Source organism: Sminthopsis crassicaudata, chromosome 6 (assembly GCF_048593235.1).
Source record: "Sminthopsis crassicaudata isolate SCR6 chromosome 6, ASM4859323v1, whole genome shotgun sequence".
Taxonomy (NCBI): domain Eukaryota; kingdom Metazoa; phylum Chordata; class Mammalia; order Dasyuromorphia; family Dasyuridae; genus Sminthopsis; species Sminthopsis crassicaudata.
In genome coordinates this window covers 131,653,115-131,725,203 of record NC_133622.1, presented here as the reverse complement: position 1 = coordinate 131,725,203, position 72,089 = coordinate 131,653,115, and positions in this window count along the sequence as shown.

The following is a 72,089-nucleotide window of genomic DNA, read 5'->3' as shown; positions in this document are numbered from 1 at the left end:
ATGCAAGGGAAACAAAGGGAAACCTAGACGCAATACAATGGGAAATAGAGAAGAACAAATATCCAAAATAATGGAATTTTCAATAGGAAATAACTTGAAGATTTCTCTACCCAGTCACCCTTTCCACTGAATAGGACTGTTGTTAAGAACCCTTTCGTACAGTTTGAATATAACGAAGATAATGAATTGTGTACAAAACTTCTTTTGAAGGAAATCCGAGAGAATTGATATCAACTATAATATCACAAACAGTAAAAGAAGCAAATGGAAAACTAGACTCAGAATGTGAATTAGTAAAGAACAAGTAAAAAAAGGAATTGTTTTTTCATACAGGAATAACAGGAACAGTGCTTTGGACAAAACATTTTCAGACTGAACAGGATGGCTGTTACGAATCCTTTGATCAATCTTTAAATATAAAGAAGATTATGCAACTTGTGCAGAAAGTTCCATTGGAGCAAATGGGAGAGAATTTACATCAATTACAATGATCTGAAATGCAAGGGAAACAAAGGGAAACCTAGACTGAATACAATGGGAAATAGAGAAGAACAAATATCCAAAATAATGGAATTTTCAGTAGGAAATAACTTGAAGATTTCTCTACCCAGTCACCCTTTCCACTGAATAGGACTGTTGTTAAGAACCCTTTCGTACAGTTTGAATATAAGGAAGATAATGAATTGTGTACAAAACTTCTTTGGAAGAAAATCCGAGAGAATTGATATCAACTATAATATCACAAACAGTAAAAGAAGCAAATGGAAAACTAGACTCAGAATGTGAATTAGTAAAGAACAAGTAAGAAAAGGAACTGTTTTTTCATACAGGAATAACAGGAACAGTGCTTTGGACAAAACATTTTCAGACTGAAAAGGATTGCTGTTACGAATCCTTTGATCAATCTTTAAATATAAAGAAGATTATGCAACTTGTACAGAAAGTTCCATTGGAGCAAATGGGAGAGAATTTACATCAATTACAATGATCTGAAATGCAAGGGAAACAAAGGGAAACCTAGACGCAATACAATGGGAAATAGAGAAGAACAAATATCCAAAATAATGGAATTTTCAATAGGAAATAACTTGAAGATTTCTCTACCCAGTCACCCTTTCCACTGAATAGGACTGTTGTTAAGAACCCTTTCGTACAGTTTGAATATAACGAAGATAATGAATTGTGTACAAAACTTCTTTTGAAGGAAATCCGAGAGAATTGATATCAACTATAATATCACAAACAGTAAAAGAAGCAAATGGAAAACTAGACTCAGAATGTGAATTAGTAAAGAACAAGTAAAAAAAGGAATTGTTTTTTCATACAGGAATAACAGGAACAGTGCTTTGGACAAAACATTTTCAGACTGAACAGGATGGCTGTTACGAATCCTTTGATCAATCTTTAAATATAAAGAAGATTATGCAACTTGTACAGAAAGTTCCATTGGAGCAAATGGGAGAGAATTTACATCAATTACAATGATCTGAAATGCAAGGGAAACAAAGGGAAACCTAGACTGAATACAATGGGAAATAGAGAAGAACAAATATCCAAAATAATGGAATTTTCAGTAGGAAATAACTTGAAGATTTCTCTACCCAGTCACCCTTTCCACTGAATTGGACTGTTGTTAAGAACCCTTTCGTACAGTTTGAATATAAGGAAGATAATGAATTGTGTACAAAACTTCTTTTGAAGAAAATCCGAGAGAATTGATATCAACTATAATATCACAAACAGTAAAGGAAGCAAATGGAAAACTAGACTCAGAATGTGAATTAGTAAAGAACAAGTAAGAAAAGGAACTGTTTTTTCATACAGGAATAACAGGAACAGTGCTTTGGACAAAACATTTTCAGACTGAACAGGATGGCTGTTACGAATCCTTTGATCAATCTTTAAATATAAAGAAGATTATGCAACTTGTACAGAAAGTTCCATTGGAGCAAATGGGAGAGAATTTACATCAATTACAATGATCTGAAATGCAAGGGAAACAAAGGGAAACCTAGACTGAATACAATGGGAAATAGAGAAGAACAAATATCCAAAATAATGGAATTTTCAGTAGGAAATAACTTGAAGATTTCTCTACCCAGTCACCCTTTCCACTGAATAGGACTGTTGTTAAGAACCCTTTCGTACAGTTTGAATATAAGGAAGATAATGAATTGTGTACAAAACTTCTTTGGAAGAAAATCCGAGAGAATTGATATCAACTATAATATCACAAACAGTAAAAAAAGCAAATGGAAAACTAGACTCAGAATGTGAATTAGTAAAGAACAAGTAAGAAAAGGTATTGTTTTTTCATACAGGAATAACAGGAACAGTGCTTTGGACAAAACATTTTCAGACTGAAAAGGATTGCTGTTACGAATCCTTTGATCAATCTTTAAATATAAAGAGGATTATGCAATTTGTACAGAAAGTTCCATTGGAGCAAATGGGAGAGAATTTACATCAATCACAATGATCTGAAATGCAAGGGAAACAAAGGGAAACCTAGACGCAATACAATGGGAAATAGAGAAGAACAAATATCCAAAATAATGGAATTTTCAATAGGAAATAACTTGAAGATTTCTCTACCCAGTCACCCTTTCCACTGAATAGGACTGTTGTTAAGAACCCTTTCGTACAGTTTGAATATAACGAAGATAATGAATTGTGTACAAAACTTCTTTTGAAGGAAATCCGAGAGAATTGATATCAACTATAATATCACAAACAGTAAAAGAAGCAAATGGAAAACTAGACTCAGAATGTGAATTAGTAAAGAACAAGTAAAAAAAGGAACTGTTTTTTCATACAGGAATAACAGGAACAGTGCTTTGGACAAAACATTTTCAGACTGAACAGGATGGCTGTTACGAATCCTTTGATCAATCTTTAAATATAAAGAAGATTATGCAACTTGTACAGAAAGTTCCATTGGAGCAAATGGGAGGGAATTTACATCAATTACAATGATCTGAAATGCAAGGGAAACAAAGGGAAACCTAGACTGAATACAATGGGAAATAGAGAAGAACAAATATCCAAAATAATGGAATTTTCAGTAGGAAATAACTTGAAGATTTCTCTACCCAGTCACCCTTTCCACTGAATAGGACTGTTGTTAAGAACCCTTTCGTACAGTTTGAATATAAGGAAGATAATGAATTGTGTACAAAACTTCTTTGGAAGAAAATCCGAGAGAATTGATATCAACTATAATATCACAAACAGTAAAGGAAGCAAATGGAAAACTAGACTCAGAATGTGAATTAGTAAAGAACAAGTAAGAAAAGGAACTGTTTTTTCATACAGGAATAACAGGAACAGTGCTTTGGACAAAACATTTTCAGACTGAAAAGGATTGCTGTTACGAATCCTTTGATCAATCTTTAAATATAAAGAAGATTATGCAACTTGTACAGAAAGTTCCATTGGAGCAAATGGGAGAGAATTTACATCAATTACAATGATCTGAAATGCAAGGGAAACAAAGGGAAACCTAGACTCAATACAATGGGAAATAGAGAAGAACAAATATCCAAAATAATGGAATTTTCAGTAGGAAATAACTTGAAGATTTCTCTACCCAGTCACCCTTTCCACTGAATAGGACTGTTGTTAAGAACCCTTTCGTACAGTTTGAATATAAGGAAGATAATGAATTGTGTACAAAACTTCTTTTGAAGAAAATCCGAGAGAATTGATATCAACTATAATATCACAAACAGTAAAAGAAGCAAATGCAAAACTAGACTCAGAATGTGAATTAGTAAAGAACAAGTAAGAAAAGGTATTGTTTTTTCATACAGGAATAACAGGAACAGTGCTTTGGACAAAACATTTTCAGACTGAAAAGGATTGCTGTTACGAATCCTTTGATCAATCTTTAAATATAAAGAAGATTATGCAACTTGTACAGAAAGTTCCATTGGAGCAAATGGGAGAGAATTTACATCAATTACAATGATCTGAAATGCAAGGGAAACAAAGGGAAACCTAGACTCAATACAATGGGAAATAGAGAAGAACAAATATCCAAAATAATGGAATTTTCAGTAGGAAATAACTTGAAGATTTCTCTACCCAGTCACCCTTTCCACTGAATAGGACTGTTGTTAAGAACCCTTTCGTACAGTTTGAATATAACGAAGATAATGAATTGTGTACAAAACTTCTTTTGAAGGAAATCCGAGAGAATTGATATCAACTATAATATCACAAACAGTAAAAGAAGCAAATGGAAAACTAGACTCAGAATGTGAATTAGTAAAGAACAAGTAAGAAAAGGAATTGTTTTTTCATACAGGAATAACAGGAACAGTGCTTTGGACAAAACATTTTCAGACTGAAAAGGATTGCTGTTACGAATCCTTTGATCAATCTTTAAATATAAAGAAGATTATGCAACTTGTACAGAAAGTTCCATTGGAGCAAATGGGAGAGAATTTCCATCAATTACAATGATCTGAAATGCAAGGGAAACATAGGGAAACCTAGACTCAATACAATGGGAAAATAGAGAAGAACAAATATCCAAAATAATGGAATTTTCAGTAGGAAATAACTTGAAGATTTCTCTACCCAGTCACCCTTTCCACTGAATAGGACTGTTGTTAAGAACCCTTTCGTACAGTTTGAATATAAGGAAGATAATGAATTGTGTACAAAACTTCTTTTGAAGAAAATCCGAGAGAATTGATATCAACTATAATATCACAAACAGTAAAGGAAGCAAATGGAAAACTAGACTCAGAATGTGAATTAGAAATGAACAAGTAAGAAAAGGAACTGTTTTTTCATACAGGAATAACAGGAACAGTGCTTTGGACAAAACATTTTCAGACTGAACAGGATGGCTGTTACGAATCCTTTGATCAATCTTTAAATATAAAGAAGATTATGCAACTTGTACAGAAAGTTCCATTGGAGCAAATGGGAGGGAATTTACATCAATTACAATGATCTGAAATGCAAGGGAAACAAAGGGAAACCTAGACTGAATACAATGGGAAATAGAGAAGAACAAATATCCAAAATAATGGAATTTTCAGTAGGAAATAACTTGAAGATTTCTCTACCCAGTCACCCTTTCCACTGAATAGGACTGTTGTTAAGAACCCTTTCGTACAGTTTGAATATAAGGAAGATAATGAATTGTGTACAAAACTTCTTTGGAAGAAAATCCGAGAGAATTGATATCAACTATAATATCACAAACAGTAAAAGAAGCAAATGGAAAACTAGACTCAGAATGTGAATTAGTAAAGAACAAGTAAGAAAAGGAACTGTTTTTTCATACAGGAATAACAGGAACAGTGCTTTGGACAAAACATTTTCAGACTGAAAAGGATTGCTGTTACAAATCCTTTGATCAATCTTTAAATATAAAGAAGATTATGCAACTTGTACAGAAAGTTCCATTGGAGCAAATGGGAGAGAATTTACATCAATTACAATGATCTGAAATGCAAGGGAAACAAAGGGAAACCTAGACTCAATACAATGGGAAATAGAGAAGAACAAATATCCAAAATAATGGAATTTTCAGTAGGAAATAACTTGAAGATTTCTCTACCCAGTCACCCTTTCCACTGAATAGGACTGTTGTTAAGAACCCTTTCGTACAGTTTGAATATAAGGAAGATAATGAATTGTGTACAAAACTTCTTTTGAAGAAAATCCGAGAGAATTGATATCAACTATAATATCACAAACAGTAAAAGAAGCAAATGCAAAACTAGACTCAGAATGTGAATTAGTAAAGAACAAGTAAGAAAAGGTATTGTTTTTTCATACAGGAATAACAGGAACAGTGCTTTGGACAAAACATTTTCAGACTGAAAAGGATTGCTGTTACGAATCCTTTGATCAATCTTTAAATATAAAGAAGATTATGCAACTTGTACAGAAAGTTCCATTGGAGCAAATGGGAGAGAATTTACATCAATTACAATGATCTGAAATGCAAGGGAAACAAAGGGAAACCTAGACTCAATACAATGGGAAATAGAGAAGAACAAATATCCAAAATAATGGAATTTTCAGTAGGAAATAACTTGAAGATTTCTCTACCCAGTCACCCTTTCCACTGAATAGGACTGTTGTTAAGAACCCTTTCGTACAGTTTGAATATAACGAAGATAATGAATTGTGTACAAAACTTCTTTTGAAGGAAATCCGAGAGAATTGATATCAACTATAATATCACAAACAGTAAAATAAGCAAATGGAAAACTAGACTCAGAATGTGAATTAGTAAAGAACAAGTAAGAAAAGGTATTGTTTTTTCATACAGGAATAACAGGAACAGTGCTTTGGATAAAACATTTTCAGACTGAAAAGGATTGCTGTTATGAATCCTTTGATCAATCTTTAAATATAAAGAAGATTATGCAACATGTACAGAAAGTTCCATTGGAGCAAATAGGAGAGAATTTACATCAATCACAATGATCTGAAATGCAAGGGAAACAAAGGGAAACCTAGACGCAATACAATGGGAAATAGAGAAGAACAAATATCCAAAATAATGGAATTTTCAGTAGGAAATAACTTGAAGATTTCTCTACCCAGTAACCCTTTCCACTGAATAGGACTGTTGTTAAGAACCCTTTCGTACAGTTTGAATATAAGGAAGATAATGAATTGTGTACAAAACTTCTTTGGAAGAAAATTTGAGAGAATTGATATCAACTATAATATCACAAACAGTAAAAAAAGCAAATGGAAAACTAGACTCAGAATGTGAATTAGTAAAGAACAAGTAAGAAAAGGTATTGTTTTTTCATACAGGAATAACAGGAACAGTGCTTTGGACAAAACATTTTCAGACTGAAAAGGATTGCTGTTACGAATCCTTTGATCAATCTTTAAATATAAAGAAGATTATGCAACTTGTACAGAAAGTTCCATTGGAGCAAATGGGAGAGAATTTACATCAATCACAATGATCTGAAATGCAAGGGAAACAAAGGGAAACCTAGACGCAATACAATGGGAAATAGAGAAGAACAAATATCCAAAATAATGGAATTTTCAATAGGAAATAACTTGAAGATTTCTCTACCCAGTCACCCTTTCCACTGAATAGGACTGTTGTTAAGAACCCTTTCGTACAGTTTGAATATAACGAAGATAATGAATTGTGTACAAAACTTCTTTTGAAGGAAATCCGAGAGAATTGATATCAACTATAATATCACAAACAGTAAAAGAAGCAAATGGAAAACTAGACTCAGAATGTGAATTAGTAAAGAACAAGTAAAAAAAGGAACTGTTTTTTCATACAGGAATAACAGGAACAGTGCTTTGGACAAAACATTTTCTGACTGAACAGGATTGCTGTTACGAATCCTTTGATCAATCTTTAAATATAAAGAAGATTATGCAACTTGTACAGAAAGTTCCATTGGAGCAAATGGGAGAGAGTTTACATCAATTACAATGATCTGAAATGCAAGGGAAACAAAGGTAAACCTAGACTGAATACAATGGGAAATAGAGAAGAACAAATATCCAAAATAATGGAATTTTCAGTAGGAAATAACTTGAAGATTTCTCTACCCAGTCACCCTTTCCACTGAATAGGACTGTTGTTAAGAACCCTTTCGTACAGTTTGAATATAAGGAAGATAATGAATTGTGTACAAAACTTCTTTTGAAGGAAATCCGAGAGAATTGATATCAACTATAATATCACAAACAGTAAAAGAAGCAAATGGAAAACTAGACTCAGAATGTGAATTAGTAAAGAACAAGTAAGAAAAGGAATTGTTTTTTCATACAGGAATAACAGGAACAGTGCTTTGGACAAAACATTTTCAGACTGAAAAGGATTGCTGTTACGAATCCTTTGATCAATCTTTAAATATAAAGAAGATTATGCAACTTGTACAGAAAGTTCCATTGGAGCAAATGGGAGAGAATTTCCATCAATTACAATGATCTGAAATGCAAGGGAAACAAAGGGAAACCTAGACTGAATACAATGGGAAATAGAGAAGAACAAATATCCAAAATAATGGAATTTTATATAGGAAATAACTGGAAGATTTCTCTATCCAGTCACCCTTTCCACTGAATAGGATTATTGTTAAGAACCTTTCGTACAGTTTGAATATAAGGAAAGTTAATGAATTGTGTACAAAACTTCTTTTGAAGGAAATCCGAGAGAATTGATATCAACTATAATATCACAAACAGTAAAAGAAGCAAATGGAAAACTAGACTCAGAATGTGAATTAGTAAAGAACAAGTAAGAAAAGGAACTGTTTTTTCATACAGGAATAACAGGAACAGTGCTTTGGACAAAACATTTTCAGACTGAAAAAGGATTGCTGTTACGAATCCTTTGATCAATCTTTAAATATAAAGAAGATTATGCAACTTGTACAGAAAGTTCCATTGGAGCAAATGGGAGAGAATTTACATCAATTACAATGATCTGAAATGCAAGGGAAACATAGGGAAACCTAGACTCAATACAATGGGAAAGAGAGAAGAACAAATATCCAAAATAATGGAATTTTCAGTAGGAAATAACTTGAAGATTTCTCTACCCAGTCACCCTTTCCACTGAATAGGGCTGTTGTTCAGAACCCTTTCGTACAGTTTGAATATAAGGAAGATAATGAATTGTGTACAAAACTTCTTTTGAAGGAAATCCGAGAGAATTGATATCAACTATAATATCACAAACAGTAAAAGAAGCAAATGGAAAACTAGACTCAGAATGTGAATTAGTAAAGAACAAGTAAGAAAAGGAACTGTTTTTTCATACAGGAATAACAGGAACAGTGCTTTGGACAAAACATTTTCAGACTGAAAAGGATTGCTGTTACGAATCCTTTGATCAATCTTTAAATATAAAGAAGATTATGCAACTTGTACAGAAAGTTCCATTGGAGCAAATGGGAGAGAATTTACATCAATTACAATGATCTGAAATGCAAGGGAAACAAAGGGAAACCTAGACTGAATACAATGGGAAATAGAGAAGAACAAATATCCAAAATAATGGAATTTTCAGTAGGAAATAACTTGAAGATTTCTCTACCCAGTAACCCTTTCCACTGAATAGGACTGTTGTTAAGAACCCTTTCGTACAGTTTGAACATAAGGAAGATAATGAATTGTCTACAAAACTTCTGTGGAAGAAAATCCGAGAGAATTGATATCAACTATAATATCACAAACAGTAAAAAAAGCAAATGGAAAACTAGACTCAGAATGTGAATTAGTAAAGAACAAGTAAGAAAAGGAACTGTTTTTTCATACAGGAATAACAGGAACAGTGCTTTGGACAAAACATTTTCAGACTGAAAAGGATTGCTGTTACGAATCCTTTGATCAATCTTTAAATATAAAGAAGATTATGCAACTTGTACAGAAAGTTCCATTGGAGCAAATGGGAGAGAATTTACATCAATCACAATGATCTGAAATGCAAGGGAAACAAAGGGAAACCTAGACGCAATACAATGGGAAATAGAGAAGAACAAATATCCAAAATAATGGAATTTTCAGTAGGAAATAACTTGAAGATTTCTCTACCCAGTAACCCTTTCCACTGAATAGGACTGTTGTTAAGAACCCTTTCGTACAGTTTGAATATAAGGAAGATAATGAATTGTGTACAAAACTTCTTTGGAAGAAAATCCGAGAGAATTGATATCAACTATAATATCACAAACAGTAAAAAAAGCAAATGGAAAACTAGACTCAGAATGTGAATTAGTAAAGAACAAGTAAGAAAAGGAATTGTTTTTTCATACAGGAATAACAGGAACAGTGCTTTGGACAAAACATTTTCAGACTGAAAAGGATTGCTGTTACGAATCCTTTGATCAATCTTTAAATATAAAGAAGATTATGCAACTTGTACAGAAAGTTCCATTGGAGCAAATGGGAGAGAATTTACATCAATCACAATGATCTGAAATGCAAGGGAAACAAAGGGAAACCTAGACGCAATACAATGGGAAATAGAGAAGAACAAATATCCAAAATAATGGAATTTTCAGTAGGAAATAACTTGAAGATTTCTCTACCCAGTCACCCTTTCCACTGAATAGGACTGTTGTTAAGAACCCTTTCGTACAGTTTGAATATAAGGAAGATAATGAATTGTGTACAAAACTTCTTTTGAAGGAAATCCGAGAGAATTGATATCAACTATAATATCACAAACAGTAAAAGAAGCAAATGGAAAACTAGACTCAGAATGTGAATTAGTAAAGAACAAGTAAGAAAAGGAATTGTTTTTTCATACAGGAATAACAGGAACAGTGCTTTGGACAAAACATTTTCAGACTGAAAAGGATTGCTGTTACGAATCCTTTGATCAATCTTTAAATATAAAGAAGATGATGCAACTTGTACAGAAAGTTCCATTGGAGCAAATGGGAGAGAATTTCCATCAATTACAATGATCTGAAATGCAAGGGAAACAAAGGGAAACCTAGACTGAATACAATGGGAAATAGAGAAGAACAAATATCCAAAATAATGGAATTTTATATAGGAAATAACTGGAAGATTTCTCTATCCAGTCACCCTTTCCACTGAATAGGATTATTGTTAAGAACCTTTCGTACAGTTTGAATATAAGGAAAGTTAATGAATTGTGTACAAAACTTCTTTTGAAGGAAATCCGAGAGAATTGATATCAACTATAATATCACAAACAGTAAAAGAAGCAAATGGAAAACTAGACTCAGAATGTGAATTAGTAAAGAACAAGTAAGAAAAGGAACTGTTTTTTCATACAGGAATAACAGGAACAGTGCTTTGGACAAAACATTTTCAGACTGAAAAAGGATTGCTGTTACGAATCCTTTGATCAATCTTTAAATATAAAGAAGATTATGCAACTTGTACAGAAAGTTCCATTGGAGCAAATGGGAGAGAATTTACATCAATTACAATGATCTGAAATGCAAGGGAAACATAGGGAAACCTAGACTCAATACAATGGGAAAGAGAGAAGAACAAATATCCAAAATAATGGAATTTTCAGTAGGAAATAACTTGAAGATTTCTCTACCCAGTCACCCTTTCCACTGAATAGGGCTGTTGTTCAGAACCCTTTCGTACAGTTTGAATATAAGGAAGATAATGAATTGTGTACAAAACTTCTTTTGAAGGAAATCCGAGAGAATTGATATCAACTATAATATCACAAACAGTAAAAGAAGCAAATGGAAAACTAGACTCAGAATGTGAATTAGTAAAGAACAAGTAAGAAAAGGAACTGTTTTTTCATACAGGAATAACAGGAACAGTGCTTTGGACAAAACATTTTCAGACTGAAAAGGATTGCTGTTACGAATCCTTTGATCAATCTTTAAATATAAAGAAGATTATGCAACTTGTACAGAAAGTTCCATTGGAGCAAATGGGAGAGAATTTACATCAATTACAATGATCTGAAATGCAAGGGAAACAAAGGGAAACCTAGACTGAATACAATGGGAAATAGAGAAGAACAAATATCCAAAATAATGGAATTTTCAGTAGGAAATAACTTGAAGATTTCTCTACCCAGTCACCCTTTCCACTGAATAGGGCTGTTGTTCAGAACCCTTTCGTACAGTTTGAATATAAGGAAGATAATGAATTGTGTACAAAACTTCTTTTGAAGGAAATCCGAGAGAATTGATATCAACTATAATATCACAAACAGTAAAAGAAGCAAATGGAAAACTAGACTCAGAATGTGAATTAGTAAAGAACAAGTAAGAAAAGGAACTGTTTTTTCATACAGGAATAACAGGAACAGTGCTTTGGACAAAACATTTTCAGACTGAAAAGGATTGCTGTTACGAATCCTTTGATCAATCTTTAAATATAAAGAAGATTATGCAACTTGTACAGAAAGTTCCATTGGAGCAAATGGGAGAGAATTTACATCAATTACAATGATCTGAAATGCAAGGGAAACAAAGGGAAACCTAGACTGAATACAATGGGAAATAGAGAAGAACAAATATCCAAAATAATGGAATTTTCAGTAGGAAATAACTTGAAGATTTCTCTACCCAGTAACCCTTTCCACTGAATAGGACTGTTGTTAAGAACCCTTTCGTACAGTTTGAACATAAGGAAGATAATGAATTGTCTACAAAACTTCTGTGGAAGAAAATCCGAGAGAATTGATATCAACTATAATATCACAAACAGTAAAAAAAGCAAATGGAAAACTAGACTCAGAATGTGAATTAGTAAAGAACAAGTAAGAAAAGGAACTGTTTTTTCATACAGGAATAACAGGAACAGTGCTTTGGACAAAACATTTTCAGACTGAAAAGGATTGCTGTTACGAATCCTTTGATCAATCTTTAAATATAAAGAAGATTATGCAACTTGTACAGAAAGTTCCATTGGAGCAAATGGGAGAGAATTTACATCAATCACAATGATCTGAAATGCAAGGGAAACAAAGGGAAACCTAGACGCAATACAATGGGAAATAGAGAAGAACAAATATCCAAAATAATGGAATTTTCAGTAGGAAATAACTTGAAGATTTCTCTACCCAGTAACCCTTTCCACTGAATAGGACTGTTGTTAAGAACCCTTTCGTACAGTTTGAATATAAGGAAGATAATGAATTGTGTACAAAACTTCTTTGGAAGAAAATCCGAGAGAATTGATATCAACTATAATATCACAAACAGTAAAAAAAGCAAATGGAAAACTAGACTCAGAATGTGAATTAGTAAAGAACAAGTAAGAAAAGGAATTGTTTTTTCATACAGGAATAACAGGAACAGTGCTTTGGACAAAACATTTTCAGACTGAAAAGGATTGCTGTTACGAATCCTTTGATCAATCTTTAAATATAAAGAAGATGATGCAACTTGTACAGAAAGTTCCATTGGAGCAAATGGGAGAGAATTTACATCAATCACAATGATCTGAAATGCAAGGGAAACAAAGGGAAACCTAGACGCAATACAATGGGAAATAGAGAAGAACAAATATCCAAAATAATGGAATTTTCAGTAGGAAATAACTTGAAGATTTCTCTACCCAGTCACCCTTTCCACTGAATAGGACTGTTGTTAAGAACCCTTTCGTACAGTTTGAATATAAGGAAGATAATGAATTGTGTACAAAACTTCTTTTGAAGGAAATCCGAGAGAATTGATATCAACTATAATATCACAAACAGTAAAAGAAGCAAATGGAAAACTAGACTCAGAATGTGAATTAGTAAAGAACAAGTAAGAAAAGGAATTGTTTTTTCATACAGGAATAACAGGAACAGTGCTTTGGACAAAACATTTTCAGACTGAAAAGGATTGCTGTTACGAATCCTTTGATCAATCTTTAAATATAAAGAAGATTATGCAACTTGTACAGAAAGTTCCATTGGAGCAAATGGGAGAGAATTTCCATCAATTACAATGATCTGAAATGCAAGGGAAACAAAGGGAAACCTAGACTGAATACAATGGGAAATAGAGAAGAACAAATATCCAAAATAATGGAATTTTATATAGGAAATAACTGGAAGATTTCTCTATCCAGTCACCCTTTCCACTGAATAGGATTATTGTTAAGAACCTTTCGTACAGTTTGAATATAAGGAAAGTTAATGAATTGTGTACAAAACTTCTTTTGAAGGAAATCCGAGAGAATTGATATCAACTATAATATCACAAACAGTAAAAGAAGCAAATGGAAAACTAGACTCAGAATGTGAATTAGTAAAGAACAAGTAAGAAAAGGAACTGTTTTTTCATACAGGAATAACAGGAACAGTGCTTTGGACAAAACATTTTCAGACTGAAAAAGGATTGCTGTTACGAATCCTTTGATCAATCTTTAAATATAAAGAAGATTATGCAACTTGTACAGAAAGTTCCATTGGAGCAAATGGGAGAGAATTTACATCAATTACAATGATCTGAAATGCAAGGGAAACATAGGGAAACCTAGACTCAATACAATGGGAAAGAGAGAAGAACAAATATCCAAAATAATGGAATTTTCAGTAGGAAATAACTTGAAGATTTCTCTACCCAGTCACCCTTTCCACTGAATAGGGCTGTTGTTCAGAACCCTTTCGTACAGTTTGAATATAAGGAAGATAATGAATTGTGTACAAAACTTCTTTTGAAGGAAATCCGAGAGAATTGATATCAACTATAATATCACAAACAGTAAAAGAAGCAAATGGAAAACTAGACTCAGAATGTGAATTAGTAAAGAACAAGTAAGAAAAGGAACTGTTTTTTCATACAGGAATAACAGGAACAGTGCTTTGGACAAAACATTTTCAGACTGAAAAGGATTGCTGTTACGAATCCTTTGATCAATCTTTAAATATAAAGAAGATTATGCAACTTGTACAGAAAGTTCCATTGGAGCAAATGGGAGAGAATTTACATCAATTACAATGATCTGAAATGCAAGGGAAACAAAGGGAAACCTAGACTGAATACAATGGGAAATAGAGAAGAACAAATATCCAAAATAATGGAATTTTCAGTAGGAAATAACTTGAAGATTTCTCTACCCAGTAACCCTTTCCACTGAATAGGACTGTTGTTAAGAACCCTTTCGTACAGTTTGAACATAAGGAAGATAATGAATTGTCTACAAAACTTCTGTGGAAGAAAATCCGAGAGAATTGATATCAACTATAATATCACAAACAGTAAAAAAAGCAAATGGAAAACTAGACTCAGAATGTGAATTAGTAAAGAACAAGTAAGAAAAGGAATTGTTTTTTCATACAGGAATAACAGGAACAGTGCTTTGGACAAAACATTTTCAGACTGAAAAGGATTGCTGTTACGAATCCTTTGATCAATCTTTAAATATAAAGAAGATTATGCAACTTGTACAGAAAGTTCCATTGGAGCAAATGGGAGAGAATTTACATCAATCACAATGATCTGAAATGCAAGGGAAACAAAGGGAAACCTAGACGCAATACAATGGGAAATAGAGAAGAACAAATATCCAAAATAATGGAATTTTCAGTAGGAAATAACTTGAAGATTTCTCTACCCAGTCACCCTTTCCACTGAATAGGACTGTTGTTAAGAACCCTTTCGTACAGTTTGAATATAAGGAAGATAATGAATTGTGTACAAAACTTCTTTTGAAGGAAATCCGAGAGAATTGATATCAACTATAATATCACAAACAGTAAAAGAAGCAAATGGAAAACTAGACTCAGAATGTGAATTAGTAAAGAACAAGTAAGAAAAGGAATTGTTTTTTCATACAGGAATAACAGGAACAGTGCTTTGGACAAAACATTTTCAGACTGAAAAGGATTGCTGTTACGAATCCTTTGATCAATCTTTAAATATAAAGAAGATGATGCAACTTGTACAGAAAGTTCCATTGGAGCAAATGGGAGAGAATTTCCATCAATTACAATGATCTGAAATGCAAGGGAAACAAAGGGAAACCTAGACTGAATACAATGGGAAATAGAGAAGAACAAATATCCAAAATAATGGAATTTTATATAGGAAATAACTGGAAGATTTCTCTATCCAGTCACCCTTTCCACTGAATAGGATTATTGTTAAGAACCTTTCGTACAGTTTGAATATAAGGAAAGTTAATGAATTGTGTACAAAACTTCTTTTGAAGGAAATCCGAGAGAATTGATATCAACTATAATATCACAAACAGTAAAAGAAGCAAATGGAAAACTAGACTCAGAATGTGAATTAGTAAAGAACAAGTAAGAAAAGGAACTGTTTTTTCATACAGGAATAACAGGAACAGTGCTTTGGACAAAACATTTTCAGACTGAAAAAGGATTGCTGTTACGAATCCTTTGATCAATCTTTAAATATAAAGAAGATTATGCAACTTGTACAGAAAGTTCCATTGGAGCAAATGGGAGAGAATTTACATCAATTACAATGATCTGAAATGCAAGGGAAACATAGGGAAACCTAGACTCAATACAATGGGAAAGAGAGAAGAACAAATATCCAAAATAATGGAATTTTCAGTAGGAAATAACTTGAAGATTTCTCTACCCAGTCACCCTTTCCACTGAATAGGGCTGTTGTTCAGAACCCTTTCGTACAGTTTGAATATAAGGAAGATAATGAATTGTGTACAAAACTTCTTTTGAAGGAAATCCGAGAGAATTGATATCAACTATAATATCACAAACAGTAAAAGAAGCAAATGGAAAACTAGACTCAGAATGTGAATTAGTAAAGAACAAGTAAGAAAAGGAATTGTTTTTTCATACAGGAATAACAGGAACAGTGCTTTGGACAAAACATTTTCAGACTGAAAAGGATTGCTGTTACGAATCCTTTGATCAATCTTTAAATATAAAGAAGATTATGCAACTTGTACAGAAAGTTCCATTGGAGCAAATGGGAGAGAATTTACATCAATTACAATGATCTGAAATGCAAGGGAAACAAAGGGAAACCTAGACTGAATACAATGGGAAATAGAGAAGAACAAATATCCAAAATAATGGAATTTTCAGTAGGAAATAACTTGAAGATTTCTCTACCCAGTAACCCTTTCCACTGAATAGGACTGTTGTTAAGAACCCTTTCGTACAGTTTGAACATAAGGAAGATAATGAATTGTCTACAAAACTTCTGTGGAAGAAAATCCGAGAGAATTGATATCAACTATAATATCACAAACAGTAAAAAAAGCAAATGGAAAACTAGACTCAGAATGTGAATTAGTAAAGAACAAGTAAGAAAAGGAACTGTTTTTTCATACAGGAATAACAGGAACAGTGCTTTGGACAAAACATTTTCAGACTGAAAAGGATTGCTGTTACGAATCCTTTGATCAATCTTTAAATATAAAGAAGATTATGCAACTTGTACAGAAAGTTCCATTGGAGCAAATGGGAGAGAATTTACATCAATCACAATGATCTGAAATGCAAGGGAAACAAAGGGAAACCTAGACGCAATACAATGGGAAATAGAGAAGAACAAATATCCAAAATAATGGAATTTTCAGTAGGAAATAACTTGAAGATTTCTCTACCCAGTAACCCTTTCCACTGAATAGGACTGTTGTTAAGAACCCTTTCGTACAGTTTGAATATAAGGAAGATAATGAATTGTGTACAAAACTTCTTTGGAAGAAAATCCGAGAGAATTGATATCAACTATAATATCACAAACAGTAAAAAAAGCAAATGGAAAACTAGACTCAGAATGTGAATTAGTAAAGAACAAGTAAGAAAAGGAATTGTTTTTTCATACAGGAATAACAGGAACAGTGCTTTGGACAAAACATTTTCAGACTGAAAAGGATTGCTGTTACGAATCCTTTGATCAATCTTTAAATATAAAGAAGATGATGCAACTTGTACAGAAAGTTCCATTGGAGCAAATGGGAGAGAATTTACATCAATCACAATGATCTGAAATGCAAGGGAAACAAAGGGAAACCTAGACGCAATACAATGGGAAATAGAGAAGAACAAATATCCAAAATAATGGAATTTTCAGTAGGAAATAACTTGAAGATTTCTCTACCCAGTCACCCTTTCCACTGAATAGGACTGTTGTTAAGAACCCTTTCGTACAGTTTGAATATAAGGAAGATAATGAATTGTGTACAAAACTTCTTTTGAAGGAAATCCGAGAGAATTGATATCAACTATAATATCACAAACAGTAAAAGAAGCAAATGGAAAACTAGACTCAGAATGTGAATTAGTAAAGAACAAGTAAGAAAAGGAATTGTTTTTTCATACAGGAATAACAGGAACAGTGCTTTGGACAAAACATTTTCAGACTGAAAAGGATTGCTGTTACGAATCCTTTGATCAATCTTTAAATATAAAGAAGATTATGCAACTTGTACAGAAAGTTCCATTGGAGCAAATGGGAGAGAATTTCCATCAATTACAATGATCTGAAATGCAAGGGAAACAAAGGGAAACCTAGACTGAATACAATGGGAAATAGAGAAGAACAAATATCCAAAATAATGGAATTTTATATAGGAAATAACTGGAAGATTTCTCTATCCAGTCACCCTTTCCACTGAATAGGATTATTGTTAAGAACCTTTCGTACAGTTTGAATATAAGGAAAGTTAATGAATTGTGTACAAAACTTCTTTTGAAGGAAATCCGAGAGAATTGATATCAACTATAATATCACAAACAGTAAAAGAAGCAAATGGAAAACTAGACTCAGAATGTGAATTAGTAAAGAACAAGTAAGAAAAGGAACTGTTTTTTCATACAGGAATAACAGGAACAGTGCTTTGGACAAAACATTTTCAGACTGAAAAAGGATTGCTGTTACGAATCCTTTGATCAATCTTTAAATATAAAGAAGATTATGCAACTTGTACAGAAAGTTCCATTGGAGCAAATGGGAGAGAATTTACATCAATTACAATGATCTGAAATGCAAGGGAAACATAGGGAAACCTAGACTCAATACAATGGGAAAGAGAGAAGAACAAATATCCAAAATAATGGAATTTTCAGTAGGAAATAACTTGAAGATTTCTCTACCCAGTCACCCTTTCCACTGAATAGGGCTGTTGTTCAGAACCCTTTCGTACAGTTTGAATATAAGGAAGATAATGAATTGTGTACAAAACTTCTTTTGAAGGAAATCCGAGAGAATTGATATCAACTATAATATCACAAACAGTAAAAGAAGCAAATGGAAAACTAGACTCAGAATGTGAATTAGTAAAGAACAAGTAAGAAAAGGAACTGTTTTTTCATACAGGAATAACAGGAACAGTGCTTTGGACAAAACATTTTCAGACTGAAAAGGATTGCTGTTACGAATCCTTTGATCAATCTTTAAATATAAAGAAGATTATGCAACTTGTACAGAAAGTTCCATTGGAGCAAATGGGAGAGAATTTACATCAATTACAATGATCTGAAATGCAAGGGAAACAAAGGGAAACCTAGACTGAATACAATGGGAAATAGAGAAGAACAAATATCCAAAATAATGGAATTTTCAGTAGGAAATAACTTGAAGATTTCTCTACCCAGTAACCCTTTCCACTGAATAGGACTGTTGTTAAGAACCCTTTCGTACAGTTTGAACATAAGGAAGATAATGAATTGTCTACAAAACTTCTGTGGAAGAAAATCCGAGAGAATTGATATCAACTATAATATCACAAACAGTAAAAAAAGCAAATGGAAAACTAGACTCAGAATGTGAATTAGTAAAGAACAAGTAAGAAAAGGAATTGTTTTTTCATACAGGAATAACAGGAACAGTGCTTTGGACAAAACATTTTCAGACTGAAAAGGATTGCTGTTACGAATCCTTTGATCAATCTTTAAATATAAAGAAGATTATGCAACTTGTACAGAAAGTTCCATTGGAGCAAATGGGAGAGAATTTACATCAATCACAATGATCTGAAATGCAAGGGAAACAAAGGGAAACCTAGACGCAATACAATGGGAAATAGAGAAGAACAAATATCCAAAATAATGGAATTTTCAGTAGGAAATAACTTGAAGATTTCTCTACCCAGTCACCCTTTCCACTGAATAGGACTGTTGTTAAGAACCCTTTCGTACAGTTTGAATATAAGGAAGATAATGAATTGTGTACAAAACTTCTTTTGAAGGAAATCCGAGAGAATTGATATCAACTATAATATCACAAACAGTAAAAGAAGCAAATGGAAAACTAGACTCAGAATGTGAATTAGTAAAGAACAAGTAAGAAAAGGAATTGTTTTTTCATACAGGAATAACAGGAACAGTGCTTTGGACAAAACATTTTCAGACTGAAAAGGATTGCTGTTACGAATCCTTTGATCAATCTTTAAATATAAAGAAGATGATGCAACTTGTACAGAAAGTTCCATTGGAGCAAATGGGAGAGAATTTCCATCAATTACAATGATCTGAAATGCAAGGGAAACAAAGGGAAACCTAGACTGAATACAATGGGAAATAGAGAAGAACAAATATCCAAAATAATGGAATTTTATATAGGAAATAACTGGAAGATTTCTCTATCCAGTCACCCTTTCCACTGAATAGGATTATTGTTAAGAACCTTTCGTACAGTTTGAATATAAGGAAAGTTAATGAATTGTGTACAAAACTTCTTTTGAAGGAAATCCGAGAGAATTGATATCAACTATAATATCACAAACAGTAAAAGAAGCAAATGGAAAACTAGACTCAGAATGTGAATTAGTAAAGAACAAGTAAGAAAAGGAACTGTTTTTTCATACAGGAATAACAGGAACAGTGCTTTGGACAAAACATTTTCAGACTGAAAAAGGATTGCTGTTACGAATCCTTTGATCAATCTTTAAATATAAAGAAGATTATGCAACTTGTACAGAAAGTTCCATTGGAGCAAATGGGAGAGAATTTACATCAATTACAATGATCTGAAATGCAAGGGAAACATAGGGAAACCTAGACTCAATACAATGGGAAAGAGAGAAGAACAAATATCCAAAATAATGGAATTTTCAGTAGGAAATAACTTGAAGATTTCTCTACCCAGTCACCCTTTCCACTGAATAGGGCTGTTGTTCAGAACCCTTTCGTACAGTTTGAATATAAGGAAGATAATGAATTGTGTACAAAACTTCTTTTGAAGGAAATCCGAGAGAATTGATATCAACTATAATATCACAAACAGTAAAAGAAGCAAATGGAAAACTAGACTCAGAATGTGAATTAGTAAAGAACAAGTAAGAAAAGGAACTGTTTTTTCATACAGGAATAACAGGAACAGTGCTTTGGACAAAACATTTTCAGACTGAAAAGGATTGCTGTTACGAATCCTTTGATCAATCTTTAAATATAAAGAAGATTATGCAACTTGTACAGAAAGTTCCATTGGAGCAAATGGGAGAGAATTTACATCAATTACAATGATCTGAAATGCAAGGGAAACAAAGGGAAACCTAGACTGAATACAATGGGAAATAGAGAAGAACAAATATCCAAAATAATGGAATTTTCAGTAGGAAATAACTTGAAGATTTCTCTACCCAGTAACCCTTTCCACTGAATAGGACTGTTGTTAAGAACCCTTTCGTACAGTTTGAACATAAGGAAGATAATGAATTGTCTACAAAACTTCTGTGGAAGAAAATCCGAGAGAATTGATATCAACTATAATATCACAAACAGTAAAAAAAGCAAATGGAAAACTAGACTCAGAATGTGAATTAGTAAAGAACAAGTAAGAAAAGGAACTGTTTTTTCATACAGGAATAACAGGAACAGTGCTTTGGACAAAACATTTTCAGACTGAAAAGGATTGCTGTTACGAATCCTTTGATCAATCTTTAAATATAAAGAAGATTATGCAACTTGTACAGAAAGTTCCATTGGAGCAAATGGGAGAGAATTTACATCAATCACAATGATCTGAAATGCAAGGGAAACAAAGGGAAACCTAGACGCAATACAATGGGAAATAGAGAAGAACAAATATCCAAAATAATGGAATTTTCAGTAGGAAATAACTTGAAGATTTCTCTACCCAGTAACCCTTTCCACTGAATAGGACTGTTGTTAAGAACCCTTTCGTACAGTTTGAATATAAGGAAGATAATGAATTGTGTACAAAACTTCTTTGGAAGAAAATCCGAGAGAATTGATATCAACTATAATATCACAAACAGTAAAAAAAGCAAATGGAAAACTAGACTCAGAATGTGAATTAGTAAAGAACAAGTAAGAAAAGGAATTGTTTTTTCATACAGGAATAACAGGAACAGTGCTTTGGACAAAACATTTTCAGACTGAAAAGGATTGCTGTTACGAATCCTTTGATCAATCTTTAAATATAAAGAAGATGATGCAACTTGTACAGAAAGTTCCATTGGAGCAAATGGGAGAGAATTTACATCAATCACAATGATCTGAAATGCAAGGGAAACAAAGGGAAACCTAGACGCAATACAATGGGAAATAGAGAAGAACAAATATCCAAAATAATGGAATTTTCAGTAGGAAATAACTTGAAGATTTCTCTACCCAGTCACCCTTTCCACTGAATAGGACTGTTGTTAAGAACCCTTTCGTACAGTTTGAATATAAGGAAGATAATGAATTGTGTACAAAACTTCTTTTGAAGGAAATCCGAGAGAATTGATATCAACTATAATATCACAAACAGTAAAAGAAGCAAATGGAAAACTAGACTCAGAATGTGAATTAGTAAAGAACAAGTAAGAAAAGGAATTGTTTTTTCATACAGGAATAACAGGAACAGTGCTTTGGACAAAACATTTTCAGACTGAAAAGGATTGCTGTTACGAATCCTTTGATCAATCTTTAAATATAAAGAAGATTATGCAACTTGTACAGAAAGTTCCATTGGAGCAAATGGGAGAGAATTTCCATCAATTACAATGATCTGAAATGCAAGGGAAACAAAGGGAAACCTAGACTGAATACAATGGGAAATAGAGAAGAACAAATATCCAAAATAATGGAATTTTATATAGGAAATAACTGGAAGATTTCTCTATCCAGTCACCCTTTCCACTGAATAGGATTATTGTTAAGAACCTTTCGTACAGTTTGAATATAAGGAAAGTTAATGAATTGTGTACAAAACTTCTTTTGAAGGAAATCCGAGAGAATTGATATCAACTATAATATCACAAACAGTAAAAGAAGCAAATGGAAAACTAGACTCAGAATGTGAATTAGTAAAGAACAAGTAAGAAAAGGAACTGTTTTTTCATACAGGAATAACAGGAACAGTGCTTTGGACAAAACATTTTCAGACTGAAAAAGGATTGCTGTTACGAATCCTTTGATCAATCTTTAAATATAAAGAAGATTATGCAACTTGTACAGAAAGTTCCATTGGAGCAAATGGGAGAGAATTTACATCAATTACAATGATCTGAAATGCAAGGGAAACATAGGGAAACCTAGACTCAATACAATGGGAAAGAGAGAAGAACAAATATCCAAAATAATGGAATTTTCAGTAGGAAATAACTTGAAGATTTCTCTACCCAGTCACCCTTTCCACTGAATAGGGCTGTTGTTCAGAACCCTTTCGTACAGTTTGAATATAAGGAAGATAATGAATTGTGTACAAAACTTCTTTTGAAGGAAATCCGAGAGAATTGATATCAACTATAATATCACAAACAGTAAAAGAAGCAAATGGAAAACTAGACTCAGAATGTGAATTAGTAAAGAACAAGTAAGAAAAGGAACTGTTTTTTCATACAGGAATAACAGGAACAGTGCTTTGGACAAAACATTTTCAGACTGAAAAGGATTGCTGTTACGAATCCTTTGATCAATCTTTAAATATAAAGAAGATTATGCAACTTGTACAGAAAGTTCCATTGGAGCAAATGGGAGAGAATTTACATCAATTACAATGATCTGAAATGCAAGGGAAACAAAGGGAAACCTAGACTGAATACAATGGGAAATAGAGAAGAACAAATATCCAAAATAATGGAATTTTCAGTAGGAAATAACTTGAAGATTTCTCTACCCAGTAACCCTTTCCACTGAATAGGACTGTTGTTAAGAACCCTTTCGTACAGTTTGAACATAAGGAAGATAATGAATTGTCTACAAAACTTCTGTGGAAGAAAATCCGAGAGAATTGATATCAACTATAATATCACAAACAGTAAAAAAAGCAAATGGAAAACTAGACTCAGAATGTGAATTAGTAAAGAACAAGTAAGAAAAGGAATTGTTTTTTCATACAGGAATAACAGGAACAGTGCTTTGGACAAAACATTTTCAGACTGAAAAGGATTGCTGTTACGAATCCTTTGATCAATCTTTAAATATAAAGAAGATTATGCAACTTGTACAGAAAGTTCCATTGGAGCAAATGGGAGAGAATTTACATCAATCACAATGATCTGAAATGCAAGGGAAACAAAGGGAAACCTAGACGCAATACAATGGGAAATAGAGAAGAACAAATATCCAAAATAATGGAATTTTCAGTAGGAAATAACTTGAAGATTTCTCTACCCAGTCACCCTTTCCACTGAATAGGACTGTTGTTAAGAACCCTTTCGTACAGTTTGAATATAAGGAAGATAATGAATTGTGTACAAAACTTCTTTTGAAGGAAATCCGAGAGAATTGATATCAACTATAATATCACAAACAGTAAAAGAAGCAAATGGAAAACTAGACTCAGAATGTGAATTAGTAAAGAACAAGTAAGAAAAGGAATTGTTTTTTCATACAGGAATAACAGGAACAGTGCTTTGGACAAAACATTTTCAGACTGAAAAGGATTGCTGTTACGAATCCTTTGATCAATCTTTAAATATAAAGAAGATGATGCAACTTGTACAGAAAGTTCCATTGGAGCAAATGGGAGAGAATTTCCATCAATTACAATGATCTGAAATGCAAGGGAAACAAAGGGAAACCTAGACTGAATACAATGGGAAATAGAGAAGAACAAATATCCAAAATAATGGAATTTTATATAGGAAATAACTGGAAGATTTCTCTATCCAGTCACCCTTTCCACTGAATAGGATTATTGTTAAGAACCTTTCGTACAGTTTGAATATAAGGAAAGTTAATGAATTGTGTACAAAACTTCTTTTGAAGGAAATCCGAGAGAATTGATATCAACTATAATATCACAAACAGTAAAAGAAGCAAATGGAAAACTAGACTCAGAATGTGAATTAGTAAAGAACAAGTAAGAAAAGGAACTGTTTTTTCATACAGGAATAACAGGAACAGTGCTTTGGACAAAACATTTTCAGACTGAAAAAGGATTGCTGTTACGAATCCTTTGATCAATCTTTAAATATAAAGAAGATTATGCAACTTGTACAGAAAGTTCCATTGGAGCAAATGGGAGAGAATTTACATCAATTACAATGATCTGAAATGCAAGGGAAACATAGGGAAACCTAGACTCAATACAATGGGAAAGAGAGAAGAACAAATATCCAAAATAATGGAATTTTCAGTAGGAAATAACTTGAAGATTTCTCTACCCAGTCACCCTTTCCACTGAATAGGGCTGTTGTTCAGAACCCTTTCGTACAGTTTGAATATAAGGAAGATAATGAATTGTGTACAAAACTTCTTTTGAAGGAAATCCGAGAGAATTGATATCAACTATAATATCACAAACAGTAAAAGAAGCAAATGGAAAACTAGACTCAGAATGTGAATTAGTAAAGAACAAGTAAGAAAAGGAACTGTTTTTTCATACAGGAATAACAGGAACAGTGCTTTGGACAAAACATTTTCAGACTGAAAAGGATTGCTGTTACGAATCCTTTGATCAATCTTTAAATATAAAGAAGATTATGCAACTTGTACAGAAAGTTCCATTGGAGCAAATGGGAGAGAATTTACATCAATTACAATGATCTGAAATGCAAGGGAAACAAAGGGAAACCTAGACTGAATACAATGGGAAATAGAGAAGAACAAATATCCAAAATAATGGAATTTTCAGTAGGAAATAACTTGAAGATTTCTCTACCCAGTCACCCTTTCCACTGAATAGGGCTGTTGTTCAGAACCCTTTCGTACAGTTTGAATATAAGGAAGATAATGAATTGTGTACAAAACTTCTTTTGAAGGAAATCCGAGAGAATTGATATCAACTATAATATCACAAACAGTAAAAGAAGCAAATGGAAAACTAGACTCAGAATGTGAATTAGTAAAGAACAAGTAAGAAAAGGAACTGTTTTTTCATACAGGAATAACAGGAACAGTGCTTTGGACAAAACATTTTCAGACTGAAAAGGATTGCTGTTACGAATCCTTTGATCAATCTTTAAATATAAAGAAGATTATGCAACTTGTACAGAAAGTTCCATTGGAGCAAATGGGAGAGAATTTACATCAATTACAATGATCTGAAATGCAAGGGAAACAAAGGGAAACCTAGACTGAATACAATGGGAAATAGAGAAGAACAAATATCCAAAATAATGGAATTTTCAGTAGGAAATAACTTGAAGATTTCTCTACCCAGTAACCCTTTCCACTGAATAGGACTGTTGTTAAGAACCCTTTCGTACAGTTTGAACATAAGGAAGATAATGAATTGTCTACAAAACTTCTGTGGAAGAAAATCCGAGAGAATTGATATCAACTATAATATCACAAACAGTAAAAAAAGCAAATGGAAAACTAGACTCAGAATGTGAATTAGTAAAGAACAAGTAAGAAAAGGAACTGTTTTTTCATACAGGAATAACAGGAACAGTGCTTTGGACAAAACATTTTCAGACTGAAAAGGATTGCTGTTACGAATCCTTTGATCAATCTTTAAATATAAAGAAGATTATGCAACTTGTACAGAAAGTTCCATTGGAGCAAATGGGAGAGAATTTACATCAATCACAATGATCTGAAATGCAAGGGAAACAAAGGGAAACCTAGACGCAATACAATGGGAAATAGAGAAGAACAAATATCCAAAATAATGGAATTTTCAGTAGGAAATAACTTGAAGATTTCTCTACCCAGTAACCCTTTCCACTGAATAGGACTGTTGTTAAGAACCCTTTCGTACAGTTTGAATATAAGGAAGATAATGAATTGTGTACAAAACTTCTTTGGAAGAAAATCCGAGAGAATTGATATCAACTATAATATCACAAACAGTAAAAAAAGCAAATGGAAAACTAGACTCAGAATGTGAATTAGTAAAGAACAAGTAAGAAAAGGAATTGTTTTTTCATACAGGAATAACAGGAACAGTGCTTTGGACAAAACATTTTCAGACTGAAAAGGATTGCTGTTACGAATCCTTTGATCAATCTTTAAATATAAAGAAGATGATGCAACTTGTACAGAAAGTTCCATTGGAGCAAATGGGAGAGAATTTACATCAATCACAATGATCTGAAATGCAAGGGAAACAAAGGGAAACCTAGACGCAATACAATGGGAAATAGAGAAGAACAAATATCCAAAATAATGGAATTTTCAGTAGGAAATAACTTGAAGATTTCTCTACCCAGTCACCCTTTCCACTGAATAGGACTGTTGTTAAGAACCCTTTCGTACAGTTTGAATATAAGGAAGATAATGAATTGTGTACAAAACTTCTTTTGAAGGAAATCCGAGAGAATTGATATCAACTATAATATCACAAACAGTAAAAGAAGCAAATGGAAAACTAGACTCAGAATGTGAATTAGTAAAGAACAAGTAAGAAAAGGAATTGTTTTTTCATACAGGAATAACAGGAACAGTGCTTTGGACAAAACATTTTCAGACTGAAAAGGATTGCTGTTACGAATCCTTTGATCAATCTTTAAATATAAAGAAGATTATGCAACTTGTACAGAAAGTTCCATTGGAGCAAATGGGAGAGAATTTCCATCAATTACAATGATCTGAAATGCAAGGGAAACAAAGGGAAACCTAGACTGAATACAATGGGAAATAGAGAAGAACAAATATCCAAAATAATGGAATTTTATATAGGAAATAACTGGAAGATTTCTCTATCCAGTCACCCTTTCCACTGAATAGGATTATTGTTAAGAACCTTTCGTACAGTTTGAATATAAGGAAAGTTAATGAATTGTGTACAAAACTTCTTTTGAAGGAAATCCGAGAGAATTGATATCAACTATAATATCACAAACAGTAAAAGAAGCAAATGGAAAACTAGACTCAGAATGTGAATTAGTAAAGAACAAGTAAGAAAAGGAACTGTTTTTTCATACAGGAATAACAGGAACAGTGCTTTGGACAAAACATTTTCAGACTGAAAAAGGATTGCTGTTACGAATCCTTTGATCAATCTTTAAATATAAAGAAGATTATGCAACTTGTACAGAAAGTTCCATTGGAGCAAATGGGAGAGAATTTACATCAATTACAATGATCTGAAATGCAAGGGAAACATAGGGAAACCTAGACTCAATACAATGGGAAAGAGAGAAGAACAAATATCCAAAATAATGGAATTTTCAGTAGGAAATAACTTGAAGATTTCTCTACCCAGTCACCCTTTCCACTGAATAGGGCTGTTGTTCAGAACCCTTTCGTACAGTTTGAATATAAGGAAGATAATGAATTGTGTACAAAACTTCTTTTGAAGGAAATCCGAGAGAATTGATATCAACTATAATATCACAAACAGTAAAAGAAGCAAATGGAAAACTAGACTCAGAATGTGAATTAGTAAAGAACAAGTAAGAAAAGGAACTGTTTTTTCATACAGGAATAACAGGAACAGTGCTTTGGACAAAACATTTTCAGACTGAAAAGGATTGCTGTTACGAATCCTTTGATCAATCTTTAAATATAAAGAAGATTATGCAACTTGTACAGAAAGTTCCATTGGAGCAAATGGGAGAGAATTTACATCAATTACAATGATCTGAAATGCAAGGGAAACAAAGGGAAACCTAGACTGAATACAATGGGAAATAGAGAAGAACAAATATCCAAAATAATGGAATTTTCAGTAGGAAATAACTTGAAGATTTCTCTACCCAGTAACCCTTTCCACTGAATAGGACTGTTGTTAAGAACCCTTTCGTACAGTTTGAACATAAGGAAGATAATGAATTGTCTACAAAACTTCTGTGGAAGAAAATCCGAGAGAATTGATATCAACTATAATATCACAAACAGTAAAAAAAGCAAATGGAAAACTAGACTCAGAATGTGAATTAGTAAAGAACAAGTAAGAAAAGGAACTGTTTTTTCATACAGGAATAACAGGAACAGTGCTTTGGACAAAACATTTTCAGACTGAAAAGGATTGCTGTTACGAATCCTTTGATCAATCTTTAAATATAAAGAAGATTATGCAACTTGTACAGAAAGTTCCATTGGAGCAAATGGGAGAGAATTTACATCAATCACAATGATCTGAAATGCAAGGGAAACAAAGGGAAACCTAGACGCAATACAATGGGAAATAGAGAAGAACAAATATCCAAAATAATGGAATTTTCAGTAGGAAATAACTTGAAGATTTCTCTACCCAGTAACCCTTTCCACTGAATAGGACTGTTGTTAAGAACCCTTTCGTACAGTTTGAATATAAGGAAGATAATGAATTGTGTACAAAACTTCTTTGGAAGAAAATCCGAGAGAATTGATATCAACTATAATATCACAAACAGTAAAAAAAGCAAATGGAAAACTAGACTCAGAATGTGAATTAGTAAAGAACAAGTAAGAAAAGGAATTGTTTTTTCATACAGGAATAACAGGAACAGTGCTTTGGACAAAACATTTTCAGACTGAAAAGGATTGCTGTTACGAATCCTTTGATCAATCTTTAAATATAAAGAAGATTATGCAACTTGTACAGAAAGTTCCATTGGAGCAAATGGGAGAGAATTTACATCAATCACAATGATCTGAAATGCAAGGGAAACAAAGGGAAACCTAGACGCAATACAATGGGAAATAGAGAAGAACAAATATCCAAAATAATGGAATTTTCAATAGGAAATAACTTGAAGATTTCTCTACCCAGTCACCCTTTCCACTGAATAGGACTGTTGTTAAGAACCCTTTCGTACAGTTTGAATATAACGAAGATAATGAATTGTGTACAAAACTTCTTTTGAAGGAAATCCGAGAGAATTGATATCAACTATAATATCACAAACAGTAAAAGAAGCAAATGGAAAACTAGACTCAGAATGTGAATTAGTAAAGAACAAGTAAAAAAAGGAACTGTTTTTTCATACAGGAATAACAGGAACAGTGCTTTGGACAAAACATTTTCAGACTGAACAGGATTGCTGTTACGAATCCTTTGATCAATCTTTAAATATAAAGAAGATTATGCAACTTGTACAGAAAGTTCCATTGGAGCAAATGGGAGAGAGTTTACATCAATTACAATGATCTGAAATGCAAGGGAATCAAAGGTAAACCTAGACTGAATACAATGGGAAATAGAGAAGAACAAATATCCAAAATAATGGAATTTTCAGTAGGAAATAACTTGAAGATTTCTCTACCCAGTCACCCTTTCCACTGAATAGGACTGTTGTTAAGAACCCTTTCGTACAGTTTGAATATAAGGAAGATAATGAATTGTGTACAAAACTTCTTTTGAAGGAAATCCGAGAGAATTGATATCAACTATAATATCAACAACAGTAAAAGAAGCAAATGGAAAACTAGACTCAGAATGTGAATTAGTAAAGAACAAGTAAGAAAAGGAATTGTTTTTTCATACAGGAATAACAGGAACAGTGCTTTGGACAAAACATTTTCAGACTGAAAAGGATTGCTGTTACGAATCCTTTGATCAATCTTTAAATATAAAGAAGATTATGCAACTTGTACAGAAAGTTCCATTGGAGAAAATGGGAGAGAATTTCCATCAATTACAATGATCTGAAATGCAAGGGAAACATAGGGAAACCTAGACTCAATACAATGGGAAATAGAGAAGAACAAATATCCAAAATAATGGAATTTTCAGTAGGAAATAACTTGGAGATTTCTCTACCCAGTCACCCTTTCCACTGAATAGGACTGTTGTTAAGAACCCTTTCGTACAGTTTGAATATAAGGAAGATAATGAATTGTGTACAAAACTTCTTTTGAAGAAAATCCGAGAGAATTGATATCAACTATAATATAACAAACAATAAAGGAAGCAAATGGAAAACTAGACTCAGAATGTGAATTAGTAAAGAACAAGTAAGAAAAGGAACTGTTTTTTCATACAGGAATGACAGGAACAGTGCTTTGGACAAAACATTTTCAGACTGAACAGGATGGCTGTTACGAATCCTTTGATCAATCTTTAAATATAAAGAAGATTATGCAACTTGTACAGAAAGTTCCATTGGAGCAAATGGGAGAGAATTTACATCAATTACAATGATCTGAAATGCAAGGGAAACAAAGGGAAACCTAGACTGAATACAATGGGAAATAGAGAAGAACAAATATCCAAAATAATGGAATTTTCAGTAGGAAATAACTTGAAGATTTCTCTACCCAGTCACCCTTTCCACTGAATAGGACTGTTGTTAAGAACCCTTTCGTACAGTTTGAATATAAGGAAGATAATGAATTGTGTACAAAACTTCTTTTGAAGGAAATTCGAGAGAATTGATATCAACTATAATATCACAAACAGTAAAAGAAGCAAATGGAAAACTAGACTCAGAATGTGAATTAGTAAAGAACAAGTAAGAAAAGGAATTGTTTTTTCATACAGGAATAACAGGAACAGTGCTTTGGACAAAACATTTAGAGACTGAAAAGGATTGCTGTTACGAATCCTTTGATCAATATTTAAATATAAAGAAGATTATGCAACTTGTACAGAAAGTTCCATTGGAGCAAATGGGAGAGAATTTCCATCAATTACAATGATCTGAAATGCAAGGGAAACATAGGGAAACCTAGACTCAATACAATGGGAAATATAGAAGAACAAATATCCAAAATAATGGAATTTTCAGTAGGAAATAACTTGAAGATTTCTCTACCCAGTCACCCTTTCCACTGAATAGGACTGTTGTTAAGAACCCTTTCGTACAGTTTGAATATAAGGAAGATAATGAATTGTGTACAAAACTTCTTTTGAAGAAAATCCGAGAGAATTGATATCAACTATAATATCACAAACAGTAAAGGAAGCAAATGGAAAACTAGACTCAGAATGTGAATTAGTAAAGATCAAGTAAGAAAAGGAACTGTTTTTTCATACAGGAATAACAGGAACAGTGCTTTGGACAAAACATTTTCAGACTGAACAGAATGGCTGTTACGAATCCTTTGATCAATCTTTAAATATAAAGAAGATTATGCAACTTGTACAGAAAGTTCCATTGGAGCAAATGGGAGAGAATTTATATCAATTACAATGATCTGAAATGCAAGGGAAACAAAGGGAAACCTAGACTGAATACAATGGGAAATAGAGAAGAACAAATATCCAAAATAATGGAATTTTCAGTAGGAAATAACTTGAAGTTTTCTCTACCCAGTCACCCTTTCCACTGAATAGGACTGTTGTTAAGAACCCTTTCGTACAGTTTGAATATAAGGAAGATAATGAATTGTGTCCAAAACTTCTTTGGAAGAAAATCCGAGAGAATTGATATCAACTATAATATCACAAACAGTAAAAGAAGCAAATGGAAAACTAGACTCAGAATGTGAATTAGTAAAGAACAAGTAAGAAAAGGTATTGTTTTTTCATACAGGAATAACAGGAACAGTGCTTTGGACAAAACATTTTCAGACTGAAAAGGACTGCTGTTACGAATCCTTTGATCAATCTTTAAATATAAAGAAGATTATGCAACTTGTACAGAAAGTTCCATTGGAGCAAATGGGAGAGAATTTACATCAATCACAATGATCTGAAATGCAAGGGAAACAAAGGGAAACCTAGACGCAATACAATGGGAAATAGAGAAGAACAAATATCCAAAATAATGGAATTTTCAGTAGGAAATAACTTGAAGATTTCTCTACCCAGTAACCCTTTCCACTGAATAGGACTGTTGTTAAGAACCCTTTCGTACAGTTTGAATATAAGGAAGATAATGAATTGTGTACAAAACTTCTTTGGAAGAAAATCCGAGAGAATTGATATCAACTATAATATCACAAACAGTAAAAAAAGCAAATGGAAAACTAGACTCAGAATGTGAATTAGTAAAGAACAAGTAAGAAAAGGTATTGTTTTTTCATACAGGAATAACAGGAACAGTGCTTTGGACAAAACATTTTCAGACTGAAAAGGATTGCTGTTACGAATCCTTTGATCAATCTTTAAATATAAAGAAGATTATGCAACTTGTACAGAAAGTTCCATTGGAGCAAATGGGAGAGAATTTACATCAATCACAATGATCTGAAATGCAAGGGAAACAAAGGGAAACCTAGACGCAATACAATGGGAAATAGAGAAGAACAAATATCCAAAATAATGGAATTTTCAATAGGAAATAACTTGAAGATTTCTCTACCCAGTCACCCTTTCCACTGAATAGGACTGTTGTTAAGAACCCTTTCGTACAGTTTGAATATAACGAAGATAATGAATTGTGTACAAAACTTCTTTTGAAGGAAATCCGAGAGAATTGATATCAACTATAATGTCACAAACAGTAAAAGAAGCAAATGGAAAACTAGACTCAGAATGTGAATTAGTAAAGAACAAGTAAAAAAAGGAAATGTTTTTTCATACAGGAATAACAGGAACAGTGCTTTGGACAAAACATTTTCAGACTGAACAGGATTGCTGTTACGAATCCTTTGATCAATCTTTAAATATAAAGAAGATGATGCAACTTGTACAGAAAGTTCCATTGGAGCAAATGGGAGAGAGTTTACATCAATTACAATGATCTGAAATGCAAGGGAAACAAAGGTAAACCTAGACTGAATACAATGGGAAATAGAGAAGAACAAATATCCAAAATAATGGAATTTTCAGTAGGAAATAACTTGAAGATTTCTCTACCCAGTCACCCTTTCCACTGAATAGGACTGTTGTTAAGAACCCTTTCGTACAGTTTGAATATAAGGAAGATAATGAATTGTGTACAAAACTTCTTTTGAAGGAAATCCGAGAGAATTGATATCAACTATAATATCACAAACAGTAAAAGAAGCAAATGGAAAACTAGACTCAGAATGTGAATTAGTAAAGAACAAGTAAGAAAAGGAATTGTTTTTTCATACAGGAATAACAGGAACAGTGCTTTGGACAAAACATTTTCAGACTGAAAAGGATTGCTGTTACGAATCCTTTGATCAATCTTTAAATATAAAGAAGATTATGCAACTTGTACAGAAAGTTCCATTGGAGCAAATGGGAGAGAATTTCCATCAATTACAATGATCTGAAATGCAAGGGAAACAAAGGGAAACCTAGACTGAATACAATGGGAAATAGAGAAGAACAAATATCCAAAATAATGGAATTTTATATAGGAAATAACTGGAAGATTTCTCTATCCAGTCACCCTTTCCACTGAATAGGATTATTGTTAAGAACCTTTCGTACAGTTTGAATATAAGGAAAGTTAATGAATTGTGTACAAAACTTCTTTTGAAGGAAATCCGAGAGAATTGATATCAACTATAATATCACAAACAGTAAAAGAAGCAAATGGAAAACTAGACTCAGAATGTGAATTAGTAAAGAACAAGTAAGAAAAGGAACTGTTTTTTCATACAGGAATAACAGGAACAGTGCTTTGGACAAAACATTTTCAGACTGAAAAAGGATTGCTGTTACGAATCCTTTGATCAATCTTTAAATATAAAGAAGATTATGCAACTTGTACAGAAAGTTCCATTGGAGCAAATGGGAGAGAATTTACATCAATTACAATGATCTGAAATGCAAGGGAAACATAGGGAAACCTAGACTCAATACAATGGGAAAGAGAGAAGAACAAATATCCAAAATAATGGAATTTTCAGTAGGAAATAACTTGAAGATTTCTCTACCCAGTCACCCTTTCCACTGAATAGGGCTGTTGTTCAGAACCCTTTCGTACAGTTTGAATATAAGGAAGATAATGAATTGTGTACAAAACTTCTTTTGAAGGAAATCCGAGAGAATTGATATCAACTATAATATCACAAACAGTAAAAGAAGCAAATGGAAAACTAGACTCAGAATGTGAATTAGTAAAGAACAAGTAAGAAAAGGAACTGTTTTTTCATACAGGAATAACAGGAACAGTGCTTTGGACAAAACATTTTCAGACTGAAAAGGATTGCTGTTACGAATCCTTTGATCAATCTTTAAATATAAAGAAGATTATGCAACTTGTACAGAAAGTTCCATTGGAGCAAATGGGAGAGAATTTACATCAATTACAATGATCTGAAATGCAAGGGAAACAAAGGGAAACCTAGACTGAATACAATGGGAAATAGAGAAGAACAAATATCCAAAATAATGGAATTTTCAGTAGGAAATAACTTGAAGATTTCTCTACCCAGTAACCCTTTCCACTGAATAGGACTGTTGTTAAGAACCCTTTCGTACAGTTTGAACATAAGGAAGATAATGAATTGTCTACAAAACTTCTGTGGAAGAAAATCCGAGAGAATTGATATCAACTATAATATCACAAACAGTAAAAAAAGCAAATGGAAAACTAGACTCAGAATGTGAATTAGTAAAGAACAAGTAAGAAAAGGAACTGTTTTTTCATACAGGAATAACAGGAACAGTGCTTTGGACAAAACATTTTCAGACTGAAAAGGATTGCTGTTACGAATCCTTTGATCAATCTTTAAATATAAAGATTATGCAACTTGTACAGAAAGTTCCATTGGAGCAAATGGGAGAGAATTTACATCAATCACAATGATCTGAAATGCAAGGGAAACAAAGGGAAACCTAGACGCAATACAATGGGAAATAGAGAAGAACAAATATCCAAAATAATGGAATTTTCAGTAGGAAATAACTTGAAGATTTCTCTACCCAGTAACCCTTTCCACTGAATAGGACTGTTGTTAAGAACCCTTTCGTACAGTTTGAATATAAGGAAGATAATGAATTGTGTACAAAACTTCTTTGGAAGAAAATCCGAGAGAATTGATATCAACTATAATATCACAAACAGTAAAAAAAGCAAATGGAAAACTAGACTCAGAATGTGAATTAGTAAAGAACAAGTAAGAAAAGGAATTGTTTTTTCATACAGGAATAACAGGAACAGTGCTTTGGACAAAACATTTTCAGACTGAAAAGGATTGCTGTTACGAATCCTTTGATCAATCTTTAAATATAAAGAAGATTATGCAACTTGTACAGAAAGTTCCATTGGAGCAAATGGGAGAGAATTTACATCAATCACAATGATCTGAAATGCAAGGGAAACAAAGGGAAACCTAGACGCAATACAATGGGAAATAGAGAAGAACAAATATCCAAAATAATGGAATTTTCAATAGGAAATAACTTGAAGATTTCTCTACCCAGTCACCCTTTCCACTGAATAGGACTGTTGTTAAGAACCCTTTCGTACAGTTTGAATATAACGAAGATAATGAATTGTGTACAAAACTTCTTTTGAAGGAAATCCGAGAGAATTGATATCAACTATAATATCACAAACAGTAAAAGAAGCAAATGGAAAACTAGACTCAGAATGTGAATTAGTAAAGAACAAGTAAAAAAAGGAACTGTTTTTTCATACAGGAATAACAGGAACAGTGCTTTGGACAAAACATTTTCAGACTGAACAGGATTGCTGTTACGAATCCTTTGATCAATCTTTAAATATAAAGAAGATTATGCAACTTGTACAGAAAGTTCCATTGGAGCAAATGGGAGAGAGTTTACATCAATTACAATGATCTGAAATGCAAGGGAATCAAAGGTAAACCTAGACTGAATACAATGGGAAATAGAGAAGAACAAATATCCAAAATAATGGAATTTTCAGTAGGAAATAACTGGAAGATTTCTCTATCCAGTCACCCTTTCCACTGAATAGGACTGTTGTTAAGAACCCTTTCGTACAGTTTGAATATAAGGAAGATAATGAATTGTGTACAAAACTTCTTTTGAAGGAAATCCGAGAGAATTGATATCAACTATAATATCAACAACAGTAAAAGAAGCAAATGGAAAACTAGACTCAGAATGTGAATTAGTAAAGAACAAGTAAGAAAAGGAATTGTTTTTTCATACAGGAATAACAGGAACAGTGCTTTGGACAAAACATTTTCAGACTGAAAAGGATTGCTGTTACGAATCCTTTGATCAATCTTTAAATATAAAGAAGATTATGCAACTTGTACAGAAAGTTCCATTGGAGAAAATGGGAGAGAATTTCCATCAATTACAATGATCTGAAATGCAAGGGAAACATAGGGAAACCTAGACTCAATACAATGGGAAATAGAGAAGAACAAATATCCAAAATAATGGAATTTTCAGTAGGAAATAACTTGGAGATTTCTCTACCCAGTCACCCTTTCCACTGAATAGGACTGTTGTTAAGAACCCTTTCGTACAGTTTGAATATAAGGAAGATAATGAATTGTGTACAAAACTTCTTTTGAAGAAAATCCGAGAGAATTGATATCAACTATAATATAACAAACAATAAAGGAAGCAAATGGAAAACTAGACTCAGAATGTGAATTAGTAAAGAACAAGTAAGAAAAGGAACTGTTTTTTCATACAGGAATGACAGGAACAGTGCTTTGGACAAAACATTTTCAGACTGAACAGGATGGCTGTTACGAATCCTTTGATCAATCTTTAAATATAAAGAAGATTATGCAACTTGTACAGAAAGTTCCATTGGAGCAAATGGGAGAGAATTTACATCAATTACAATGATCTGAAATGCAAGGGAAACAAAGGGAAACCTAGACTGAATACAATGGGAAATAGAGAAGAACAAATATCCAAAATAATGGAATTTTCAGTAGGAAATAACTTGAAGATTTCTCTACCCAGTCACCCTTTCCACTGAATAGGACTGTTGTTAAGAACCCTTTCGTACAGTTTGAATATAAGGAAGATAATGAATTGTGTACAAAACTTCTTTTGAAGGAAATTCGAGAGAATTGATATCAACTATAATATCACAAACAGTAAAAGAAGCAAATGGAAAACTAGACTCAGAATGTGAATTAGTAAAGAACAAGTAAGAAAAGGAATTGTTTTTTCATACAGGAATAACAGGAACAGTGCTTTGGACAAAACATTTAGAGACTGAAAAGGATTGCTGTTACGAATCCTTTGATCAATCTTTAAATATAAAGAAGATTATGCAGCTTGTACAGAAAGTTCCATTGGAGCAAATGGGAGAGAATTTACATCAATCACAATGATCTGAAATGCAAGGGAAACAAAGGGAAACCTAGACGCAATACAATGGGAAATAGAGAAGAACAAATATCCAAAATAATGGAATTTTCAGTAGGAAATAACTTGAAGATTTCTCTACCCAGTAACCCTTTCCACTGAATAGGACTGTTGTTAAGAACCCTTTCGTACAGTTTGAATATAAGGAAGATAATGAATTGTGTACAAAACTTCTTTGGAAGAAAATCCGAGAGAATTGATATCAACTATAATATCACAAACAGTAAAAAAAGCAAATGGAAAACTAGACTCAGAATGTGAATTAGTAAAGAACAAGTAAGAAAAGGTATTGTTTTTTCATACAGGAATAACAGGAACAGTGCTTTGGACAAAACATTTTCAGACTGAAAAGGATTGCTGTTACGAATCCTTTGATCAATCTTTAAATATAAAGAAGATTATGCAACTTGTACAGAAAGTTCCATTGGAGCAAATGGGAGAGAATTTACATCAATCACAATGATCTGAAATGCAAGGGAAACAAAGGGAAACCTAGACGCAATACAATGGGAAATAGAGAAGAACAAATATCCAAAATAATGGAATTTTCAATAGGAAATAACTTGAAGATTTCTCTACCCAGTCACCCTTTCCACTGAATAGGACTGTTGTTAAGAACCCTTTCGTACAGTTTGAATATAACGAAGATAATGAATTGTGTACAAAACTTCTTTTGAAGGAAATCCGAGAGAATTGATATCAACTATAATGTCACAAACAGTAAAAGAAGCAAATGGAAAACTAGACTCAGAATGTGAATTAGTAAAGAACAAGTAAAAAAAGGAAATGTTTTTTCATACAGGAATAACAGGAACAGTGCTTTGGACAAAACATTTTCAGACTGAACAGGATTGCTGTTACGAATCCTTTGATCAATCTTTAAATATAAAGAAGATTATGCAACTTGTACAGAAAGTTCCATTGGAGCAAATGGGAGAGAGTTTACATCAATTACAATGATCTGAAATGCAAGGGAAACAAAGGTAAACCTAGACTGAATACAATGGGAAATAGAGAAGAACAAATATCCAAAATAATGGAATTTTCAGTAGGAAATAACTTGAAGATTTCTCTACCCAGTCACCCTTTCCACTGAATAGGACTGTTGTTAAGAACCCTTTCGTACAGTTTGAATATAAGGAAGATAATGAATTGTGTACAAAACTTCTTTTGAAGGAAATCCGAGAGAATTGATATCAACTATAATATCACAAACAGTAAAAGAAGCAAATGGAAAACTAGACTCAGAATGTGAATTAGTAAAGAACAAGTAAGAAAAGGAATTGTTTTTTCATACAGGAATAACAGGAACAGTGCTTTGGACAAAACATTTTCAGACTGAAAAGGATTGCTGTTACGAATCCTTTGATCAATCTTTAAATATAAAGAAGATTATGCAACTTGTACAGAAAGTTCCATTGGAGCAAATGGGAGAGAATTTCCATCAATTACAATGATCTGAAATGCAAGGTAAACAAAGGGAAACCTAGACTGAATACAATGGGAAATAGAGAAGAACAAATATCCAAAATAATGGAATTTTATATAGGAAATAACTGGAAGATTTCTCTATCCAATCACCCTTTCCACTGAATAGGACTATTGTTAAGAACCTTTCTTACAGTTTGAATATAAGGAAAGTTAATGAATTGTGTACAAAACTTCTTTTGAAGGAAATCCGAGAGAATTGATATCAACTATAATATCACAAACAGTAAAAGAAGCAAATGGAAAACTAGACTCAGAATGTGAATTAGTAAAGAACAAGTAAGAAAAGGAACTGTTTTTTCATACAGGAATAACAGGAACAGTGCTTTGGACAAAACATTTTCAGACTGAAAAAGGATTGCTGTTACGAATCCTTTGATCAATCTTTAAATATAAAGAAGATTATGCAACTTGTACAGAAAGTTCCATTGGAGCAAATGGGAGAGAATTTACATCAATTACAATGATCTGAAATGCAAGGGAAACAAAGGGAAACCTAGACTCAATACAATGGGAAAGAGAGAAGAACAAATATCCAAAATAATGGAATTTTCAGTAGGAAATAACTTGAAGATTTCTCTACCCAGTCACCCTTTCCACTGAATAGGGCTGTTGTTCAGAACCCTTTCGTACAGTTTGAATATAAGGAAGATAATGAATTGTGTACAAAACTTCTTTTGAAGGAAATCCGAGAGAATTGATATCAACTATAATATCACAAACAGTAAAAGAAGCAAATGGAAAACTAGACTCAGAATGTGAATTAGTAAAGAACAAGTAAGAAAAGGAACTGTTTTTTCATACAGGAATAACAGGAACAGTGCTTTGGACAAAACATTTTCAGACTGAAAAGGATTGCTGTTACGAATCCTTTGATCAATCTTTAAATATAAAGAAGATTATGCAACTTGTACAGAAAGTTCCATTGGAGCAAATGGGAGAGAATTTACATCAATTACAATGATCTGAAATGCAAGGGAAACAAAGGGAAAGCTAGACTGAATACAATGGGAAATAGAGAAGAACAAATATCCAAAATAATGGAATTTTCAGTAGGAAATAACTTGAAGATTTCTCTACCCAGTAACCCTTTCCACTGAATAGGACTGTTGTTAAGAACCCTTTCGTACAGTTTGAATATAAGGAAGATAATGAATTGTCTACAAAACTTCTGTGGAAGAAAATCCGAGAGAATTGATATCAACTATAATATCACAAACAGTAAAAAAAGCAAATGGAAAACTAGACTCAGAATGTGAATTAGTAAAGAACAAGTAAGAAAAGGTATTGTTTTTTCATACAGGAATAACAGGAACAGTGCTTTGGACAAAACATTTTCAAACTGAAAAGGATTGCTGTTACGAATCCTTTGATCAATCTTTAAATATAAAGAAGATTATGCAACTTGTACAGAAAGTTCCATTGGAGCAAATGGGAGAGAATTTACATCAATCACAATGATCTGAAATGCAAGGGAAACAAAGGGAAACCTAGACGCAATACAATGGGAAATAGAGAAGAACAAATATCCAAAATAATGGAATTTTCAGTAGGAAATAACTTGAAGATTTCTCTACCCAGTAACCCTTTCCACTGAATAGGACTGTTGTTAAGAACCCTTTCGTACAGTTTGAATATAAGGAAGATAATGAATTGTGTACAAAACTTCTTTGGAAGAAAATCCGAGAGAATTGATATCAACTATAATATCACAAACAGTAAAAAAAGCAAATGGAAAACTAGACTCAGAATGTGAATTAGTAAAGAACAAGTAAGAAAAGGAATTGTTTTTTCATACAGGAATAACAGGAACAGTGCTTTGGACAAAACATTTTCAGACTGAAAAGGATTGCTATTACGAATCCTTTGATCAATCTTTAAATATAAAGAAGATTATGCAACTTGTACAGAAAGTTCCATTGGAGCAAATGGGAGAGAATTTACATCAATCACAATGATCTGAAATGCAAGGGAAACAAAGGGAAACCTAGACGCAATACAATGGGAAATAGAGAAGAACAAATATCCAAAATAATGGAATTTTCAATAGGAAATAACTTGAAGATTTCTCTACCCAGTCACCCTTTCCACTGAATAGGACTGTTGTTAAGAACCCTTTCGTACAGTTTGAATATAACGAAGATAATGAATTGTGTACAAAACTTCTTTTGAAGGAAATCCGAGAGAATTGATATCAACTATAATATCACAAACAGTAAAAGAAGCAAATGGAAAACTAGACTCAGAATGTGAATTAGTAAAGAACAAGTTAAAAAAGGAACTGTTTTTTCATACAGGAATAACAGGAACAGTGCTTTGGACAAAACATTTTCAGACTGAACAGGATTGCTGTTACGAATCCTTTGATCAATCTTTAAATATAAAGAAGATTATGCAACTTGTACAGAAAGTTCCATTGGAGCAAATGGGAGAGAGTTTACATCAATTACAATGATCTGAAATGCAAGGGAAACAAAGGGAAACCTAGACTGAATACAATGGGAAATAGAGAAGAACAAATATCCAAAATAATGGAATTTTCAGTAGGAAATAACTTGAAGATTTCTCTACCCAGTCACCCTTTCCACTGAATAGGACTGTTGTTAAGAACCCTTTCGTACAGTTTGAATATAAGGAAGATAATGAATTGTGTACAAAACTTCTTTTGAAGGAAATCCGAGAGAATTGATATCAACTATAATATCACAAACAGTAAAAGAAGCAAATGGAAAACTAGACTCAGAATGTGAATTAGTAAAGAACAAGTAAGAAAAGGAATTGTTTTTTCATACAGGAATAACAGGAACAGTGCTTTGGACAAAACATTTTCAGACTGAAAAGGATTGCTGTTACGAATCCTTTGATCAATCTTTAAATATAAAGAAGATTATGCAACTTGTACAGAAAGTTCCATTGGAGCAAATGGGAGAGAATTTCCATCGATTACAATGATCTGAAATGCAAGGGAAACAAAGGGAAACCTAGACTGAATACAATGGGAAATAGAGAAGAACAAATATCCAAAATAATGGAATTTTATATAGGAAATAACTGGAAGATTTCTCTATCCAGTCACCCTTTCCACTGAATAGGACTATTGTTAAGAACCTTTCTTACCGTTTGAATATAAGGAAAGTTAATGAATTGTGTACAAAACTTCTTTTGAAGGAAATCCGAGAGAATTGATATCAACTATAATATCACAAACAGTAAAAGAAGCAAATGGAAAACTAGACTCAGAATGTGAATTAGTAAAGAACAAGTAAGAAAAGGAACTGTTTTTTCATACAGGAATGACAGGAACAGTGCTTTGGACAAAACATTTTCAGACTGAACAGGATGGCTGTTACGAATCCTTTGATCAATCTTTAAATATAAAGAAGATTATGCAACTTGTACAGAAAGTTCCATTGGAGCAAATGGGAGAGAATTTACATCAATTACAATGATCTGAAATGCAAGGGAAACAAAGGGAAACCTAGACTGAATACAATGGGAAATAGAGAAGAACAAATATCCAAAATAATGGAATTTTCAGTAGGAAATAACTTGAAGATTTCTCTACCCAGTCACCCTTTCCACTGAATAGGACTGTTGTTAAGAACCCTTTCGTACAGTTTGAATATAAGGAAGATAATGAATTGTGTACAAAACTTCTTTTGAAGGAAATTCGAGAGAATTGATATCAACTATAATATCACAAACAGTAAAAGAAGCAAATGGAAAACTAGACTCAGAATGTGAATTAGTAAAGAACAAGTAAGAAAAGGAATTGTTTTTTCATACAGGAATAACAGGAACAGTGCTTTGGACAAAACATTTAGAGACTGAAAAGGATTGCTGTTACGAATCCTTTGATCAATCTTTAAATATAAAGAAGATTATGCAGCTTGTACAGAAAGTTCCATTGGAGCAAATGGGAGAGAATTTCCATCAATTACAATGATCTGAAATGCAAGGGAAACATAGGGAAACCTAGACTCAATACAATGGGAAATATAGAAGAACAAATATCCAAAATAATGGAATTTTCAGTAGGAAATAACTTGAAGATTTCTCTACCCAGTCACCCTTTCCACTGAATAGGACTGTTGTTAAGAACCCTTTCGTACAGTTTGAATATAAGGAAGATAATGAATTGTGTACAAAACTTCTTTTGAAGAAAATCCGAGAGAATTGATATCAACTATAATATCACAAACAGTAAAGGAAGCAAATGGAAAACTAGACTCAGAATGTGAATTAGTAAAGATCAAGTAAGAAAAGGAACTGTTTTTTCATACAGGAATAACAGGAACAGTGCTTTGGACAAAACATTTTCAGACTGAACAGAATGGCTGTTACGAATCCTTTGATCAATCTTTAAATATAAAGAAGATTATGCAACTTGTACAGAAAGTTCCATTGGAGCAAATGGGAGAGAATTTATATCAATTACAATGATCTGAAATGCAAGGGAAACAAAGGGAAACCTAGACTGAATACAATGGGAAATAGAGAAGAACAAATATCCAAAATAATGGAATTTTCAGTAGGAAATAACTTGAAGTTTTCTCTACCCAGTCACCCTTTCCACTGAATAGGACTGTTGTTAAGAACCCTTTCGTACAGTTTGAATATAAGGAAGATAATGAATTGTGTACAAAACTTCTTTGGAAGAAAATCCGAGAGAATTGATATCAACTATAATATCACAAACAGTAAAAGAAGCAAATGGAAAACTAGACTCAGAATGTGAATTAGTAAAGAACAAGTAAGAAAAGGTATTGTTTTTTCATACAGGAATAACAGGAACAGTGCTTTGGACAAAACATTTTCAGACTGAAAAGGACTGCTGTTACGAATCCTTTGATCAATCTTTAAATATAAAGAAGATTATGCAACTTGTACAGAAAGTTCCATTGGAGCAAATGGGAGAGAATTTACATCAATCACAATGATCTGAAATGCAAGGGAAACAAAGGGAAACCTAGACGCAATACAATGGGAAATAGAGAAGAACAAATATCCAAAATAATGGAATTTTCAGTAGGAAATAACTTGAAGATTTCTCTACCCAGTAACCCTTTCCACTGAATAGGACTGTTGTTAAGAACCCTTTCGTACAGTTTGAATATAAGGAAGATAATGAATTGTGTACAAAACTTCTTTGGAAGAAAATCCGAGAGAATTGATATCAACTATAATATCACAAACAGTAAAAAAAGCAAATGGAAAACTAGACTCAGAATGTGAATTAGTAAAGAACAAGTAAGAAAAGGTATTGTTTTTTCATACAGGAATAACAGGAACAGTGCTTTGGACAAAACATTTTCAGACTGAAAAGGATTGCTGTTACGAATCCTTTGATCAATCTTTAAATATAAAGAAGATTATGCAACTTGTACAGAAAGTTCCATTGGAGCAAATGGGAGAGAATTTACATCAATCACAATGATCTGAAATGCAAGGGAAACAAAGGGAAACCTAGACGCAATACAATGGGAAATAGAGAAGAACAAATATCCAAAATAATGGAATTTTCAATAGGAAATAACTTGAAGATTTCTCTACCCAGTCACCCTTTCCACTGAATAGGACTGTTGTTAAGAACCCTTTCGTACAGTTTGAATATAACGAAGATAATGAATTGTGTACAAAACTTCTTTTGAAGGAAATCCGAGAGAATTGATATCAACTATAATGTCACAAACAGTAAAAGAAGCAAATGGAAAACTAGACTCAGAATGTGAATTAGTAAAGAACAAGTAAAAAAAGGAAATGTTTTTTCATACAGGAATAACAGGAACAGTGCTTTGGACAAAACATTTTCAGACTGAACAGGATTGCTGTTACGAATCCTTTGATCAATCTTTAAATATAAAGAAGATTATGCAACTTGTACAGAAAGTTCCATTGGAGCAAATGGGAGAGAGTTTACATCAATTACAATGATCTGAAATGCAAGGGAAACAAAGGTAAACCTAGACTGAATACAATGGGAAATAGAGAAGAACAAATATCCAAAATAATGGAATTTTCAGTAGGAAATAACTTGAAGATTTCTCTACCCAGTCACCCTTTCCACTGAATAGGACTGTTGTTAAGAACCCTTTCGTACAGTTTGAATATAAGGAAGATAATGAATTGTGTACAAAACTTCTTTTGAAGGAAATCCGAGAGAATTGATATCAACTATAATATCACAAACAGTAAAAGAAGCAAATGGAAAACTAGACTCAGAATGTGAATTAGTAAAGAACAAGTAAGAAAAGGAATTGTTTTTTCATACAGGAATAACAGGAACAGTGCTTTGGACAAAACATTTTCAGACTGAAAAGGATTGCTGTTACGAATCCTTTGATCAATCTTTAAATATAAAGAAGATTATGCAACTTGTACAGAAAGTTCCATTGGAGCAAATGGGAGAGAATTTCCATCAATTACAATGATCTGAAATGCAAGGTAAACAAAGGGAAACCTAGACTGAATACAATGGGAAATAGAGAAGAACAAATATCCAAAATAATGGAATTTTATATAGGAAATAACTGGAAGATTTCTCTATCCAATCACCCTTTCCACTGAATAGGACTATTGTTAAGAACCTTTCTTACAGTTTGAATATAAGGAAAGTTAATGAATTGTGTACAAAACTTCTTTTGAAGGAAATCCGAGAGAATTGATATCAACTATAATATCACAAACAGTAAAAGAAGCAAATGGAAAACTAGACTCAGAATGTGAATTAGTAAAGAACAAGTAAGAAAAGGAACTGTTTTTTCATACAGGAATAACAGGAACAGTGCTTTGGACAAAACATTTTCAGACTGAAAAAGGATTGCTGTTACGAATCCTTTGATCAATCTTTAAATATAAAGAAGATTATGCAACTTGTACAGAAAGTTCCATTGGAGCAAATGGGAGAGAATTTACATCAATTACAATGATCTGAAATGCAAGGGAAACAAAGGGAAACCTAGACTCAATACAATGGGAAAGAGAGAAGAACAAATATCCAAAATAATGGAATTTTCAGTAGGAAATAACTTGAAGATTTCTCTACCCAGTCACCCTTTCCACTGAATAGGGCTGTTGTTCAGAACCCTTTCGTACAGTTTGAATATAAGGAAGATAATGAATTGTGTACAAAACTTCTTTTGAAGGAAATCCGAGAGAATTGATATCAACTATAATATCACAAACAGTAAAAGAAGCAAATGGAAAACTAGACTCAGAATGTGAATTAGTAAAGAACAAGTAAGAAAAGGAACTGTTTTTTCATACAGGAATAACAGGAACAGTGCTTTGGACAAAACATTTTCAGACTGAAAAGGATTGCTGTTACGAATCCTTTGATCAATCTTTAAATATAAAGAAGATTATGCAACTTGTACAGAAAGTTCCATTGGAGCAAATGGGAGAGAATTTACATCAATTACAATGATCTGAAATGCAAGGGAAACAAAGGGAAAGCTAGACTGAATACAATGGGAAATAGAGAAGAACAAATATCCAAAATAATGGAATTTTCAGTAGGAAATAACTTGAAGATTTCTCTACCCAGTAACCCTTTCCACTGAATAGGACTGTTGTTAAGAACCCTTTCGTACAGTTTGAATATAAGGAAGATAATGAATTGTCTACAAAACTTCTGTGGAAGAAAATCCGAGAGAATTGATATCAACTATAATATCACAAACAGTAAAAAAAGCAAATGTAAAACTAGACTCAGAATGTGAATTAGTAAAGAACAAGTAAGAAAAGGTATTGTTTTTTCATACAGGAATAACAGGAACAGTGCTTTGGACAAAACATTTTCAAACTGAAAAGGATTGCTGTTACGAATCCTTTGATCAATCTTTAAATATAAAGAAGATTATGCAACTTGTACAGAAAGTTCCATTGGAGCAAATGGGAGAGAATTTACATCAATCACAATGATCTGAAATGCAAGGGAAACAAAGGGAAACCTAGACGCAATACAATGGGAAATAGAGAAGAACAAATATCCAAAATAATGGAATTTTCAGTAGGAAATAACTTGAAGATTTCTCTACCCAGTAACCCTTTCCACTGAATAGGACTGTTGTTAAGAACCCTTTCGTACAGTTTGAATATAAGGAAGATAATGAATTGTGTACAAAACTTCTTTGGAAGAAAATCCGAGAGAATTGATATCAACTATAATATCACAAACAGTAAAAAAAGCAAATGGAAAACTAGACTCAGAATGTGAATTAGTAAAGAACAAGTAAGAAAAGGAATTGTTTTTTCATACAGGAATAACAGGAACAGTGCTTTGGACAAAACATTTTCAGACTGAAAAGGATTGCTATTACGAATCCTTTGATCAATCTTTAAATATAAAGAAGATTATGCAACTTGTACAGAAAGTTCCATTGGAGCAAATGGGAGAGAATTTACATCAATCACAATGATCTGAAATGCAAGGGAAACAAAGGGAAACCTAGACGCAATACAATGGGAAATAGAGAAGAACAAATATCCAAAATAATGGAATTTTCAATAGGAAATAACTTGAAGATTTCTCTACCCAGTCACCCTTTCCACTGAATAGGACTGTTGTTAAGAACCCTTTCGTACAGTTTGAATATAACGAAGATAATGAATTGTGTACAAAACTTCTTTTGAAGGAAATCCGAGAGAATTGATATCAACTATAATATCACAAACAGTAAAAGAAGCAAATGGAAAACTAGACTCAGAATGTGAATTAGTAAAGAACAAGTTAAAAAAGGAACTGTTTTTTCATACAGGAATAACAGGAACAGTGCTTTGGACAAAACATTTTCAGACTGAACAGGATTGCTGTTACGAATCCTTTGATCAATCTTTAAATATAAAGAAGATTATGCAACTTGTACAGAAAGTTCCATTGGAGCAAATGGGAGAGAGTTTACATCAATTACAATGATCTGAAATGCAAGGGAAACAAAGGGAAACCTAGACTGAATACAATGGGAAATAGAGAAGAACAAATATCCAAAATAATGGAATTTTCAGTAGGAAATAACTTGAAGATTTCTCTACCCAGTCACCCTTTCCACTGAATAGGACTGTTGTTAAGAACCCTTTCGTACAGTTTGAATATAAGGAAGATAATGAATTGTGTACAAAACTTCTTTTGAAGGAAATCCGAGAGAATTGATATCAACTATAATATCACAAACAGTAAAAGAAGCAAATGGAAAACTAGACTCAGAATGTGAATTAGTAAAGAACAAGTAAGAAAAGGAATTGTTTTTTCATACAGGAATAACAGGAACAGTGCTTTGGACAAAACATTTTCAGACTGAAAAGGATTGCTGTTACGAATCCTTTGATCAATCTTTAAATATAAAGAAGATTATGCAACTTGTACAGAAAGTTCCATTGGAGCAAATGGGAGAGAATTTCCATCGATTACAATGATCTGAAATGCAAGGGAAACAAAGGGAAACCTAGACTGAATACAATGGGAAATAGAGAAGAACAAATATCCAAAATAATGGAATTTTATATAGGAAATAACTGGAAGATTTCTCTATCCAGTCACCCTTTCCACTGAATAGGACTATTGTTAAGAACCTTTCTTACCGTTTGAATATAAGGAAAGTTAATGAATTGTGTACAAAACTTCTTTTGAAGGAAATCCGAGAGAATTGATATCAACTATAATATCACAAACAGTAAAAGAAGCAAATGGAAAACTAGACTCAGAATGTGAATTAGTAAAGAACAAGTAAGAAAAGGAACTGTTTTTTCATACAGGAATAACAGGAACAGTGCTTTGGACAAAACATTTTCAGACTGAAAAAGGATTGCTGTTACGAATCCTTTGATCAATCTTTAAATATAAAGAAGATTATGCAACTTGTACAGAAAGTTCCATTGGAGCAAATGGGAGAGAATTTACATCAATTACAATGATCTGAAATGCAAGGGAAACAAAGGGAAACCTAGACTCAATACAATGGGAAAGAGAGAAGAACAAATATCCAAAATAATGGAATTTTCAGTAGGAAATAACTTGAAGATTTCTCTACCCAGTCACCCTTTCCACTGAATAGGGCTGTTGTTCAGAACCCTTTCGTACAGTTTGAATATAAGGAAGATAATGAATTGTGTACAAAACTTCTTTTGAAGGAAATCCGAGAGAATTGATATCAACTATAATATCACAAACAGTAAAAGAAGCAAATGGAAAACTAGACTCAGAATGTGAATTAGTAAAGAACAAGTAAGAAAAGGAACTGTTTTTTCATACAGGAATAACAGGAACAGTGCTTTGGACAAAACATTTTCAGACTGAAAAGGATTGCTGTTACGAATCCTTTGATCAATCTTTAAATATAAAGAAGATTATGCAACTTGTACAGAAAGTTCCATTGGAGCAAATGGGAGAGAATTTACATCAATTACAATGATCTGAAATGCAAGGGAAACAAAGGGAAAGCTAGACTGAATACAATGGGAAATAGAGAAGAACAAATATCCAAAATAATGGAATTTTCAGTAGGAAATAACTTGAAGATTTCTCTACCCAGTCACCCTTTCCACTGAATAGGACTGTTGTTAAGAACCCTTTCGTACAGTTTGAATATAAGGAAGATAATGAATTGTCTACAAAACTTCTGTGGAAGAAAATCCGAGAGAATTGATATCAACTATAATATCACAAACAGTAAAAAAAGCAAATGGAAAACTAGACTCAGAATGTGAATTAGTAAAGAACAAGTAAGAAAAGGTATTGTTTTTTCATACAGGAATAACAGGAACAGTGCTTTGGACAAAACATTTTCAAACTGAAAAGGATTGATGTTACGAATCCTTTGATCAATCTTTAAATATAAAGAAGATTATGCAACTTGGACAGAAAGTTCCATTGGAGCAAATGGGAGAGAATTTACATCAATCACAATGATCTGAAATGCAAGGGAAACAAAGGGAAACCTAGACGCAATACAATGGGAAATAGAGAAGAACAAATATCCAAAATAATGGAATTTTCAGTAGGAAATAACTTGAAGATTTCTCTACCCAGTAACCCTTTCCACTGAATAGGACTGTTGTTAAGAACCCTTTCGTACAGTTTGAATATAAGGAAGATAATGAATTGTCTACAAAACTTCTTTGGAAGAAAATCCGAGAGAATTGATATCAACTATAATATCACAAACAGTAAAAAAAGCAAATGGAAAACTAGACTCAGAATGTGAATTAGTAAAGAACAAGTAAGAAAAGGAATTGTTTTTTCATACAGGAATAACAGGAACAGTGCTTTGGACAAAACATTTTCAGACTGAAAAGGATTGCTGTTACGAATCCTTTGATCAATCTTTAAATATAAAGAAGATTATGCAACTTGTACAGAAAGTTCCATTGGAGCAAATGGGAGAGAATTTACATCAATCACAATGATCTGAAATGCAAGGGAAACAAAGGGAAACCTAGACGCAATACAATGGGAAATAGAGAAGAACAAATATCCAAAATAATGGAATTTTCAATAGGAAATAACTTGAAGATTTCTCTACCCAGTCACCCTTTCCACTGAATAGGACTGTTGTTAAGAACCCTTTCGTACAGTTTGAATATAACGAAGATAATGAATTGTGTACAAAACTTCTTTTGAAGGAAATCCGAGAGAATTGATATCAACTATAATATCACAAACAGTAAAAGAAGCAAATGGAAAACTAGACTCAGAATGTGAATTAGTAAAGAACAAGTAAAAAAAGGAACTGTTTTTTCATACAGGAATAACAGGAACAGTGCTTTGGACAAAACATTTTCAGACTGAACAGGATTGCTGTTACGAATCCTTTGATCAATCTTTAAATATAAAGAAGATTATGCAACTTGTACAGAAAGTTCCATTGGAGCAAATGGGAGAGAGTTTACATCAATTACAATGATCTGAAATGCAAGGGAAACAAAGGTAAACCTAGACTGAATACAATGGGAAATAGAGAAGAACAAATATCCAAAATAATGGAATTTTCAGTAGGAAATAACTTGAAGATTTCTCTACCCAGTCACCCTTTCCACTGAATAGGACTGTTGTTAAGAACCCTTTCGTACAGTTTGAATATAAGGAAGATAATGAATTGTGTACAAAACTTCTTTTGAAGGAAATCCGAGAGAATTGATATCAACTATAATATCACAAACAGTAAAAGAAGCAAATGGAAAACTAGACTCAGAATGTGAATTAGTAAAGAACAAGTAAGAAAAGGAATTGTTTTTTCATACAGGAATAACAGGAACAGTGCTTTGGACAAAACATTTTCAGACTGAAAAGGATTGCTGTTACGAATCCTTTGATCAATCTTTAAATATAAAGAAGATTATGCAACTTGTACAGAAAGTTCCATTGGAGCAAATGGGAGAGAATTTCCATCAATTACAATGATCTGAAATGCAAGGGAAACATAGGGAAACCTAGACTCAATACAATGGGAAATAGAGAAGAACAAATATCCAAAATAATGGAATTTTCAGTAGGAAATAACTTGAAGATTTCTCTACCCAGTCACCCTTTCCACTGAATAGGACTGTTGTTAAGAACCCTTTCGTACAGTTTGAATATAAGGAAGATAATGAATTGTGTACAAAACTTCTTTTGAAGAAAATCCGAGAGAATTGATATCAACTATAATATAACAAACAGTAAAGGAAGCAAATGGAAAACTAGACTCAGAATGTGAATTAGTAAAGAACAAGTAAGAAAAGGAACTGTTTTTTCATACAGGAATAACAGGAACAGTGCTTTGGACAAAACATTTTCAGACTGAACAGGATGGCTGTTACGAATCCTTTGATCAATCTTTAAATATAAAGAAGATTATGCAACTTGTACAGAAAGTTCCATTGGAGCAAATGGGAGAGACTTTACATCAATTACAATGATCTGAAATGCAAGGGAAACAAAGGGAAACCTAGACTGAATACAATGGGAAATAGAGAAGAACAAATATCCAAAATAATGGAATTTTCAGTAGGAAATAACTTGAAGATTTCTCTACCCAGTCACCCTTTCCACTGAATAGGACTGTTGTTAAGAACCCTTTCGTACAGTTTGAATATAAGGAAGATAATGAATTGTGTACAAAACTTCTTTTGAAGGAAATTCGAGAGAATTGATATCAACTATAATATCACAAACAGTAAAAGAAGCAAATGGAAAACTAGACTCAGAATGTGAATTAGTAAAGAACAAGTAAGAAAAGGAATTGTTTTTTCATACAGGAATAACAGGAACAGTGCTTTGGACAAAACATTTTCAGACTGAAAAGGATTGCTGTTACGAATCCTTTGATCAATCTTTAAATATAAAGAAGATTATGCAACTTGTACAGAAAGTTCCATTGGAGCAAATGGGAGAGAATTTCCATCAATTACAATGATCTGAAATGCAAGGGAAACATAGGGAAACCTAGACTCAATACAATGGGAAATATAGAAGAACAAATATCCAAAATAATGGAATTTTCAGTAGGAAATAACTTGAAGATTTCTCTACCCAGTCACCCTTTCCACTGAATAGGACTGTTGTTAAGAACCCTTTCGTACAGTTTGAATATAAGGAAGATAATGAATTGTGTTCAAAACTTCTTTTGAAGAAAATCCGAGAGAATTGATATCAACTATAATATCACAAACAGTAAAGGAAGCAAATGGAAAACTAGACTCAGAATGTGAATTAGTAAAGATCAAGTAAGAAAAGGAACTGTTTTTTCATACAGGAATAACAGGAACAGTGCTTTGGACAAAACATTTTCAGACTGAACAGAATGGCTGTTACGAATCCTTTGATCAATCTTTAAATATAAAGAAGATTATGCAACTTGTACAGAAAGTTCCATTGGAGCAAATGGGAGAGAATTTATATCAATTACAATGATCTGAAATGCAAGGGAAACAAAGGGAAACCTAGACTGAATACAATGGGAAATAGAGAAGAACAAATATCCAAAATAATGGAATTTTCAGTAGGAAATAACTTGAAGATTTCTCTACCCAGTCACCCTTTCCACTGAATAGGACTGTTGTTAAGAACCCTTTCATACAGTTTGAATATAAGGAAGATAATGAATTGTGTACAAAACTTCTTTGGAAGAAAATCCGAGAGAATTGATATCAACTATAATATCACAAACAGTAAAAGAAGCAAATGGAAAACTAGACTCAGAATGTGAATTAGTAAAGAACAAGTAAGAAAAGGTATTGTTTTTTCATACAGGAATAACAGGAACAGTGCTTTGGACAAAACATTTTCAGACTGAAAAGGACTGCTGTTACGAATCCTTTGATCAATCTTTAAATATAAAGAAGATTATGCAACTTGTACAGAAAGTTCCATTGGAGCAAATGGGAGAGAATTTCCATCAATCACAATGATCTGAAATGCAAGGGAAACAAAGGGAAACCTAGACGCAATACAATGGGAAATAGAGAAGAACAAATATCCAAAATAATGGAATTTTCAGTAGGAAATAACTTGAAGATTTCTCTACCCAGTAACCCTTTCCACTGAATAGGACTGTTGTTAAGAACCCTTTCGTACAGTTTGAATATAAGGAAGATAATGAATTGTGTACAAAACTTCTTTGGAAGAAAATCCGAGAGAATTGATATCAACTATAATATCACAAACAGTAAAAAAAGCAAATGGAAAACTAGACTCAGAATGTGAATTAGTAAAGAACAAGTAAGAAAAGGTATTGTTTTTTCATACAGGAATAACAGGAACAGTGCTTTGGACAAAACATTTTCAGACTGAAAAGGATTGCTGTTACGAATCCTTTGATCAATCTTTAAATATAAAGAAGATTATGCAACTTGTACAGAAAGTTCCATTGGAGCAAATGGGAGAGAATTTCCATCAATTACAATGATCTGAAATGCAAGGGAAACAAAGGGAAACCTAGACGCAATACAATGGGAAATAGAGAAGAACAAATATCCAAAATAATGGAATTTTCAATAGGAAATAACTTGAAGATTTCTCTACCCAGTCACCCTTTCCACTGAATAGGACTGTTGTTAAGAACCCTTTCGTACAGTTTGAATATAACGAAGATAATGAATTGTGTACAAAACTTCTTTTGAAGGAAATCCGAGAGAATTGATATCAACTATAATATCACAAACAGTAAAAGAAGCAAATGGAAAACTAGACTCAGAATGTGAATTAGTAAAGAACAAGTAAGAAAAGGAACTGTTTTTTCATACAGGAATAAAAGGAACAGTGCTTTGGACAAAACATTTTCAGACTGAACAGGATTGCTGTTACGAATCCTTTGATCAATCTTTAAATATAAAGAAGATTATGCAACTTGTACAGAAAGTTCCATTGGAGCAAATGGGAGAGAGTTTACATCAATTACAATGATCTGAAATGCAAGGGAAACAAAGGGAAACCTAGACTGAATACAATGGGAAATAGAGAAGAACAAATATCCAAAATAATGGAATTTTCAGTAGGAAATAACTTGAAGATTTCTCTACCCAGTCACCCTTTCCACTGAATAGGACTGTTGTTAAGAACCCTTTCGTACAGTTTGAATATAAGGAAGATAATGAATTGTGTACAAAACTTCTTTTGAAGAAAATCCGAGAGAATTGATATCAACTATAATATCACAAACAGTAAAAGAAGCAAATGGAAAACTAGACTCAGAATGTGAATTAGTAAAGAACAAGTAAGAAAAGGAATTGTTTTTTCAAAAAGGAATAACAGGAACAGTGCTTTGGACAAAACATTTTCAGACTGAAAAGGATTGCTGTTACGAATCCTTTGATCAATCTTTAAATATAAAGAAGATTATGCAACTTGTACAGAAAGTTCCATTGGAGCAAATGGGAGAGAATTTCCATCAATTACAATGATCTGAAATGCAAGGGAAACAAAGGGAAACCTAGACTGAATACAATGGGAAATAGAGAAGAACAAATATCCAAAATAATGGAATTTTCATAGGAAATAACTGGAAGATTTCTCTATCCAGTCACCCTTTCCACTGAATAGGACTATTGTTAAGAACCTTTCGTACAGTTTGAATATAAGGAAAGTTAATGAATTGTGTACAAAACTTCTTTTGAAGGAAATCCGAGAGAATTGATATCAACTATAATATCACAAACAGTAAAAGAAGCAAATGGAAAACTAGACTCAGAATGTGAATTAGTAAAGAACAAGTAAGAAAAGGAACTGTTTTTTCATACAGGAATAACAGGAACAGTGCTTTGGACAAAACATTTTCAGACTGAAAAGGATTGCTGTTATGAATCCTTTGATCAATCTTTAAATATAAAGAAGATTATGCAACTTGTACAGAAAGTTCCATTGGAGCAAATGGGAGAGAATTTACATCAATTACAATGATCTGAAATGCAAGGGAAACAAAGGGAAACCTAGACTCAATACAATGGGAAATAGAGAAGAACAAATATCCAAAATAATGGAATTTTCAGTAGGAAATAACTTGAAGATTTCTCTACCCAGTCACCCTTTCCACTGAATAGGGCTGTTGTTAAGAACCCTTTCGTACAGTTTGAATATAAGGAAGATAATGAATTGTGTACAAAACTTCTTTTGAAGGAAATCCGAGAGAATTGATATCAACTATAATATCACAAACAGTAAAAGAAGCAAATGGAAAACTAGACTCAGAATGTTAATTAGTAAAGAACAAGTAAGAAAAGGAACTGTTTTTTCATACAGGAATAACAGGAACAGTGCTTTGGACAAAACATTTTCAGACTGAACAGGATTGCTGTTACGAATCCTTTGATCAATCTTTAAATATAAAGAAGATTATGCAACTTGTACAGAAAGTTCCATTGGAGCAAATGGGAGAGAGTTTACATCAATTACAATGATCTGAAATGCAAGGGAAACAAAGGTAAACCTAGACTGAATACAATGGGAAATAGAGAAGAACAAATATCAAAAAAAATGGAATTTTCAGTAGGAAATAACTTGAAGATTTCTCTACCCAGTCACCCTTTCCACTGAATAGGACTGTTGTTAAGAACCCTTTCGTACAGTTTGAATATAAGGAAGATAATGAATTGTGTACAAAACTTCTTTGGAAGAAAATCCGAGAGAATTGATATCAACTATAATATCACAAACAGTAAAAGAAGCAAATGGAAAACTAGACTCAGAATGTGAATTAGTAAAGAACAAGTAAGAAAAGGAATTGTTTTTTCATACAGGAATAACAGGAACAGTGCTTTGGACAAAACATTTTCAGACTGAAAAGGATTGCTGTTACGAATCCTTTGATCAATCTTTAAATATAAAGAAGATTATGCAACTTGTACAGAAAGTTCCATTGGAGCAAATGGGAGAGAATTTCCATCAATTACAATGATCTGAAATGCAAGGGAAACATAGGGAAACCTAGACTCAATACAATGGGAAATAGAGAAGAACAAATATCCAAAATAATGGAATTTTCAGTAGGAAATAACTTGAAGATTTCTCTACCCAGTCACCCTTTCCACTGAATAGGACTGTTGTTAAGAACCCTTTCGTACAGTTTGAATATAAGGAAGATAATGAATTGTGTACAAAACTTCTTTTGAAGAAAATCCGAGAGAATTGATATCAACTATAATATCACAAACAGTAAAGGAAGCAAATGGAAAACTAGACTCAGAATGTGAATTAGTAAAGATCAAGTAAGAAAAGGAACTGTTTTTTCATACAGGAATAACAGGAACAGTGCTTTGGACAAAACATTTTCAGACTGAACAGAATGGCTGTTACGAATCCTTTGATCAATCTTTAAATATAAAGAAGATTATGCAACTTGTACAGAAAGTTCCATTGGAGCAAATGGGAGAGAATTTATATCAATTACAATGATCTGAAATGCAAGGGAAACAAAGGGAAACCTAGACTGAATACAATGGGAAATAGAGAAGAACAAATATCCAAAATAATGGAATTTTCAGTAGGAAATAACTTGAAGATTTCTCTACCCAGTCACCCTTTCCACTGAATAGGACTGTTGTTAAGAACCCTTTCGTACAGTTTGAATATAAGGAAGATAATGAATTGTGTACAAAACTTCTTTGGAAGAAAATCCGAGAGAATTGATATCAACTATAATATCACAAACAGTAAAAAAAGCAAATGGAAAACTAGACTCAGAATGTGAATTAGTAAAGAACAAGTAAGAAAAGGAACTGTTTTTTCATACAGGAATAACAGGAACAGTGCTTTGGACAAAACATTTTCAGACTGAAAAGGATTGCTGTTACGAATCCTTTAATCAATCTTTAAATATAAAGAAGATTATGCAACTTGTACAGAAAGTTCCATTGGAGCAAATGGGAGAGAATTTACATCAATTACAATGATCTGAAATGCAAGGGAAACAAAGGGAAACCTAGACTGAATACAATGGGAAATAGAGAAGAACAAATATCCAAAATAATGGAATTTTCAGTAGGAAATAACTTGAAGATTTCTCTATCCAGTCACCCTTTCCACTGAATAGGACTGTTGTTAAGAACCCTTTCGTACAGTTTGAATATAAGGAAGATAATGAATTGTGTACAAAACTTCTTTGGAAGAAAATCCGAGAGAATTGATATCAACTATAATATCACAAACAGTAAAAGAAGCAAATGGAAAACTAGACTCAGAATGTGAATTAGTAAAGAACAAGTAAGAAAAGGAATTGTTTTTTCAAAAAGGAATAACAGGAACAGTGCTTTGGACAAAACATTTTCAGACTGAAAAGGATTGCTGTTACGAATCCTTTGATCAATCTTTAAATATAAAGAAGATTATGCAACTTGTACAGAAAGTTCCATTGGAGCAAATGGGAGAGAATTTCCATCAATTACAATGATCTGAAATGCAAGGGAAACAAAGGGAAACCTAGACTGAATACAATGGGAAATAGAGAAGAACAAATATCCAAAATAATGGAATTTTATATAGGAAATAACTGGAAGATTTCTCTATCCAGTCACCCTTTCCACTGAATAGGACTATTGTTAAGAACCTTTCGTACAGTTTGAATATAAGGAAAGTTAATGAATTGTGTACAAAACTTCTTTTGAAGGAAATCCGAGAGAATTGATATCAACTATAATATCACAAACAGTAAAAGAAGCAAATGGAAAACTAGACTCAGAATGTGAATTAGTAAAGAACAAGTAAGAAAAGGAACTGTTTTTTCATACAGGAATAACAGGAACAGTGCTTTGGACAAAACATTTTCAGACTGAAAAGGATTGCTGTTACGAATCCTTTGATCAATCTTTAAATATAAAGAAGATTATGCAACTTGTACAGAAAGTTCCATTGGAGCAAATGGGAGAGAATTTACATCAATTGCAATGATCTGAAATGCAAGGGAAACAAAGGGAAACCTAGACTCAATACAATGGGAAATAGAGAAGAACAAATATCCAAAATAATGGAATTTTCAGTAGGAAATAACTTGAAGATTTCTCTACCCAGTCACCCTTTCCACTGAATAGGGCTGTTGTTAAGAACCCTTTCGTACAGTTTGAATATAAGGAAGATAATGAATTGTGTACAAAACTTCTTTTGAAGGAAATCCGAGAGAATTGATATCAACTATAATATCACAAACAGTAAAAGAAGCAAATGGAAAACTAGACTCAGAATGTGAATTAGTAAAGAACAAGTAAGAAAAGGAACTGTTTTTTCATACAGGAATAACAGGAACAGTGCTTTGGACAAAACATTTTCAGACTGAAAAGGATTGCTGTTACGAATCCTTTGATCAATCTTTAAATATAAAGAAGATTATGCAACTTGTACAGAAAGTTCCATTGGAGCAAATGGGAGAGAATTTACATCAATCACAATGATCTGAAATGCAAGGGAAACAAAGGGAAACCTAGACGCAATACAATGGGAAATAGAGAAGAACAAATATCCAAAATAATGGAATTTTCAATAGGAAATAACTTGAAGATTTCTCTACCCAGTCACCCTTTCCACTGAATAGGACTGTTGTTAAGAACCCTTTCGTACAGTTTGAATATAACGAAGAAAATGAATTGTGTACAAAACTTCTTTTGAAGGAAATCAGAGAGAATTGATATCAACTATAATATCACAAACAGTAAAAGAAGCAAATGGAAAACTAGACTCAGAATGTGAATTAGTAAAGAACAAGTAAAAAAAGGAACTGTTTTTTCATACAGGAATAACAGGAACAGTGCTTTGGACAAAACATTTTCAGACTGAACAGGATTGCTGTTACGAATCCTTTGATCAATCTTTAAATATAAAGAAGATTATGCAACTTGTACAGAAAGTTCCATTGGAGCAAATGGGAGAGAGTTTACATCAATTACAATGATCTGAAATGCAAGGGAAACAAAGGTAAACCTAGACTGAATACAATGGGAAATAGAGAAGAACAAATATCCAAAATAATGGAATTTTCAGTAGGAAATAACTTGAAGATTTCTCTACCCAGTCACCCTTTCCACTGAATAGGACTGTTGTTAAGAACCCTTTCGTACAGTTTGAATATAAGGAAGATAATGAATTGTGTACAAAACTTCTTTTGAAGGAAATCCGAGAGAATTGATATCAACTATAATATCACAAACAGTAAAAGAAGCAAATGGAAAACTAGACTCAGAATGTGAATTAGTAAAGAACAAGTAAGAAAAGGAATTGTTTTTTCATACAGGAATAACAGGAACAGTGCTTTGGACAAAACATTTTCAGACTGAAAAGGATTGCTGTTACGAATCCTTTGATCAATCTTTAAATATAAAGAAGATTATGCAACTTGTACAGAAAGTTCCATTGGAGCAAATGGGAGAGAATTTCCATCAATTACAATGATCTGAAATGCAAGGGAAACATAGGGAAACCTAGACTCAATACAATGGGAAATAGAGAAGAACAAATATCCAAAATAATGGAATTTTCAGTAGGAAATAACTTGAAGATTTCTCTACCCAGTCACCCTTTCCACTGAATAGGACTGTTGTTAAGAACCCTTTCGTACAGTTTGAATATAAGGAAGATAATGAATTGTGTACAAAACTTCTTTTGAAGAAAATCCGAGAGAATTGATATCAACTATAATATCACAAACAGTAAAGGAAGCAAATGGAAAACTAGACTCAGAATGTGAATTAGTAAAGAACAAGTAAGAAAAGGAACTGTTTTTTCATACAGGAATAACAGGAACAGTGCTTTGGACAAAACATTTTCAGACTGAACAGGATGGCTGTTACGAATCCTTTGATCAATCTTTAAATATAAAGAAGATTATGCAACTTGTACAGAAAGTTCCATTGGAGCAAATGGGAGAGAATTTACATCAATTACAATGATCTGAAATGCAAGGGAAACAAAGGGAAACCTAGACTGAATACAATGGGAAATAGAGAAGAACAAATATCCAAAATAATGGAATTTTCAGTAGGAAATAACTTGACGATTTCTCTACCCAGTCACCCTTTCCACTGAATAGGACTGTTGTTAAGAACCCTTTCGTACAGTTTGAATATAAGGAAGATAATGAATTGTGTACAAAACTTCTTTGGAAGAAAATCCGAGAGAATTGATATCAACTATAATATCACAAACAGTAAAAGAAGCAAATGGAATACTAGACTCAGAATGTGAATTAGTAAAGAACAAGTAAGAAAAGGAATTGTTTTTTCATACAGGAATAACAGGAACAGTGCTTTGGACAAAACATTTTCAGACTGAAAAGGATTGCTGTTACAAATCCTTTGATCAATCTTTAAATATAAAGAAGATTATGCAACTTGGACAGAAAGTTCCATTGGAGCAAATGGGAGAGAATTTCCATCAATTACAATGATCTGAAATGCAATGGAAACAAAGGGAAACCTAGACTGAATACAATGGGAAATAGAGAAGAACAAATATCCAAAATAATGGAATTTTCAATAGGAAATAACTGGAAGATTTCTCTATCCAGTCACCCTTTCCACTGAATAGGACTGTTGTTAAGAACCCTTTTTTACAGTTTGAATATAAGGAAAGTTAATGAATTGTGTACAAAACTTCTTTTGAAGGAAATCCGAGAGAATTGATATCAACTATAATATCACAAACAGTAAAAGAAGCAAATGGAAAACTAGACTCAGAATGTGAATTAGTAAAGAACAAGTAAGAAAAGGAACTGTTTTTTCATACAGGAATAACAGGAACAGTGCTTTGGACAAAACATTTTCAGACTGAAAAGGATGGCTGTTACGAATCCTTTGATCAATCTTTAAATATAAAGAAGATTATGCAACTTGTACAGAAAGTTCCATTGGAGCAAATGGGAGAGAATTTACATCAATTACAATGATCTGAAATGCAAGGGAAACAAAGGGAAACCTAGATTGAATACAATGGGAAATAGAGAAGAACAAATATCCAAAATAATGGAATTTTCAGTAGGAAATAACTTGAAGATTTCTCTACCCAGTCACCCTTTCCACTGAATAGGACTGTTGTTAAGAACCCTTTCGTACAGTTTGAATATAAGGAAGATAATGAATTGTGTACAAAACTTCTTTTGAAGGAAATCCGAGAGAATTGATATCAACTATAATATCACAAACAGTAAAAGAAGCAAATGGAAAACTAGACTCAGAATGTGAATTAGTAAAGAACAAGTAAGAAAAGGAATTGTTTTTTCATACAGGAATAACAGGAACAGTGCTTTGGACAAAACATTTTCAGACTGAAAAGGATTGCTGTTACGAATCCTTTGATCAATCTTTAAATATAAAGAAGATTATGCAACTTGTACAGAAAGTTCCATTGGAGCAAATGGGAGAGAATTTCCATCAATTACAATGATCTGAAATGCAAGGGAAACATAGGGAAACCTAGACTCAATACAATGGGAAATAGAGAAGAACAAATATCCAAAATAATGGAATTTTCAGTAGGAAATAACTTGAAGATTTCTCTACCCAGTCACCCTTTCCACTGAATAGGACTGTTGTTAAGAACCCTTTCGTACAGTTTGAATATAAGGAAGATAATGAATTGTGTACAAAACTTCTTTTGAAGAAAATCCGAGAGAATTGATATCAACTATAATATCACAAACAGTAAAGGAAGCAAATGGAAAACTAGACTCAGAATGTGAATTAGTAAAGAACAAGTAAGAAAAGGAACTGTTTTTTCATACAGGAATAACAGGAACAGTGCTTTGGACAAAACATTTTCAGACTGAACAGGATGGCTGTTACGAATCCTTTGATCAATCTTTAAATATAAAGAATATTATGCAACTTGTACAGAAAGTTCCATTGGAGCAAATGGGAGAGAATTTACATCAATTACAATGATCTGAAATGCAAGGGAAACAAAGGGAAACCTAGACTGAATACAATGGGAAATAGAGAAGAACAAATATCCAAAATAATGGAATTTTCAGTAGGAAATAACTTGACGATTTCTCTACCCAGTCACCCTTTCCACTGAATAGGACTGTTGTTAAGAACCCTTTCGTACAGTTTGAATATAAGGAAGATAATGAATTGTGTACAAAACTTCTTTGGAAGAAAATCCGAGAGAATTGATATCAACTATAATATCACAAACAGTAAAAGAAGCAAATGGAATACTAGACTCAGAATGTGAATTAGTAAAGAACAAGTAAGAAAAGGAATTGTTTTTTCATACAGGAATAACAGGAACAGTGCTTTGGACAAAACATTTTCAGACTGAAAAGGATTGCTGTTACAAATCCTTTGATCAATCTTTAAATATAAAGAAGATTATGCAACTTGGACAGAAAGTTCCATTGGAGCAAATGGGAGAGAATTTCCATCAATTACAATGATCTGAAATGCAAGGGAAACAAAGGGAAACCTAGACTGAATACAATGGGAAATAGAGAAGAACAAATATCCAAAATAATGGAATTTTCAATAGGAAATAACTGGAAGATTTCTCTATCCAGTCACCCTTTCCACTGAATAGGACTGTTGTTAAGAACCCTTTTTTACAGTTTGAATATAAGGAAAGTTAATGAATTGTGTACAAAACTTCTTTTGAAGGAAATCCGAGAGAATTGATATCAACTATAATATCACAAACAGTAAAAGAAGCAAATGGAAAACTAGACTCAGAATGTGAATTAGTAAAGAACAAGTAAGAAAAGGAACTGTTTTTTCATACAGGAATAACAGGAACAGTGCTTTGGACAAAACATTTTCAGACTGAAAAGGATGGCTGTTACGAATCCTTTGATCAATCTTTAAATATAAAGAAGATTATGCAACTTGTACAGAAAGTTCCATTGGAGCAAATGGGAGAGAATTTACATCAATTACAATGATCTGAAATGCAAGGGAAACAAAGGGAAACCTAGATTGAATACAATGGGAAATAGAGAAGAACAAATATCCAAAATAATGGAATTTTCAGTAGGAAATAACTTGAAGATTTCTCTACCCAGTAACCCTTTCCACTGAATAGGACTGTTGTTAAGAACCCTTTCGTACAGTTTGAATATAAGGAAGATAATGAATTGTGTACAAAACTTCTTTGGAAGAAAATCCGAGAGAATTGATATCAACTATAATATCACAAACAGTAAAAGAAGCAAATGCAAAACTAGACTCAGAATGTGAATTAGTAAAGAACAAGTAAGAAAAGGAACTGTTTTTTCATACAGGAATAACAGGAACAGTGCTTTGGACAAAACATTTTCAGACTGAAAAGGATTGCTGTTACGAATCCTTTGATCAATCTTTAAATATAAAGAAGATTATGCAACTTGTACAGAAAGTTCCATTGGAGCAAATGGGAGAGAATTTACATCAATTACAATGATCTGAAATGCAAGGGAAACAAAGGGAAACCTAGACTCAATACAATGGGAAATAGAGAAGAACAAATATCCAAAATAATGGAATTTTCAGTAGGAAATAACTTGAAGATTTCTCTACCCAGTCACCCTTTCCACTGAATAGGACTGTTGTTAAGAACCCTTTAATACAGTTTGAATATAAGGAAGATAATGAATTGTGTACAAAACTTCTTTTGAAGAAAATCCGAGAGAATTGATATCAACTATAATATCACAAACAGTAAAAGAAGCAAATGGAAAACTAGACTCAGAATGTGAATTAGTAAAGAACAAGTAAGAAAAGGAATTGTTTTTTCAAAAAGGAATAACAGGAACAGTGCTTTGGACAAAACATTTTCAGACTGAAAAGGATTGCTGTTACGAATCCTTTGATCAATCTTTAAATATAAAGAAGATTATGCAACTTGTACAGAAAGTTCCATTGGAGCAAATGGGAGAGAATTTACATCAATTACAATGATCTGAAATGCAAGGGAAACATAGGGAAACCTAGACTCAATACAATGGGAAATAGAGAAGAACAAATATCCAAAATAATGGAATTTTCAGTAGGAAATAACTTGAAGATTTCTCTACCCAGTCACCCTTTCCACTGAATAGGACTGTTGTTAAGAACCTTTCGTACAGTTTGAATATAAGGAAAGTTAATGAATTGTGTACAAAACTTCTTTTGAAGGAAATCCGAGAGAATTGATATCAACTATAATATCACAAACAGTAAAAGAAGCAAATGGAAAACTAGACTCAGAATGTGAATTAGTAAAGAACAAGTAAGAAAAGGAACTGTTTTTTCATACAGGAATAACAGGAACAGTGCTTTGGACAAAACATTTTCAGACTGAAAAGGATTGCTGTTACGAATCCTTTGATCAATCTTTAAATATAAAGAAGATTATGCAACTTGTACAGAAAGTTCCATTGGAGCAAATGGGAGAGAATTTACATCAATTACAATGATCTGAAATGCAAGGGAAACATAGGGAAACCTAGACTCAATACAATGGGAAATAGAGAAGAACAAATATCCAAAATAATGGAATTTTCAGTAGGAAATAACTTGAAGATTTCTCTACCCAGTCACCCTTTCCACTGAATAGGACTGTTGTTAAGAACCCTTTCGTACAGTTTGAATATAAGGAAGATAATGAATTGTGTACAAAACTTCTTTTGAAGAAAATCCGAGAGAATTGATATCAACTATAATATCACAAACAGTAAAGGAAGCAAATGGAAAACTAGACTCAGAATGTGAATTAGTAAAGAACAAGTAAGAAAAGGAACTGTTTTTTCATACAGGAATAACAGGAACAGTGCTTTGGACAAAACATTTTCAGACTGAACAGGATGGCTGTTACGAATCCTTTGATCAATCTTTAAATATAAAGAAGATTATGCAACTTGTACAGAAAGTTCCATTGGAGCAAATGGGAGAGAATTTACATCAATTACAATGATCTGAAATGCAAGGGAAACAAAGGGAAACCTAGACTGAATACAATGGGAAATAGAGAAGAACAAATATCCAAAATAATGGAATTTTCAGTAGGAAATAACTTGAAGATTTCTCTACCCAGTCACCCTTTCCACTGAATAGGACTGTTGTTAAGAACCCTTTCGTACAGTTTGAATATAAGGAAGATAATGAATTGTGTACAAAACTTCTTTGGAAGAAAATCCGAGAGAATTGATATCAACTATAATATCACAAACAGTAAAAGAAGCAAATGGAATACTAGACTCAGAATGTGAATTAGTAAAGAACAAGTAAGAAAAGGAATTGTTTTTTCATACAGGAATAACAGGAACAGTGCTTTGGACAAAACATTTTCAGACTGAAAAGGATTGCTGTTACGAATCCTTTGATCAATCTTTAAATATAAAGAAGATTATGCAACTTGTACAGAAAGTTCCATTGGAGCAAATGGGAGAGAATTTACATCAATTACAATGATCTGAAATGCAAGGGAAACAAAGGGAAACCTAGACTGAATACAATGGGAAATAGAGAAGAACAAATATCCAAAATAATGGAATTTTCAGTAGGAAATAACTTGAAGATTTCTCTACCCAGTCACCCTTTCCACTGAATAGGACTGTTGTTAAGAACCCTTTCGTAGAGTTTGAATATAAGGAAAGTTAATGAATTGTGTACAAAACTTCTTTTGAAGGAAATCCGAGAGAATTGATATCAACTATAATATCACAAACAGTAAAAGAAGCAAATGGAAAACTAGACTCAGAATGTGAATTAGTAAAGAACAAGTAAGAAAAGGAACTGTTTTTTCATACAGGAATAACAGGAACAGTGCTTTGGACAAAACATTTTCAGACTGAAAAGGATTGCTGTTACGAATCCTTTGATCAATCTTTAAATATAAAGAAGATTATGCAACTTGTACAGAAAGTTCCATTGGAGCAAATGGGAGAGAATTTACATCAATTACAATGATCTGAAATGCAAGGGAAACAAAGGGAAACCTAGACTCAATACAATGGGAAATAGAGAAGAACAAATATCCAAAATAATGGAATTTTCAGTAGGAAATAACTTGAAGATTTCTCTACCCAGTCACCCTTTCCACTGAATAGGGCTGTTGTTAAGAACCCTTTCGTACAGTTTGAATATAAGGAAGATAATGAATTGTGTACAAAACTTCTTTTGAAGGAAATCCGAGAGAATTGATATCAACTATAATATCACAAACAGTAAAAGAAGCAAATGGAAAACTAGACTCAGAATGTGAATTAGTAAAGAACAAGTAAGAAAAGGAACTGTTTTTTCATACAGGAATAACAGGAACAGTGCTTTGGACAAAACATTTTCAGACTGAAAAGGATTGCTGTTACGAATCCTTTGATCAATCTTTAAATATAAAGAAGATTATGCAACTTGTACAGAAAGTTCCATTGGAGCAAATGGGAGAGAATTTACATCAATTACAATGATCTGAAATGCAAGAGAAACAAAGGGAAACCTAGACTGAATACAATTGGAAATAGAGAAGAACAAATATCCAAAATAATGGAATTTTCAGTAGGAAATAACTTGAAGATTTCTCTACCCAGTAACCCTTTCCACTGAATAGGACTGTTGTTAAGAACCCTTTCGTACAGTTTGAATATAAGGAAGATAATGAATTGTGTACAAAACTTCTTTGGAAGAAAATCCGAGAGAATTGATATCAACTATAATATCACAAACAGTAAGAAGAAGCAAATGGAAAACTAGACTCAGAATGTGAATTAGTAAAGAACAAGTAAGAAAAGGTATTGTTTTTTCATACAGGAATAACAGGAACAGTGCTTTGGACAAAACATTTTCAGACTGAAAAGGATTGCTGTTACGAATCCTTTGATCAATCTTTAAATATAAAGAAGATTATGCAACTTGTACAGAAAGTTCCATTGGAGCAAATGGGAGAGAATTTACATCAATCACAATGATCTGAAATGCAAGGGAAACAAAGGGAAACCTAGACGCAATACAATGGGAAATAGAGAAGAACAAATATCCAAAATAATGGAATTTTCAGTAGGAAATAACTTGAAGATTTCTCTACCCAGTAACCCTTTCCACTGAATAGGACTGTTGTTAAGAACCCTTTCGTACAGTTTGAATATAACGAAGATAATGAATTGTGTACAAAACTTCTTTGGAAGAAAATCCGAGAGAATTGATATCAACTATAATATCACAAACAGTAAAAAAAGCAAATGGAAAACTAGACTCAGAATGTGAATTAGTAAAGAACAAGTAAGAAAAGGTATTGTTTTTTCATACAGGAATAACAGGAACAGTGCTTTGGACAAAACATTTTCAGACTGAAAAGGATTGCTGTTACGAATCCTTTGATCAATCTTTAAATATAAAGAAGATTATGCAACTTGTACAGAAAGTTCCATTGGAGCAAATGGGAGAGAATTTACATCAATCACAATGATCTGAAATGCAAGGGAAACAAAGGGAAACCTAGACGCAATACAATGGGAAATAGAGAAGAACAAATATCCAAAATAATGGAATTTTCAATAGGAAATAACTTGAAGATTTCTCTACCCAGTCACCCTTTCCACTGAATAGGACTGTTGTTAAGAACCCTTTCGTACAGTTTGAATATAAGGAAGATAATGTATTGTGTACAAAACTTCTTTTGAAGGAAATCCGAGAGAATTGATATCAACTATAATATCACAAACAGTAAAAGAAGCAAATGGAAAACTAGACTCAGAATGTGAATTAGTAAAGAACAAGTAAGAAAAGGAACTGTTTTTTCATACAGGAATAACAGGAACAGTGCTTTGGACAAAACATTTTCAGACTGAAAAGGATTGCTGTTACGAATCCTTTGATCAATCTTTAAATATAAAGAAGATTATGCAAGTTGTACAGAAAGTTCCATTGGAGCAAATGGGATAGAATTTACATCAATTACAATGATCTGAAATGCAAGGGAAACAAAGGGAAACCTAGACTCAATACAATGGGAAATAGAGAAGAACAAATATCCAAAATAATGGAATTTTAAGTAGGAAATAACTTGAAGATTTCTCTACCCAGTAACCCTTTCCACTGAATAGGACTGTTGTTAAGAACCCTTTCGTACAGTTTAAATATAAGGAAGATAATGAATTGTTTACAAAACTTCTTTTGAAGTAAATCCGAGAGAATTGATATCAACTATAATATCACAAACAGTAAAAGAAGCAAATGGAAAACTAGACTCAGAATGTGAATTAGTAAAGAACAAGTAAGAAAAGGAATTGTTTTTTCAAAAAGGAATAACAGGAACAGTGCTTTGGATAAAACATTTTCAGACTGAAAATGATTGCTGTTACGAATCCTTTGATCAATCTTTAAATATAAAGAAGATTATGCAACTTGTACAGAAAGTTCCATTGGAGCAAATGGGAGAGAATTTCCATCAATTACAATGATCTGAAATGCAAGGGAAACAAAGGGAAACCTAGACTGAATACAATGGGAAATAGAGAAGAACAAATATCCAAAATAATGGAATTTTCAATAGGAAATAACTGGAAGATTTCTCTATCCAGTCACCCTTTCCACTGAATAGGACTGTTGTTAAGAACCTTTCGTACAGTTTGAATATAAGGAAGATAGTGAATTGTGTACAAAACTTCTTTTGAAGGAAATCCGAGAGAATTGATATCAACTATAATATCACAAACAGTAAAAGAAGCAAATGGAAAACTAGACTCAGAATGTGAATTAGTAAAGAACAAGTAAGAAAAGGAACTGTTTTTTCATACAGGAATAACAGGAACAGTGCTTTGGACAAAACATTTTCAGACTGAAAAGGATTGCTGTTACGAATCCTTTGATCAATCTTTAAATATAAAGAAGATTATGCAACTTGTACAGAAAGTTCCATTGGAGCAAATGGGAGAGAATTTACATCAATTACAATGATCTGAAATGCAAGGGAAACAAAGGGAAACCTAGACTGAATACAATTGGAAATAGAGAAGAACAAATATCCAAAATAATGGAATTTTCAGTAGGAAATAACTTGAAGATTTCTCTACCCAGTAACCCTTTCCACTGAATAGGACTGTTGTTAAGAACCCTTTCGTACAGTTTGAATATAAGGAAGATAATGAATTGTGTACAAAACTTCTTTGGAAGAAAATCCGAGAGAATTGATATCAACTATAATATCACAAACAGTAAAAAAAGCAAATGGAAAACTAGACTCTGAATGTGAATTAGTAAAGAACAAGTAAGAAAAGGTATTGTTTTTTCATACAGGAATAACAGGAACAGTGCTTTGGACAAAACATTTTCAGACTGAAAAGGATTGCTGTTACGAATCCTTTGATCAATCTTTAAATATAAAGAAGATTATGCAACTTGTACAGAAAGTTCCATTGGAGCAAATGGGAGAGAATTTACATCAATCACAATGATCTGAAATGCAAGGGAAACAAAGGGAAACCTAGACGCAATACAATGGGAAATAGAGAAGAACAAATATCCAAAATAATGGAATTTTCAGTAGGAAATAACTTGAAGATTTCTCTACCCAGTCACCCTTTCCACTGAATAGGACTGTTGTTAAGAACCCTTTCGTACAGTTTGAATATAAGGAAGATAATGAATTGTGTACAAAACTTCTTTGGAAGAAAATCCGAGACAATTGATATCAACTATAATATCACAAACAGTAAAAAAAGCAAATGGAAAACTAGACTCAGAATGTGAATTAGTAAAGAACAAGTAAGAAAAGGAACTGTTTTTTCATACAGGAATAACAGGAACAGTGCTTTGGACAAAACATTTTCAGACTGAAAAGGATTGCTGTTACGAATCCTTTGATCAATCTTTAAATATAAAGAAGATTATGCAACTTGTACAGAAAGTTCCATTGGAGCAAATGGGAGAGAATTTACATCAATCACAATGATCTGAAATGCAAGGGAAACAAAGGGAAACCTAGACGCAATACAATGGGAAATAGAGAAGAACAAATATCCAAAATAATGGAATTTTCAATAGGAAATAACTTGAAGATTTCTCTACCCAGTCACCCTTTCCACTGAATAGGACTGTTGTTAAGAACCCTTTCGTACAGTTTGAATATAACGAAGATAATGAATTGTGTACAAAACTTCTTTTGAAGGAAATCCGAGAGAATTGATATCAACTATAATATCACAAACAGTAAAAGAAGCAAATGGAAAACTAGACTCAGAATGTGAATTAGTAAAGAACAAGTAAAAAAAGGAACTGTTTTTTCATACAGGAATAACAGGAACAGTGCTTTGGACAAAACATTTTCAGACTGAACAGGATTGCTGTTACGAATCCTTTGATCAATCTTTAAATATAAAGAAGATTATGCAACTTGTACAGAAAGTTCCATTGGAGCAAATGGGAGAGAATTTACATCAATCACAATGATCTGAAATGCAAGGGAAACAAAGGGAAACCTAGACGCAATACAATGGGAAATAGAGAAGAACAAATATCCAAAATAATGGAATTTTCAGTAGGAAATAACTTGAAGATTTCTCTACCCAGTCACCCTTTCCACTGAATAGGACTGTTGTTAAGAACCCTTTCGTACAGTTTGAATATAAGGAAGATAATGAATTGTGTACAAAACTTCTTTGGAAGAAAATCCGAGAGAATTGATATCAACTATAATACCACAAACAGTAAAAAAAGCAAATGGAAAATTAGACTCAGAATGTGAATTAGTAAAGAACAAGTAAGAAAAGGTATTGTTTTTTCATACAGGAATAACAGGAACAGTGCTTTGGACAAAACATTTTCAGACTGAAAAGGATTGCTGTTACGAATCCTTTGATCAATCTTTAAATATAAAGAAGATTATGCAACTTGTACAGAAAGTTCCATTGGAGCAAATGGGAGAGAATTTACATCAATCACAATGATCTGAAATGCAAGGGAAACAAAGGGAAACCTAGACGCAATACAATGGGAAATAGAGAAGAACAAATATCCAAAATAATGGAATTTTCAATAGGAAATAACTTGAAGATTTCTCTACCCAGTCACCCTTTCCACTGAATAGGACTGTTGTTAAGAACCCTTTCGTACAGTTTGAATATAACGAAGATAATGAATTGTGTACAAAACTTCTTTTGAAGGAAATCCGAGAGAATTGATATCAACTATAATATCACAAACAGTAAAAGAAGCAAATGGAAAACTAGACTCAGAATGTGAATTAGTAAAGAACAAGTAAAAAAAGGAACTGTTTTTTCATACAGGAATAACAGGAACAGTGCTGTGGACAAAACATTTTAAGACTGAACAGGATTGCTGTTACGAATCCTTTGATCAATCTTTAAATATAAAGAAGATTATGCAACTTGGACAGAAAGTTCCATTGGAGCAAATGGGAGAGAATTTACATCAATTACAATGATCTGAAATGCAAGGGAA